At 40.1% G+C, this 70,959-nt stretch overlaps 5 protein-coding genes across 16 annotated transcripts; 4 read left to right on the forward strand and 1 right to left on the reverse strand.

The window, feature by feature from the left end:
- Positions 1-3,186: 3,186 nt before the first annotated feature.
- LOC133480054 (CKLF-like MARVEL transmembrane domain-containing protein 8) lies at positions 3,187-11,321 on the forward strand. The gene is made up of 4 exons (XM_061777704.1): positions 3,187-3,389; positions 7,759-7,932; positions 8,234-8,353; positions 11,075-11,321. Exons 1-4 carry the CDS (start codon positions 3,258-3,260, stop codon positions 11,159-11,161), a joined length of 513 nt encoding a protein of 170 aa, XP_061633688.1. The 5' UTR covers positions 3,187-3,257; the 3' UTR covers positions 11,162-11,321.
- Positions 11,322-23,793: 12,472 nt separating this feature from the next.
- Positions 23,794-27,811, forward strand: LOC133479304 (nuclear receptor coactivator 7). 2 transcript variants are annotated; one of them, XM_061776073.1, is made up of 7 exons: positions 23,794-23,952; positions 24,862-25,030; positions 25,781-25,930; positions 26,058-26,210; positions 26,303-26,398; positions 26,488-26,561; positions 26,746-27,811. In XM_061776073.1, exons 1-7 carry the CDS (start codon positions 23,927-23,929, stop codon positions 26,882-26,884), a joined length of 807 nt encoding a protein of 268 aa, XP_061632057.1. In that variant the 5' UTR covers positions 23,794-23,926; the 3' UTR covers positions 26,885-27,811. The 2 variants fall into 2 exon arrangements, with proteins under 2 accessions (XP_061632057.1, XP_061632058.1); XM_061776074.1 differs by lacking the exon at positions 23,794-23,952 and adding an exon at positions 25,239-25,520 and having other exon boundaries at positions 24,891-25,030.
- A 2,175-nt stretch (positions 27,812-29,986) lies between these two features.
- Positions 29,987-35,832, forward strand: hint3 (histidine triad nucleotide binding protein 3). 2 transcript variants are annotated; one of them, XM_061776078.1, is made up of 6 exons: positions 29,987-30,258; positions 30,585-30,702; positions 31,845-31,914; positions 32,423-32,460; positions 33,464-33,590; positions 34,103-35,832. In XM_061776078.1, exons 1-5 carry the CDS (start codon positions 30,121-30,123, stop codon positions 33,568-33,570), a joined length of 471 nt encoding a protein of 156 aa, XP_061632062.1. In that variant the 5' UTR covers positions 29,987-30,120; the 3' UTR covers positions 33,571-33,590; positions 34,103-35,832. The 2 variants fall into 2 exon arrangements, with proteins under 2 accessions (XP_061632062.1, XP_061632061.1); XM_061776077.1 differs by lacking the exon at positions 32,423-32,460 and having other exon boundaries at positions 30,022-30,258.
- Positions 35,833-35,974: 142 nt separating this feature from the next.
- On the reverse strand, positions 35,975-39,949 carry si:dkey-29b11.3 (actin-binding Rho-activating protein-like). 2 transcript variants are annotated; one of them, XM_061776076.1, is made up of 2 exons: positions 39,143-39,949; positions 35,975-36,986 (listed from the first exon to the last, which is right to left on the reverse strand). In XM_061776076.1, the coding sequence occupies exon 2, from the start codon at positions 36,973-36,975 to the stop codon at positions 36,469-36,471; it is 507 nt and encodes a 168-aa protein (XP_061632060.1). In that variant the 5' UTR covers positions 36,976-36,986; positions 39,143-39,949; the 3' UTR covers positions 35,975-36,468. The 2 variants fall into 2 exon arrangements, with proteins under 2 accessions (XP_061632060.1, XP_061632059.1); XM_061776075.1 differs by lacking the exon at positions 39,143-39,949 and adding an exon at positions 37,153-37,546.
- On the forward strand, positions 37,707-60,345 carry trmt11 (tRNA methyltransferase 11 homolog). Of its 9 annotated transcripts, XR_009788905.1 has the most exons (14): positions 37,708-37,830; positions 38,441-38,506; positions 41,123-41,196; positions 41,360-41,441; positions 41,522-41,614; positions 41,974-42,108; positions 44,141-44,297; positions 44,376-44,456; positions 44,622-44,786; positions 45,009-45,081; positions 45,158-45,292; positions 48,004-48,124; positions 50,439-50,753; positions 50,865-53,233. XR_009788905.1 is itself a non-coding variant. In XM_061776068.1 (13 exons), exons 1-12 carry the CDS (start codon positions 37,753-37,755, stop codon positions 45,904-45,906), a joined length of 1,275 nt encoding a protein of 424 aa, XP_061632052.1. In that variant the 5' UTR covers positions 37,707-37,752; the 3' UTR covers positions 45,907-45,911; positions 45,996-46,012. The 9 variants fall into 9 exon arrangements, 8 of the variants coding, with proteins under 8 accessions (XP_061632052.1, XP_061632051.1, XP_061632048.1 ...); XM_061776068.1 differs by lacking the exons at positions 48,004-48,124; positions 50,439-50,753; positions 50,865-53,233 and adding exons at positions 45,771-45,911; positions 45,996-46,012 and having other exon boundaries at positions 37,707-37,830; XM_061776064.1 differs by lacking the exons at positions 50,439-50,753; positions 50,865-53,233 and adding an exon at positions 59,784-60,345.
- Positions 60,346-70,959: the final 10,614 nt, after the last annotated feature.

The following is a 70,959-nucleotide window of genomic DNA, read 5'->3' on the forward strand; positions in this document are numbered from 1 at the left end:
CCTCCTGCCCGATGATAGCTGGGATAGGCTCCAGCACGCCCGCGACCCTAGTGAGGAGAAGCGGCTCAGAAAAGGGATGGATGGATGGGTCTTTATAAAGGTAGATTTTTATTTATTTTTATTATTATTATTTTTTTGCTACATGTCTTTTGCAGGCCTTGTTACAATGTTATGTCTAATGTTGTGGCCAGTGAGTTGTACATAGTGATGGAAATATGACGAGGTCACAAATTGAACCAGTGCCCTCTCCACACAGCCAAGAGAAGCTTCCAAGAGAAGCACTGCAGTGGCGGTCTCAGAGAGGGAGCTTGTGCTTTTTTCGAACTGTTTAACTGAATGTCGGGCCCGGTGGTTAAACAGGGAGGGGCTGCCTGGATACTGATTGTAGGTTTGCATATACTGTACAGTGTGTGTCTGCATATGTGTGTTGCCAGCGTTTATTCATGTGCTGTGGGATGTGGCAGATGTTTCAGAAGCATGGATTAGTGTGCATGTGTTTGTGTGCGTGCGTATGCATATGCGTATACGCGTGCGTGTGTGTGTGTGTGCGTGTGTGTGTAGGTGTGTATGTGTTTGCTTGTGTGTGTGCGTATCTTTAAGTGAGTGCATTAAAATATCTTCACCAGAGCAGGAAGCCACATTGGCCAATTACAGTGCCGCATCTGGGCTAGCGCACATTTATTAGTGTGTGTGTGAGTGTGTGTGTGTGTGTGTGTGTGTGTGTGTGCGTGTGTGTGTGTGTGTGTGTGTGCGTGCGTGCGTGTGTGTGTGTGTGTGTGCGTGTGTGTGTGTGTGTGTTTTGAGGGGATGGGGGTTCATGCAGAGTTGAGGTTATTTACAGGGTTTGAATAAATGGAGCAGTGTGTGTATGTGTCAGTGACAATGATAGAAGACTGTGTGAATCTAATCACACACCACGAAGCTGAAGAGGAAGCAGAGGACAGAAGCGGGGGGCGAAAATGAGAAGGGAACAGGAGTTTATAAGTGAAGGAGACAATAGTGCAAAAGCAACAGCTAAAGGAGGGGAGGCTGGAAAGAGACTCTCAAGAAATGTTTTGTCACTTCGAGAAAATATGTGCTGCTTCTTTACAGTCAGTTTGCATAGCCACAGCCAAAAGGTGAATACAATGCTTCACATTTTGCTGGATTTATTCTAGTTACAGCAACCAAAACAAAAAAATAAATAATCAAATCAAATAATAAAAAAGTAAATCACTCAGTGTTTCTACTCATTTAAGTTAAAGAAAACCTAGCTGTGCAAGGGTTTGTCAACAATAGCTTCCTTATTGGTGTTATTATAATCACCAAAGTCAGGAAAATTTTCTACAATTACTCCTGCAAGCCTATAGCTAGCATTAGATTAAAGGAAAATTACACTTCTAAGAACTTAATATGGGGTTTACAAAAATGTGTAAATGTCAAATAACTAATAGGCTTGAGAATGCTTGCTGGCTGTCAAGGAAAAGCACAAGGCATCTAAATGAGAAGGTTATTTTGTTTGCATAAGCTTAAGAACAAATCCCTCATTTTGTGATCTTCAGTGTCATTTGATTGTTGTGATTCATAAAATTGGATTTTTGTGATCTGGTTATTTCAATCTCTCGCTGAGCAGCATGTGTCTAGAACTGCTGCCTGGCGAACCATTGCTTGAGCCAAGAAACAATTAATTCCTCTGATTACATGTTAATACAAGTCAAATATAAAGGGATTTTCACAATTTTATCAGCATGAGTTTAATACTATACTTGTAACTGAAAAAAGTACTTAATTTCTGGTTGTACATGAATAACGTGGTAAATTTAGCTAACTGTCCCCTCTTTTCCTTGAAAATAAATAAGTAATATATGTTAACATCAACTTAATCATGTGCAATCGATGTACATGTTCAAATTTAAAAAATAAGTTAATTATAAGGACTCTCCCCCAGTGTATATAAGTGTATATCTATTATGTGGAATTTTAAACGAACTAATAACAACTCTATTTTCAATTGTTTTTAATAGAAAATATAAAGAATAATTTGTCATGATCAATTGGATGGTCATTGTGCTTGAAATCCCGCAGCACACCAAAGTCAAGATGGCTTCAATGTGAATCTTTTGTCCCTCCTCACGCTGCCCTTACTAGATTTGGGGCCTATTGGCACAGCTCGTATGTAACTACTGCCCCCCAGCGGATTGGGCGATTCACTGCCACTAACGTATGTATTGCAAGAGGGTGCAAATTCTTTTTTTTCCAGTCGAAACAAATTGACTGTGTTTTTTATCCATCCATCCACTTTCTATACCGGCCTATCACAGCTGAAATGTACTAACCGCTCATACTCGTACTGCTTTGAGTGCTTTCATGATGTCAATTATTTTGAACGTAATACAGCTATTACTATTTGGTGAGAAAACATCTCCATTTGTGTTCCTTCTCTTATTTAATACACATTTACTATCCGCCAGTGCTTACACTGCACACTACCAATCAATAATTGTGGTTAAGAGGCATACATCATAGTTGTCTTGCCTATCGGCTCCATGCGTCATCAGCAAAATTTTCTCTGTCAATGTGTCCTGGGAATAAACACACAAATGCATTCACACAAACAATGCAGGGAATGCTGGGATACTGATGACAAGAAAAGTTGTCTCGAATACATTTAAATCCATCGCTTAACCAAATTCTAGTCATTGCAGTGTTCAATATAGCAAACAATTTTTTAATTGAATGCCAAGGGAGGACGCATGTTGGAGTAGTTGTCGGGCCGTCTGACTAACAGTCAAAGGTTCTGGATTCGAAACTCGGGACAGAGCTTCCTGTGTGGAGTTTGCATTTTCTGTCTATGCTTGTGTGAGTTTTCTTCAGCTCCTCTGGCTTCCTGCCACAGTCTAAAAACATGCATGTTAGGTTAATTGAAGATACTGAATTGGATGAATGTTTGACTTTGCTGTATGTGCCCTGTGATTGCCTGCTGATCTGTCCAGGGTAAACCCTGCTTCTTTCCCAAATACAGCTAGGACAGGCTACAGCAGACCCGAAACCTTAAACAGGATAAGTGATGGAAAATAGATGTGTGGATGAATGCCAAGTAAACTGGGAACTACTGTACACTCAAACGTTTATGCAGTGTGTCCTGTATATGAGCAAGTACAGTATTTATCAGATTCAAAAGGGGGGTGGCCTTGTTGGTTTCCGGCACTGGAACAAAACTTCCTCTACAACAGCATCTGTCTCGCTGAGAGGACAAAGACAATCTATATGAGTGCATCATGGAGAGAACCTCAATCGTGTTAGACCACAGGCCTCCCACTCCACCACAGTGCAGCATCTCACCATCCACCTTGGCCTTTGACCAACGATTCACCTCGACAGCTAAGGGCATTCTCCTTATGGCAGAAATAGTAAGTTTGTATTTAAATTTGTATTCATTGCGGTTCTGTGACTGTGTATCATCATTAAGAAATATGTTAAAAGGTGACGAAAGATCTAAATTCAGAGAACTGTTAAAAATAATTGAAAAATAATTTGGGATAATTCCTATACAATTAAGGAGTGCTTAGTGTCTTCATTTTTTGGGCATGTCATATGTTTGACCTGCCACTAGTTGCAATGTAGAATTCATGGAGCACTTCGCTAAACTAGAGACTGATGGGTCTATGCCTTTGGAACAGAGTGGGCAGAAAGTGAAAGTCAGAAACGGGCACGAAGGGAATAGAAACAACAATAGCTCTAGTTTTGTAGATGACACATCTGCGGCGGGGGCACATATGCCAACGGATCCTGATTTTCCTGCAAGGGCAAGGCTCACTGCACGTGTTTGCCAATTGGGCAGACTGGTCTGCATCAAGCTGGGTGTTCTCCTTGGAGATGTGCCCGAGATGTGTTGTGACAATTTGGTGGCAGAAAGTTGGTCTAAACTCATACCTGCTAAGACCACATCTAACTTTTGGCGCAGCTGGTCTAAGGCGATTTTGGTTAATTTGATTGTGGCATAAATATGTGAACAGTGGACATCAAACACTCTGAATCATTGTGGAAATTAATTAACTAAAAGCATTATTATGTTATAGCCCAGAGTTACCTGTGATAGGCTCCAGCATGCCCTTGACCTTAGTGAGGATAAGCGGTATGGAAAATGGATGGATGGCATTATAATATAACTTATCAGTTTTATCTTCTTCGTCTTTAATATATTTAGTTGTTTTGTAGAAAAATGTGGAGCTACAGTAAATGCTTTTCAATAGATAACAACAAAAGAAGATACTACACATAATAATAATTTATCTTAATCTACTCTACATAGCCAATTATTGGATGCAAACATAAGTTGTAACTTTCATTCAACCAAAAAGATAAATCCATTGTAAGCCAAAGTCCTAAAGAAAATATTTATTGTTATTATTATTACTATTATTATTAATATAATTATTAGTAGTAGAATCAGTAGTAGAGGTAGTATATATATATATATATTTTCATCATTTAACTTTTTTAGGTCCCAAAACTGAGATGGCTTTTTTTTCCCAAAATAGTCTAAAATAAAACTCCAAAAGAAATCATGAGCAAATAGGATGTTAATCAAAAACATAGCACTCTTCCTCCTCTGCCTGCTTATTGTCTTGCTTCCTTCCCAAATCAGCTAAGTAAAACAAGTCATGACGGATTTTCTCAAAAAACAGTGTTGGAAGTGGAAACTTGACACACTCTTGGGATGCATGATTTGAAGCTGATGTTAAGGTGTTGTTCTTAAACATGAAGGCAGAGCTGGGGGAACTTGAGTCAATTGACTTGATTTGAGTCGACTCGAGTTGCCAGTTTTATGACTTGCGACTTGCTTGCCAAATACTTAAACAAGACTTGGCTTGACTTTCGACTTAGTAGCCAAGAGACTTGACTTGACAAGTCATTTCGTTTAGAGTTGGAAATCTGCATTTTAAATCAGATATTTTCCCTTTTTTTGGGGGAATAAAGGAAGAAACGTTTTGGGGGTCATTAGTGGCAACCTGGCAACAGAGTCTCCATGGTTGCGCACTTGCCAGTGTGTAGTAGCCACCTGCATGACCAACGATGGAAGGGGCTTCAAAAATAATACAATTCGGATTCAAGGATTATGCTGTGGATGAAGTCTCCAAAAATCGGGTGGCAACGTGCATGGTTCGCGACTTGCGCATTAAAGACACAACAACAATGGTGTCGAACTTCATCAAAAAACTCACAAAGACGTATGCTAATATAACAGTTTAGCTAGCTGGTCAAACATTGAGTTTCATAGACTGGTTTGGGAATTAAAAATCAAAACGATGTTATTGTGAACGTTTTAGTACGTAACTAGGGGTGGGACGGTTTACGATAATTGTCGGAACCTTCCATGACGAAAGAGTCTCGCTAGAAGATGCCAGATGTGCTATTGGTTTGCTGTCTGGGATCACTTTGCATGACGATCACGGTGATAAAAGGTGTTTCCACAAGTGTGTTCCACCATTAGTAAATACAGCACAAATGGTGAGTAGCTACGTGTGAATATAATATTCATACTACTAAACATGTTTATTGAAGTGTCGCCATTAAAATGTCATCTGTTGTGTCGGCTCTGTGACATGGCTTTCTGTACTATGTTTTTAAAATTGATACCACAGTATATGAACTATCCATCCATCCGCTTATCCTCACTAGGGTCTCGGGCATGCTGGAGGTTATCCCGGCTATCTTCGGGCGAGAGGTGGGTTACACCCTGAACTGGTCGCCAGCCAATCGCAGGGCACATATAAACAAACAACCATTCGCGCTCACATTCACACCTACGGGCAATTTAGAGTCTTCAATCAACCTACCACAAATGTTTTTGGGATGTAGGAGGAAACCAGAGTACCCGGAGAAAAGCCACACAGGCACGGGGAGAACATGCAAATCCACACAGGTGGGGCTGGGATTTGAACCCCGGTCCTCAGAACTGTGAGGCAGATGTGGTAACCAGTCTTCCACCGTGCCACCTGGGATTTCTTCAATGTTATTTTATCGTCCACTTTCACCACATGGGACACAATAACGAGGAATCCAACTGGCAGTGTCTTTGATCACTGCTGGGGGGGGTGATCATGTTCCATTAATAAGGAGTAAGTGACCATGTTCAATTGTTCAACTGTCAACAATCAATTCCTTCCCCCAGTCGCATTGTGGGAATCATAAGGAACTTGCAGACTTTCTTGGTCATCCTGCGTGTCTCCACAGTGAAGACTTCCTTCTTAGGTTTTGCAAGGGGGGAAAGACCAAGCTTTATCTGGATAAGTGTCAGTATGACTTGACACAGACATCCGGTGACATGGGGCTCTTGTCCAAAGGAATAGGTCAGTCTTTGTGTTCATGTTCATGTCATTTTTGTTTGTACTTCTCAGTTAGAATTGCATATGTATGTGAAACACCATTATGAAACTAAACTAAGATTTTGAACAAACATAACCTTAAACAGTTAAGAATTGTTAAATCAAAATATGTAAAACTGTTTGAGACTTCACTATTGTGTCAAGGTTTGGCATCTTGAAGAAAAAGGGAAATTCAAACTTTAAATTTTTCTCAAGTTCAGCACGTTATTTGGAGACGTACTATCTATTTTTAATAACTTGCTCTTCTTGTGAAATGCTACTTTTATTTCGTAAATGAGAGAACATTACACAGTTGTGCTCATATGTTTGATTACCAGGGCAGAATTTGTAAAATGTGTAGAATTCTTTGTTACTCCGTGCTCTAATATCATTATATCAGTGGTATAAAAAACAAACAAAGAAATAAAACACTAACAATACTATCGTTTATGGTGAATGTTTTTGGGAAACTATTTTGTCCTAAAACATTTGCTATTTTGGCAGACCTTAACACAAAATATATTGAGAGAGAGCAAGAGCAATGGATAACACAAAATTATTGTACAAACAGAATAAAAGATACAGTAACATCTGTAATAAAAATCTGCAATTTAGCAGGACCGCGAAGCAAGATCTGTGATATAGTAGTAGATGATTACTGTATCTGTATTCAGGGACTCATATTTTCCATGACATGTGCATCCCGGGACTCACATATTCTCAAGTGTAAAAGAATCTATGCCGAAGCATCTGAGTCACAACAGAGTGATAGACCGATTTGCCAACCTTAAAAACAGGCATTCATTGATGCTTCCACCCACCAAGTAGCAAGCGATTGCAGGTGTTAATTTGATTTTGATTAGGTTGTTAACTCCTCGAAGTGAAATTATTCTCAGTAATGTTTTGTTAATTGAAAATGGCAGACCTGGCCAACCTTTTTTTTTTTGCATAGTGTTTTGTATACGCTTCAACACTAAGTCAATTTTTTTGTGGTTAATGCTGTAAACATACTTCCTGTGCTCGTGTACTGTATTAAAAAAAGAGACTGAAATAACACTACAAATCTAATGATGACTTTCACCTTTTTATCCAAATAGTGTATTGTTTTAAAAATCGGTCCAAAAACGTGAAAAAGCCATTTCTGTCTTGATTGGCTGTTCATGAAATTTTGTGCTGGCACGACATTCGCCTAACCCCTACATCTTGTGCATTGCCTGGGGGCTAAACCACCCCTATCCATAAAATGTAGTGACACACCTGACAAGGCATTTAAAAAATATATATCTAATTATTGGCTCTTATGGACTAAAACTTGACTGTTACGGGTCCACCTGGGTCCAAATTTTGTTCAATTTTCTTCAAGTTAAGATGACAACCAAACAGTCTCATCCTCTCCTCTCATTTCCTGCAGGTCTGTGGGATGTTGGTGTGGATTCTGCTAGCAGGCACAGAATATTTTCAGCTCTCTGCTCTCTGCTGGGTTATGTTTGTTTCCATCTCATGCTGGGTCATGACCATTTGCCTCTTTATTATCTATCTCACTGGAGTCCAAAACAGGACACCCCAAGTGCCCTGGACGACACTGGTAAAACACAATTAACTAATTAACTAACAGAGCATCTGTGACGTTTATGTTGAAATCCAAGACTGCCAATGATACAAAAAACTGTGCAGCTTCGGAATATGACTTTGGGTTTATGTTATGCTTATCATTCTTCGGGAGAAACAAAATGTACGATTGTTCTAAGACTAAGCTGCATTCAATCAGTCTAATAATATGTTGAATGATATACTTTCACAGTGATTGATGGTCCTGATTTGATATTCAAGACAAGGGCCTAACTAGTTTTGCTTTTCATCTGTGTTTTTATGTGTGTCTTTTCTAGTCTCTGTGTTTAAACAGCAGTGCCACAGCTCTGTATCTGCTGACAGCAGTGCTAGAAGTCCTCTCGCTGCAGAGTAGCGTTGCTGGGCGACACACCCACAGCTGCTGGACTGCATCTGCAGTAAGAGCTACTGTGTCATAAACATTTGAATGACCACGCTATACACCATAGTCTACATACTATACATAGCAATAAAGTCTGAAGAGACAAAGGCAATCTTTCAACAAAGGTTTTCTCAAAGTGGATGGACAGTAGATGGATTGGATCGCTGCATTCATTTGCTGCTATTCAAAGCAGTTATTGCAGTGAGAATAAAGGAATTCTTGTTAATATTAATCAGGGCGAGCAGTGTTTTAATATCGTTTACCCAAGGGCCGTGACTTAAAGGAGTAGTGGAGGGGGTCCTAAGGGATCAGAAAAAAAACACTGTGATCATTGAGCTACTGTACAGCTCAGATAGATGTGTTTGTGGTTAGTTAACTATTTGGTTGGTTTGATAATTTCGCTGGGGAACAATTTGAAAAAAAAAAATTGTTGTTGTTAGCTTTTCATGCTGATTAAAACTAAAATTGGTATGCTGATTCCAAAATTGCAGTCAGTTTTTTTTCGAGCACGTCAAGTCTTTTCTCCACATCTTACCCTCCAGATAAGCAAAATTCCACTGATTAGCTGTGGTAAGACTTGCCAGCTGATTATGATTGGACTCATCAACAGCTACGTAGCAACTTGTTTGTGCAGTCACAATTGAGACAGTGCTGTGAGAGGTGTGTGCAGCTGCCAATAAGTCAGTACTATAAATATCTGGAAACAGAAAGCTAACATAGTAGGAATTAAGATAATTAGTGCTGGCTTTTCTCTTAACCTTGTAACCATGGGCATACCGTTGTAAGTTCTATTTTGTTTTATGCGTTTTTTATTTATTTCTTTTTATTTTAGTTTTCAAAGCATTTCCATCTTAGTGTTTTATTTATATAGAGTATGTATAGACTGTATTTCCTTTGTTCCACTTTGTTCTCACTTTGTTCAAAAACTTGACAAGATAGAGAAAAACTGAGATCAGTTTTGGATATCGCACACAAAAAAATTGTTACAAACAGCTGTCAGACCTAACTGAACAAAAAATTGGTTCCACAGTGTAATCAATGCAGGGCAGTTTTCTGTTTGATTTTGAAGAAGTTCTATTAGAATAAAATGTTGAAAGTAAAAATACATTAAATCAGTGACCTTTGGAGGAAAAAAAAAAAGTCTGGAAAAAAAAAACTTTTTGTTTAACTTTTTTTTTTTCTATGTTGCCTTGGGGTCTCCACAGTGGTTTTTGTAAGTGGAGTCGATATGTTGTGTGAATGAGAATTGTATACTGTAAATATTCACAAAGACTGTTGTGAAAAAGCCTAAGCCACCGTTGGATTTGTTGTTTTAGCAAAGCTACAGCAACATTGATTGTCTATACCTGAGAATAACGTTTCCATTGGCTTAAGTGACAAGAAAAAGTATTAATATAGGGATAATGACAAAATGATGGATTGCCTATGACGTCATCACTTGTCACACTGCCAGCACATGTGTCCAATGACATCATCACTTGGCACGCTGCCAGCGCACATGCGCAATGACGTCACATCCGATGAACACAAAATGACGTCACATCAGCTGCAAAGAATGAGGTCATCACATGACTTGTGCACGTGACATGGGGTGTCCGAGATGTTTGAGGGTAGTGTCCAGAGGTCACAACCCCACACCTGTAGAGAATGAAGTACTCACGTGGCTTTAGCAGGTGACATCGGGTCTCTGAGATGTTAGATCTGAAAAAAATGAGTATTTAGCCAAGCCATGTGTTTTCTCTGAAACGTTGAGCGGGCCATCAGTCTCAAAAAACATCACTGAACAAGGCCAGACATGTTCTCATTTTCAAGGCTCTTACCAAAAAACATGTCCAAGTGTAAAGCATTAGGTGATGAACATTAATATATCTAAAGCATAAACATGTCAGTTCTACATTTCATGAGGGAGTTTCCGAGGTTCTTATCAAAAAGCATGCCTAGACATGTGTTTGTTTTTCAAGGACATCTTCTCATTCTCAAGGCTCTTATCAAAAACAAACAATTTTAATTTAGTCAAGTTTCATTGGTTTAGCAATTCACAGAATTATGCAGGTTTTAAGGCATCTGGATACATCATTGAACTGAAATTAAATGCGTAGATGTAGATACTTAAAAATAGACGATACCAACATGATGTCATGTTCGATGAACACTCAGGCTCTCTAAGTTACTGTATTTTAATGTGGTACAATATAGTGGTAATGCAGAACTAGGTTATGTTTTTTTATGGTGGTCAATGGTGTAAAAAGGTTGAGAACCATTGGCATAATAATATAACGATGTAGAGAAATGATGGTGATATGTCCAAATATGTATCACACACAATGCATAGATGCTATATACAGAAAATCAAGAGCAACTGGTAATAAAAGATTTTGCATCAACAACTTGGTCTAGAAAACTATTGGGAAATTTACTGTGCAGGTTATGATTTTGTTTGTTTGTTTAGATGAGCGAGAATAAAATGGTTCAGACAATAGGGTTTTGTGTTTTAACCATTGAGAAATACTGTATCTGGACAAAAGTTGTGGGCTACCAAAAGTGTAACTACAGAACAACAAAATATAGGAAGGATATTTTGCAGACCTGGCTTAATGCACTGAGGCTGAGTCATGTGGAAGGAAAGGGCATTTTCCAAACTGCTCCCCACAAAGTTGTCTGCATAGAACTAGTATTATTAACAGGAACATTGTATTGTTTTCTCAATATATTTTCTTCATTTTTACCACTTTTTCAGTGTTTTGCCATCCTGACTACCGTGTGCTATGGAGGTAGCAGTCATCTCAGCTACCAGGCCTGGAAAACCACCAAAGAAGAGCTCTAATGTCATGTCTTCTTTTCTGTCTTTGTCAGGCGTATCATAGTGTTAACCTTAACAGCTATCATAACTCATATTTACTGATTGTTTTATAACATTATGATGTAAACATTATTTGTACCAGCATATTTGGTAAACTATAAATAAAAGTGAATTTATGCAGTGATTACGTAATTAAACATGAGGTCAAGTTTTAAAAGCATGATTATATTTAATGCCTGATAGACAAGTATACATTTTATTCATCATTACTTAAGTCAAGCTGGCATACTTGCTTAGGTTAGTGGCATTTATCTGCAGGTTTGTCACTCCCCGATGAGATCCCATTGCAGTAATCCCATTTCCGTTGAAGCGGCCACTGAGGAGTCGGAGCTCGGCATCTGGAAAGATTGGATAAAAGTTAAAGGAAGTCTGCAAAAATACATCAAAAGTTAATATGGAGTTGTTTAGATTAATTTAATACTGTGTTTTGATAATCATCACCTGTCCTGGCTGGCAACAAATCAAAAGGCTGCCTTTGCTGGTCACGAAGATGTTTTGCTCATCACATTGGTCCACACGTATTCATAGCGCAGCTGAATTCTGGAACAAAATACAAATACATAAATAGAAACACATTTAAACACAATTGGGGATGTTATCGTACAGATAAAACTGAAGCGCAAATTTTTAGTCAATTGAAGGAGAAGAGACCTACCCAACGATGAAAGCGTTGAACGTGTCCCAAACCCGAAATGCTGTTATTCTGCCTATTCCTTCTGTTACGAATGTGTTCCCACCACCACTTCCAAGTAGGGGAAAATGAGTAGTGGTCCTGGACAGCTGCAGGGTGAGTTACACAATCGAGGCGTTAAACTATTGTTGTGTCTTGACACAAATTCATTAACATCCATCAATTCATTTTCAACACCGCTTATCCTGGTTAGGGTCGCAGGGTGCTGGAGTCTATCCCAGCTGACAACAGGCAAAAGGCGGACTACACCCTGAACTGGTCGCCAGTCAGTCGCAGGGCACATATAGACATGGAAAACCATTCGCACTCATAGTCACACCGTCACTGAGTGGGAACTGAACCCACGCTGCCCACACCAAAGTAAGGCGAGTGTACCGCTACACCATCAGTGACCGTTCACTAACATTAATAAATATTTTTAAAATAAATTACAAATATTTTTTAAAAATATTTTAACATTCACTTTGAGAAAAGTGAGGACGTGCCAGGCAAGTTCCACAGAGCATGATAAGGAATATGTATAAAATCATTGTGGTGGTTGCAGTGGCTCAGCACTGAAAGAGTCAGTAAACATCACCTTTAGTAGAATAAGTAAAATAATCCTTTAATAAGATTCCAAAGTCATTCAAACAAACAAAAGCAAGCATAGTTTGAAGGAACAGTGAGATGCATTACAAACAATAAACTATATATTAATATTTAAATATATACATGTATTACAAAGTTTTAATTTTACCTTTGACTCACGTGAATAAAAAATACAAAACACTTGAAAAAAGTGAACCAGGTGGCAGAACAATGGGCTCCAATCAACTGCCTCAGTACAGTTAATGCGCACTCTTACACCTCAGACCCTTTCAGTGTAAGAGCATACATAAATCCAAACATAAATACTTTACCACATCCTGGGAAAATATTCTGTAACAGGAAACTATATACTGTATGACAGACGAAGGAATTTAACTCAGGCTTTTGTTGTACCTGGTTCTACTGGAATAAGCATCTTGGCCTGTGTGCATGATTCCACACACCCAAGTGGAATTCTTTAACTCCAGCAAACTTCCTGCTTGCATTCTACTTTACAGTCATCCTTGTCATATGTCACGTAGCCTTTGTCATCGCACGTTATCGTTACCTCCTCAGTGGTTTTCATTTATAAAAAACAAACAACAACAAAAAACATTTCAATGCTTTTCACAAGACGACTCTAGAGGTCAGTGTTTGATCATTGTCACTAGAGATTGCATGCAAATGCATATCTGGGTACTGTTACTGTCACAATACTGACACACTGCAAAGAGAAAAATAAGTTTAAGTCTAAAACCCTGGTTAATACCTAACAGCACATCATGGCAATTCGCTTGCAATAATGTTCCAAGTGTACTGGTGGGCCATGACAGAAGTCTGATTGAATGCTTGTTAAATCCCTGGCAATGCTGTGACATCATTGCTGCATCAGTTTTCTAATCTTCTTGCACAAGTCTAAAAGTTTGGCACCGTTAAGAGTTTGGGATGAGAGGAATAACAACTCAAGTTACGCCTGACAAGTGACACATTTTGTTGTTTTAGGATGGGGAGGAAGACACTCACACAAAAAGACATTGTCCTGAAGTCCTATTAGCTGTTGTGTAATGGAGCTACAGTAATCACCCATATAACATACTAATCTGTAGTTCTTCCTTTTGATCACGTGGTGTCAGTATAAGGAGCAATTCCTCCAGAACAAAGCAGCCAATAAATAATTCACTAACCAACACGTATTTTTCCATCTTTGAATAGGGCAAAGAACAGAATGCTTTTCACCTATAAAAGGAGTAGGTTTACTTCATTGTTTCATCGCTGGAATGTTTTATTTTAAAAACGGAACAGAGCTCTCACTTTTTAAAATGGGAATATTATGTAATCTTATTCTTCCAAATACATTCTTATTGCATCGTTTTGATTATTTCTTACAGGTCATTCTGGTTTATCATGGTACGGCAAACTGACATCAAAAACCCATTTTCACACGGACACAGACCTCTCATTCTTCCAAGACTAGGAGAAATCTGACACCCCATTTCCACGAGTTACATAAACGAAAAAAAAAGTGATGTTGCGTCATTGCATGAAAGTGCTTGTAACTGGCGTCTAAAGCAGACCGCAACATATTCAAGATCATTTATCCCATCATCTGTCCTGTAGGCAAACCTTAACAGGATTTAAAATGGGGCAATAAATGAATCAAATGTTTATTAAATGTTCAGTCAGTGAGTTTTGTTACCATGATTATATTAATGCATTGACCATTTTAATCAGGTTGACATATTAAAGTAGTTTTGTTGGTAAAAAAAAAAAAAAAAAACATTCTCAAAGTTCTGGGACTTCAGATGATTTGATTTGACTATGATGTCTTTGTGAGAGAATTAAGAAAACGCAACAATTTGCTTGTTACAGATCAGTATGATGACAAGAGATCCCCCCTTGCACTTTTATTAACACTGTGAGACATTTATTGTTCCAAGTTTTCCTTTAATAACTCTGTGAAATGATGTATGTATTTATTCTGTGTCTATCATAAATCAAATCACATACAGTATGTACAGGGAGTGGGTTTATCATAAAGTTGTACAATCTAGTGCCATATTAGGACTGGCCTTGGTGGGGACAGCATTGTACAGTAGTGGGTAGCACCTCTGGCTCACAGTTGAGAGGTCCTGGTTTATAATCTCAGGCTCTCTTTTGAAAGGTGTGCATGTGTCCGCATTTGAGTGGGTTTTCTCTGGTTTCCTCCCACATTTCCAAAACACCTATATTTACATTCAGCTAATCAAATGCGACCAGCATCTGTCACATTATTAAAGCGGAAAGAGGTGCGCCATCGTCTTTTCCGTCTCCGTCTTTTCCGTCTTTCCATTGGAACTTTTTCTAAAAAAGTAAACAAAGGGCTAAACAGTCTGAATGGCACACAAGATGGAAATGGAAACAGCTAAAGATAAGCAGAAAGATCTGCGCGTTGTGCAACCGTCATTGCGTCACTTAACGCAACTATGTTAGGCACTGTATCTATGTAGGAGGTTTTATTAGACTGGCAAAAATGACAGTGTGATGTCCCATGTTCAGATTTTTTTTCTGAACAGAAAAAGAAGTTTCCCTGGATGAGTTTGTTGTGCCATAATTAACCAATAAATTAGAAAAGAAACAACTGAATCAGAATGTCCCTGTGTTATAATGAAAGAAGGCTTTTCTCCAATGAGTACCTATAATCCTCCTTCTCTTTCAATTAGTCAATGAGCAATAAACTGTTGTATTTATTTAGTGTTTTATTTCTTTATAATAGTGTGTTTTCACTCATTTCTATATTGCACTATATTTTTACCCACACACTGATAAAAAAAGTAAGTATAATTTAATTTTGGGGCTGGAACGGATTCATTGCATTTCCATTCATTCCAATGGATAACATTACCTCGGGTTCAGAACGTTTCGGGTTACAAACGGGGTCACGGAACCAATTAGGTTTGTAAGCCGAGGTTCTGCTGTAAATTTTATTTCATATTCTTAGTGGTTGTTCATTTAACCTTAAAACGTGTGGATATACTTCTTTTGTGATGTGATCACTGAAAAAATTTTATCACTCCAATATATTTTGTGACTAAGCAAGACTATTTACGACTCGCCTAACCAAAAAAAAAAAAAAGACCTGACTGGACTTGTTTGAAATTTTGTGGGAACTTGACTTGCTTTTTTTCCCCCATAGTAAGTTGAAACTTGAAGGTTAAGACTTGAGACGACTTGCAACAACACAAAGTGACAACTCCCACCTCTGCAGAGAACTGTTTCTAAAATGTCTGATGACTGTCTGGTGGAGCTCAACAAGCCAAACTTTTAGAAACGGCGATCAGTGTGATGCAGTGCTGCTCTTCACCGGTGCATACAACACTTACATTAATAAAGATTGTTCAATTACAACCTCTTCAATATCAATTTAAATGTTCTTTTACCTTTGTAAAGGTAGACATTATTATTATTTTTTTCTCCCATTGAACTCTTTTCGGCGGCACGGTGGATGACTGGTTAGAGTGTCTACCTCACAGTTCTGGGGACCGGGGTTCAATCCCCGGCCCGGTCTGTGTGGAGTTTGCATGTTCTCCGTTCTTCGCCTGCATGGGTTTTCTCCGGGCACTCCGGTTTCCTCCCACATCCCAAAAACATGCATGGTAGGTTAATTGGCAACTCTAAATTGCCCGTAGGCGTGAATGTGAGTGAGAATGGTTGTTTGTTTGTATGTGCCCTGCGATTGGCTGGCAACCAGTTCAGGGTGTACCCCACCTCCAGCCCGATGATAGCTGGGATAGGCTCCAGCACTCCCGCGACCCTTGTGAGGAGAAGCGGCTCAGAAAATGGATTGATGGATGGTGAACTCTTTTCACAACTCCTTAAATTGTGTAAGTGGTCATAATCTTGTGACCGGTTAATGTATGTTAAAGCAGAAGCAGAGTTCACCAGGTCAAATACGTATATGACTGTATCAAACAGGACGCAAATGTAACAGGACTCCCTTTTCCTGAAAGTTACATTTCATCAAGTTTGTGAACCCTGAACTGTTTGCCAGCCAATCGCAGGGCACATATAAACAAACAACCATTCGCACTCACATTCACACCTACGGACAAATTAGAGTCTTCAATCAACCTACCATGCATGTTTTTGGGATGTGGGAGGAAACCAGAGTGCCCGGAGAAAACCCACGCAGGCACGGGGACAACATGCAAACTCCACACAGGCGGGGCCGGGGATTGAACCCCGGTCCTCAGAACTGGCTTCACATGATTAACAAAGAAAAAAAACAGCTTATAAAAAAATAAAACAAAGAGAGAGTTTATAGACCAGTAGAAGAACTTTAAAATCTCTTTTAAAGCTGACTGGGAGCCAGAGTAAAGACTTCAGAATTGGAGTTGTTCTTTGTTCTGGTCAGAACCCGAGCTGCAGTATTCTGAATGAGCTGCAGCTGTTTAATGCTCTTTTGGGGGAGTCCAGTCAGAAGACCATTACAACAGTCAAGTCTACTTGAAAAAGCATGGATGAGCTTCTCCTGGTCTGCTTGGCACATGTAAGCCTTCACTCTGGATATGTTCTTCAGATGGTAGAAGGCAGTTTTAGTAATTGATTTGATATGACTGTTGAAAGTCAGGTCGGAATTTATCAGTACACCAAGGTTTCGGACTTGGTCTTTGGTTTTTAAAGAGAGTCACTGCAGGTATTTACGAACAACAATCCTCTTTTCTTTCTTGACAAAAAAGATTATCTGAGTTTTGTTGTGGTTTCATTGAAGAAAAGTTCATCCATTTATCCGTTCATCTCTTTTCGACAATGGCACGACACTTCAATTGGACTATAGTCATCTGGAGAGTTCTGAAGCATTTGACCCAAGGGTAGCATATAGAGGCTGAACAGAAGGGGTCCAAGAACTGACTCTTGAGAGACCCCATAGGTCATTGCCATTCGATAAGATTGAACACTTCCAAGGGTTACAAAATAACTCCTTTCCTCCAGGTAGGACCTGAACCATTTAAGGACTGTTCCATTTAGTCCTACTCACATTTCCAACCTGTTCAGCAGTATATTATGACTAACTCGAGGCTGTAGACTGGCACATCAGGAAAACACGCTTCTGTAAATGTTTAATAGTTTTACACATACTTAACATTTATGAGTGTGGAAAGACAGAATAAGATCTGAAAGTATAATAGCCTACGTGAGTTTGGAGTCCACCGCATCCTGCAAATGGGTCACAGTCTCTCGATGACTGAAAACCAGCACACAAACACACACAGACTGGAAACTCTCTGCTGACTGCTCTAATTAATTTGGCTAAATACTTGGTTTTGTAATCCCCTTTAAGAATATAGAAAGGGCAGTGTACTAATTACATAATAGATTATTTGTTCTAAAAAAGGCAAACAAAAATGTATTATGTTTATTAGGCCTCCTCACTTGACTGCAGAATTTATGGAAATAATAATCAATTAATCACTTATATGTGCACTTTGTTTGCACTTCTACTGCAATGCTAGTTGACACTGGGGAAATGTTTTACTCCATGAAAATGCCATTTTAGTTTTATGGTTTTTATGGTTACCAAGTTTCCGTTATTATAACTCAAAGGGAAAAGCTCGACATGCTTTTTGCACTTTATTAGCTTACATTTTCTAAATGCTATCAATACAATAAAAAAAGGTCACTTTCAACAGGAATGAAAATAAAAAAGCAGATCTGAATAAACAAAAAATCTAAAGTAATATACCTGCAATTCTTAGTTTGGACTAATATTTATTTCTGTTGTATTGTGCTTTGATGATCTTGAATATTACAAATTATATATTTAAATAAATACAAATTGGGTAGGTTCAGGGCTTGTTTTGACTGTGCAGAATGGAAAACCATGAGGTAATTTTTACTTTTTTCCGAGTCGCTGTATGTGCTAAGAAATTTATTTGGTAAAACCACCCTTTTATCTGTAGCCACAAACATTTTCTCTGAAGCAGAGTCTATGATAGTGAGAATACTACATACTTTCTTTGTGTCACTGAATAAAATTGTTCTGTATAAGAGTCAAGTGGTTGCTGCTGCAAAGGTTTTGTAACATTGTCATGACATAACATTCATTAAAGTTCAGTATCATCGCAAAGTGCCAAGTAAGCAGCTTATTTCAGAGGGTGTTAGGGGTAACCTTGGGACGCAACAGATAGTACGGTCCGTATAGTTTTCCGTTACTGAGAAGAGTCATCGCAGTCCCATCCTGTTTTTTACCCCCCAAATTCCTGTTGCATAAACCTAAAGCCTGCCAAGTAGGACAGTCTTTCTGGCTGACTTCAGCTTTACCACAGATGGTAGTAATTATCTCTCTGCACTTCTTTCTCCTGCTCCAACAGAGTGCAATTTTCGACCGGACTGCACTGACAGTATGTGCACGAATACACTTTGTGAGTTTTCGGTGAAAATCAATACTCCCCACAAGCTTCAACTGTGGTAATTTATCTTTAACCTTTAAACTGACACGTGCAATCTAAAAAATAGCGTGTACAGGACATTTGTGTTATTGCACGATCAAATGTGAAAGCATGAGCTGCATCCATATTCATATCTTTACAGTCTACAATGCTTATTGACTCACTGTGTTAGAGGTATCACATTTTTGTTGCTCCAAAATATAACTACTAATCAAATTGCTTACAGCAAGTGTTTAAGCACCAGAATGTGCACAAGCATCTGTGCAATCCTAAATTGACTTCTGCTTTTGTTTTTAAAACCTCCATGTGCGTTTATCAAATTATATTTATTAGAACGATATCCTCCACCCAAAAGATGTGTGCTAATCTCTTCCTTGTCGTTCACAGAATGAGACAAGTAAGAACCGGTTACAAAGGATTACAACACCCTGAACGAGAGCCTATGTAAAGTCTGATTCAGACTGATAAAACCTCCCAAATTATCTTTGAATACCCATAAATTATCATACTTAAAAGCACATAGAACAAATTTACCACAAAACAAAGCTTCCATTTTTGTAGCTATTTAGATTTTGCTTTTTTGTCATGCACCTCTCAAATAAATAATCTTTGGATTGATCTAGACTGGCACCCAGTAGTTATTGCGCATAGCAATGTGTACAGAATGGTGAACTTAATGTACAAATCAATGGAAAACAGTGTGTTTTCACTGCAGGGTCCAAAAATCAAATTCCTGGGAAAAAAAAGACAAATAAAATCTAAAACATGGAGGGATGCCAATGTGGATGTGTGTGTGCCAGCATGTCTGCCCTAGTGACTAGTGTGTCTTGTACCCAGAGTGGTGCATGTGTCATATTCCAGTTATAATTTTTTGTTTATGTTTGATTGACTGTGTGCATGCAAGTTAGGGAGGATTTGCAAGAATTGGAGAAGAGTACAGAGAACACAATGATCCAGTAAGATCTGCTCCCAAAACCTACCGCCAAGGACATTATGACTGAGGGTGTGTTTTTCCCAGAGATCCATATTAAAACTATATTTGCTGAAACCATTTTGTTGGATGCATTCAACTGTATGAAACACATTTACTAACTTCAACTTAAGTGACTCAACTTGACTTTTGTACATTTTGGAAATACAAACACAAACAAATAATAATAATAATAAATCTGTTATGCCTGACAACCCTCAAACAGTATGCTTCTTTGAGTTTAATATAGGGTTTCAACAGCAAAGTTACAGGTGCATTTCAATAAATGTTGAATATCATGTAAAGCGTAATTTAGTTAGTTAAACTGAAAACGTGCAACTCATGACACAGTATATAGATGTATATGTATATGTATATAGATGCAAGAAAAAATATGTGAACCCTTTGTAATGCTGCAAAAATTGATCAAGAAATTTAATCACAACAAGAGACAGACAGTATTCCGTTTCCATGTTTTTACGCGACCCTTGTGAGGATAAGCGGCTCAGAGAATGGATGGATGGAAGCCTTAAAGAAACCAGTGGACCGTTCACCAATTCTTATTATTTTTTTATTTTTTTTTTATCATCAGTGAGGTAGAGAGTGAGGCAGAGTTGAGCAATATTTTTGAGGTGATGAAGGAAAATCTCGCAGAGGCATTTGATACGACCCTTGACTGTCTGTTGCAGGTCATATCTAAATTCAAGGCAGAGTTGGCACTGGGACATGGAACCAACTTGTCAATGTGGCTAAACCATATAAAAATCTCCTGGCCACACTTGTGTGTAGTTAGCCACAACATCATGTACAGTATGTTTATGTGGCTAAACCTTTAGCCATACTTAGCCAGTCCTCGTCACTGGGAAGCCGAACAGCTTTTGGGGTAAGTTCATTTTTCAGGATGATTCACTAAACACAAGAAATAAATTATTCTACAGTGTGACCAACAAGACATTGGATATACAGCCAACAAATAAACAACTCTTTCCTGTTGGCCAGCACGAAACGGTATGAAAAAAAATCTTTATTTTACCAGGGGCTTTGTCTTACTGAAATAAGCAGGGGCGTCCATGAAAAAGACGTTGCTCTGATGGCAGCATATTTTTCTCCAAAACCTGTATGTACCACTCAGCATTAATGGTGCCTTCACAGATGTGTAAGTTACCCATGCCATTGGCACTAACACAGCCCCATACCATCACAGATGCTGGCTATTGAACTTTGCATCCATAACAGTCCGGATGGTTCTTTTCCTCTTTGGCCCGGAGGACACGACGTCCAATTTCCCAAAACAATTTGAAATGTGGACTCGTCGGACCACAGAACAGTTTTCCATTTTGCATCAGTCCATCTTAGATGAGCTCGGGCCCAGAGAAGCCGGCGGCGTTTCTGGGTGTTGTTGATAAATGCATAGTAGAGTTTCAAGTTGCATTTACGGATGTAGTGCCGAACTGTATTCACTGACATTGGTTTTCTAAAGTGTCCCCGAGCCCATGTGTTGATATCCTTTACACATTGATGTCTGTTTTTGATGCAGTGCCGCCTGACGGGTTGAAGGTCACGGGCATTCAATGTTGGTTTTCGGCCTTGCCGCTTACATGCAGTGATTTCTCCAGATTCTCTGAACCTTTTGATGATATTTTGTACCGTAGATGATGAAATCCCTAAATTCCTTGCAATTGTACATTGAGGAACATTGTCCTTGAACTGTTCGACTATTTTCTCACGCACTTGTTCAGAAAGAGGTTAACCTCACCCCATCTTTGCTTGTGAATGACTGAGCAATTCAGGGAAGCTCCTTTTATACCCACTCATGGCACCCACCTGTTCCCAATTAGCCTGTTCCCCTGTGAGATGTTCCAAACAGGTGTTTGATGAGCATTCCTCAACTTTCTCAGTCTTTTTTGCCACCTGTCCCAGCTTTTTTTTAACGTGTTGCAGCCATAAAATTCTAAGTGAATGATTATTTGCTAAAAACAATAAATTTATCAGTTTGAACATTAAATATCTTGTCTTTGTATTGTATTCAATTAAATATAGGTTGAACATGATTTACAAATCAGCAAACAATAACACAATGTCCCAACTTCATTGGAATTGGGGTTGTACTTTATTTCTCATCTGTTGTTGAATTTCTTTGTAATTATGTTGCAATTTTTTTTAGATCTTTTGGCTGCCTTCATTTTGTCAAACAGGTTCTATTTCAGTGATTTCTTGATTTAACAGGTTGGATGAGTTCAGTGGAAATGAGCCAAAATAAATGTGAATAGCTGCAGTTAATTCATGGTTCAACAAGAGAGGGAATTACTTTTTCCACACAGGGCCAGGTACCTTTGAATATTTTTCCCCTCAATACTTTACTTAGATTATATTTGTTTGATGATCTAAACATTTAAGTGGTAAACTATGCAAAAATATACGAATTTGAGAAGGAGACCCATACTTTTTCACAGCACTGTACAGTGATATGGGTTACTTGAAATCACAGTAGATTCACTAAATCAAAATGGGCTATTAAGACGTGCAGTGTAAATACAGCAGCATTAATGACTGAGGAGTAAAAACGTTGTGCATTAGTAAAGGAAAAGAGGAAATCATACAGTGTGAATGACCAAAATGTAAATGGATCAAATTGAATACAAGCAATTTAGCAACAGTCAACACAACAGTTTTCTGCTATCTCGCATGGAAAGGGGATTGTTTGAACTTTTGTACACTAGTATTTACTTTAACAGTAGATAGAACGTGAACAAGTACACGTATCTCTCGTAGTCCCATCCCCTTTTTGCTCCCCATCCCCTAAATAAAAAATTCATGAACCTTACATAAGGTTAAAATTAAAGTCTCTAAGGCTAGCACTCTGAGCTCTGTCTTAGGCTGCAGACCTCAGCCACCACCCTCTCTTCTTCTCCAACAATATATCATTTTCAACAGGCTGATCTTTTTCCCCATGCTTCCTTTGGGTCCTTTTTCAGCCTGAAAGTAGGACAGAAAGAACTTAGAGACTGCAAGAGAAAAAAAAAACACAACGAGAAACAGATGTGTTCACTCGTTACAAATTACATAGTATGGTGTTTTTCCTATAATTGGAAACCAGAGCATGTATTTTTTGAAGATTGTTTTTTAATGTATCATACACCTCCTGTCCTTCCTGGTTGACATACTGTATCTGTGTGTTTACGTGTACTTTGATTTTGCTGCGACTATTGTCACTTAAAATGAGTCTGCTTACTGTGAAACCGCCCAAATTATTGAATGCACTGAAAGTATTTTCTAACATACATGAGTCTGAGAGAAGAAACCAAAGAAGAGAAAGAAAAATTGGCAGTTGTTCTGTCTATCAGAGCGGAATTACCTCATTATGTAAGGACTTGGCTGTAACACTTATCTAAGTCTTGATCTGGAGAGTGGAAAGAGGCTAGTTTAAAATGCCACTAGGAACAAAAAATGTGTAAGATCCAGAGGACTACAAAATCGACAAAAAATTCAGAAATTGTGATTGCTTGCTGGAGTGGTGCCAGTTCGCTTTTGCTGTGGTTCCCATGAGCAAGCCGTTCCCAAATTTGACTACTTGAGGGGTTGGTTTACAGCCTCCTTACTCTAAAATGTGTTGCCCTCTTAGTACATGGATGTGTCGATTCTGGTAAGTAAATGCATGAAGTAAAACAGATGTTTAAATGTATATATGATGTTAAAAGTATTAAGGGATTGTTCGTCTTTACCCACTACACTCTCGCTTTGCAATGGCACTCAGTCCCTGAGCCACAACCTTGACACATTAACTGACTGAACTCCATTTTAAGGACAGCGCATGTCGAGTTAATCACTAACATATGTTTCGAGCCCCCATTGTGAAATACTTGTACAAAAACTCAAATGGGCCAAGTACAGCTTTCAGAGGGAAAGGGAGGGTTTATGGTAAAAGGGGCTTAACTCAGCAATGGTCCAATGCTATAAAATGGGAGCTCCCACACAAGCGCAGTGTGGACATGCTGCTCCAGCATTGAGCCTCCAATCACCATCTTTTGCCTTCTCCTCTTTCCACATCACCGTCATCTCTACTTTTCCAGTCAACCATGGGAGTTGCATACAGCGTTGGAGAGTAAGTGAAGAGCATATTTGAGGACAGTGGAGACATATTTGATGGACTCTGAATACTTGTTGGGAGCATCTGTGGATCAGAAGCACATGCAAGTGGGAGTTATTTTTGCCAGTGCATGGTCGTTGCAGAGCACATTGCTTCTACGGAATGACGATTGCATGCATATGCGCACAACCAAAGAGCTCTCTTTTTTCATTGCGCAAAGTATAATTGCCAATTGTTTCCTCAAATGGGTATGATTCATTCTTAAGGCATTTAAGGCGTCCCAGATTTTTCTGCAATATGCATGTCTCAACAGATGTTACAGTCAGTTTTCATTTTTTTTCTACCAGTTTTCATTCAATAGGTTGAGAGCACACTGTCATCATTGCTTTCACATTTGAACGGTAGTCACTGTAGTTTAATTGTTTTAATTCACACATGTAATAGGTTATGTCACTTATAATTAATGCAGTATTAACGTGGTTGTTTTGAAGAAAAAAAAAATGTCTCCGCCATTTAAGATGAAATGTATATTGCTTTGTGAACAAACTTCACACGCTAGTGGCCACAACATTAGGTACACCTGCAAACGCTAATGAGAGCCAATGCAATAGCTGCCTCCAAACTTCTGTCTTTATCAAGAGAATAATGTGATATGTTTAGATATGTATTGATTCATAAATTAATAAATGATGGATTATTTTCATGTTTGTAGTTTGCAGAGGTGTGAGATATTTTGATTACCTTACTTAGCTACATGACAGGAGTAATATACTGTATTCGAAACACCTATTATCACTGTACTTCATGTTATGGCTGGAAAGTGTATACCATAACGGCTACTACTTATTTATTTATTTATTATTATTAGGAATATTCTGTGTTTCCAATGTGGTAATCAGGCCCATTGTCCTTTTACCTCTATAGGGTTGACCACCTCTTCACCTTCTTTGTACAATGGTCACCAGATATGTGCACAAACAGCAACAACAAGAAGAAAAGCAAACCCCACTTTCAGAATTGGTGCCATGTAGGAAAGAAGAACAAGGGGGCTTCTAGTAAACAGCTAAGCAATCCCGTAGCAACAAATTGGGGGGTAAGTGTTTGTGCAAACACGTTTATATGTTACTTAATGTTTGTTTTGTTACAATGAGGTCAGGAGAATAAGCACTCACACTGTAATTGCTTAGTGTGTCCAGTTATAGTGCCTTTAGGCATTGTTGGCTTGGCATTAATCTGAGCAGTTGCAACTCCCACTCTCTCTTAATATGGACATCCTTTCTCTTGACTACTTCCCATCATAGACAAAAGGAACCCCCCCTTCGTGGTTTACAGGAAAAAGCAACTATGTAGTGTGGCTGCGCTAACCAATGATATGAGCCCTCATCCTTTCATTTCACCAATGATGTACCACTCTGAAAGAGAAATCTATTGAGAGAGCAGCACATGGTGGGTGCAGTCATTTGGACAAAATGTGGCATAGCAAAGAACAGCATTTGACAAAGAAATCAGGAGCTATGAACTCATTGCCAGACAATGTCAAGGTGTTTTACTCTGCCAGTGACGATATGGAGCCCTATGTACAGGTACTGGATTTTATCATGTTTTGGGTTAAACCCTGTTCTTCAATAAAAGAGGAAGGGGAATAGTTTACAAATGTCTTACTATTGGTTTTATCATGTATACGTCATTTTGGAATGATATGTTACATCTTAGATATTAGGTTTTTAGCTATAATGTGAGTGGCATACAAGGGGGACTGAAGACAATACAAAACACATACAAGCTACGACAATATATTTTAACAACTACTTTAAATGACTTTCTGCCTTTTACTCTGTTCCAGATTATCACGGGAAAAGAACCAAAACGCCGTTTGAGTCTATGCAGCTCCGACTCTGAAACAGAGGAACCTGAGTACCGGGGGAAAGTTAAGGCTATTCTTCCTGTCCTAAGTGACTATAGCAACCTCCTGGATGACAGACACCTGATAAGTGTAAGTGTTACCTTTCACAGACCACAAACTGAAGCATGAGGTAGTTATTGGGACCATTAAGAGTATTTTTCTGATGTGTTTTAATTATAAGCGTTGCCGATTTGACCGATACCCTATTTTCTCACAGCTTGCATCTCACATGCCAGAAAGGACACAAGGCTATCGGTGGCAACTGGTCTACAGCACTGCTGTCCATGGAAGCAGCCTCAAGACACTCTACAGAAATATGGCAGGTTTGGACAGTCCTGTGCTGCTGGTCGTCAAAGACATGCAGAAAAAGGTTTGTACCAGGGCTGTGCTCTTCAGATAATTTAAATACACAGCATCTATTGTAAAAACTCCACAACCTGCTGTCTGTCTGATGATCTTCAGGTTTTTGGAGCCTTTTCATCCGATCCGTTTAGAGTAAGCAAATACTGCTATGGCACAGGAGAAACCTTTTTGTTTACCTTCAACCCTGATTTCCAGGTACAAACTCCATTTTTAATTTTACCAGACTAAGCGGTGAATGGCACGAGTGCAAATGTCCCATGTCTTTCAATTTACCATTCATTCAGGCTTATAAGTGGACTGGAGAGAATTCCTACTTTGTGAGCGGCAACCTGGAGTCTCTGCATCTTGGAGGTGGAGGGTAGGTTGGCATTTCCTATAACTTACAGTAGGTGAAAAGTTCTTCAAAGTAATAGGTGCATATGATAGCATCACAATTGAAGAAACATGAGTGAATAACAATTATCTTTGATGGCTATCTGGGAGGTGTCAAAATATGACTTAAATGTCAAGTCTAACCAGATAATTTCTATTTGCTTTTATAGGGGAGAATTTGGCCTATGGATAGATGCTGATCTATACCGAGGTTCCAGTTTTTCATGTCCCACATTCCACAATGCTCCACTCTCCACACAGAAGGACTTCATCATACAAGACCTCGAGGTCTGGACAGTACGGAACTGAACAAGAACATCTGGGGGGGAAAAAGGGAAACAAATTAGAAAAATGTGTGGGTGCTTCCACCACCACAGCTCTATGTAGCCAGCAGTAGCTAAATGTCTGTGGGTGGCACCGAATGAGCAGGGCTGTTATACTGCCTCTCAGGCTGGTGTTTCTGGTGTGAGGTTATTGCTACTAAAAGAAAAGGGGTTGCATAAAATCTTGTGATTCTGGCCGCTGTTGCCTTAAACTACTGCCTGCCATCAGAAGCCTACACTAAGGTTTAAGCCTTCCTTGTCCTCCTGTTTTTTGGGAGAGCGTTGCAAGTCAAAGTTCCGAAACCTGTTGGGTAAGAAACTTCTTGAAAACAAAGCACCTTTAGGATGAAAAGAAATGATGAATACTGCACTGTATGTTTAACAGGCATATTGTAACATATTGTAACTTGTTCAAACTGTGTTTACAATATGTGGACATGAGCTTACTGTTTTAAAAATGGATTAACCCTTTCAAGGGAAAATGATACATGGTACAACCACTGTAATGATGTGCCTCAAAGTGGTTTGTTTTACACACTGAGTGTCATTCGAGTATCAGTACCAATCTGCATTTAAGAACTACACTTGCTGGTGACGGCCTATAAGGTCAGATTAAATAATAAAAGTTCTCAATTTCACAAAGACAGTATATTATATGTGCTGTGTGCCATTTGAATTGGAAATGTATCGCACTGTCGATAATTTCTGCATTTGTTGTTTTTACTGTGACCTTTCTGTGGGTAAAATGTTGACAAAACATTTCATTTCTTACTTACTGTCTTTTTGCATTTGAGCAATTAAGGAATATTCCCTGGTGGTGCTGGTACTGCCAGTGTTTTTGTTTGGAATTACTATCAAAGCTCTGTCTTTACTGCTGACACTGAATAAAATAGCATATTTATTTGGACCACAACTTTTGTATATATCTAACTGAACTGGCCCTGCCACATAACACCTGCACCATTAATAATACAAGCCCCATAATACACTGGTTTCAATCAGTTTAAGAGTTTTTTTCCCCTTATGACACAAATCACATTACCATGCAGGTGGTGGACGATCGGAGATAAATAACACACAAGGAATTTGTTTCAGGTAGTTGGAGCCGCTCTAGTACAACAACAGACAGCCATTTGACAGAAAATACTTTTGCAACATAAAAACATAAAAACACAGTACAGAGAGTCACTGAGCAATGAAAGGTTACCTGTAATTTGGTAATGTCGATACATTTATTTATTTATTTATTTTTGGATAATTGTGCAAATGAAACAGAGTCCTCTAGCAATTTAGATCAGTTTGAAAGGACTAATACAGCAATAGTCTGGTACAGTGACCATTGTCCAAATGGCACAAAGACCTCAAGAAATTGAAGCAGTTTAAAGTGACTAGTAGTGCATAATCTGGAACCGTGTCAATTGTGCAAATGGTGCAGATACTTCTCAAGCACATGAGTGGCCAGTATTGGTCAACAACAGATATGCAAATAGTGCTGAGTGACAAGACTACAACAGTGAGTGCACAAATAAAGTATAACTGGCCCTACAGAGATTTGACAACAGTCTCAAGACAAAATTAGCACCATGTTACAATGGAATTGTAATTTAACTGTTTAAGAAGTTATGGCAAGAGGGAAGAAGCTGTTGCAATGTCTGCTAGTTTTAGTTTACATTGTTCGATAGCGCCTACCTGAGAGAAGGAGCTAGTGACCTGGATGTGTCGGGTCCAAGAGAATTTTGCATGCTCTTGTCTTAGTTCTGGCAGCGTGCAAGTCCTCAAGAACAGGTAGGGAGGTACCGACACTTTTTTCAGAAGGTTTGATTGTCCGTTGCAGTCGTAGTTTGTCGTTTTTTGTGGCAGCAGCAAACCAGACTGTATGAAATAATTGACCGACAAGGGGAGGTGTTGCCCCCCTGCCAAATGCTCAGGGTCCCTTAACATTGTCAACTTTTTACTCCCTGTTCAACGCGCCTGTTACCATGTAGGCCTACTCTACTGTATACAGTGGCACCTGGAGCTACGAGTAACTTGACTTACAAGTTTTTCGAGATACAAGATGTCATTTGGCCGAATTATTGCTTTTACTTGCAAGTGCAAACTTGAGATACAAGTTCTTTATGGTGGCAGTAAACTCAATTCAACTAACTTCACAATAAGCACCACTTGAACAAATGATGAACATTTCATCAAAAAAGAGAGGTTTCAAGCTGTTTAACGGCACTCCACAGGTTGATTTTGAAAGTGACATTGCAATGTGTTTTTCATTGAGGTATTAAACCATGCCCCTTGCGAAGCTCCAGGAGTATGGGGTCCAGAACCTGCTACTACAAACCATTGAACCCTTTTCAAACCGGAGTATAGGAGCTCGGATCACATTGCCATGTTGGACATGTTCTCAGTGGATGTTGGACTCTGCCAAGACTGTTCATTAACTTCCATACATTTTCTTTACCGCTTATCCTTACTAGGGTTGTGGGCTGCTGGAGGCTATGGGTGGGAGGCGGGGTACACCCTGAACCGGTTGCCAGCCAATCGCAGGGCACATAGAAACAAACAACCATTCGCACTCACATTCACACATACGGGCAATTTCGAGTCTTCAGTTAACCTACCAAGCATGTTTTTGGGATGTGGGAGGAGTAAACTCACACAGGCACGGGGAGAACATGCAAACTCCACACAGGCGGGGCTGGGATTTGAACCGCGGTCCCCGAAACTGTGGCGCAGATGTGCTAACCAGTCGTCCACCGTGCCGGCTGTTCATTAACTTTATGGACAGAATTTATTGGCAAAGCCAGAGTGTAGAGTTTCCAGTATGGTGTCATGAAGATGTTGTCTCTGGAATGCAAAATCTTGCTTCGCGTCAAGGAATTTAAGTATAGTGTTGTCCCGTTCACAAGTGAGAGCAGGAAAGAGCGAGATAACAGTAGACACATTGGTGCACTGTCTGCAGTGATGAGGCACTGGTAGCCTCATCAGACATCTGGTAAAGAACGATAATATTCCCTGTTTCCTGAAAATCGATGACATTAGTTTCTTTCTGCTTCGTCTATGGCTGTAACTGGTACACGGTTCCATTGTAAAGGCTCGTACTTATTGCCCTCTGGCGGTGACATTGTATGATTAAATCCATACCATTCGACTATCTGTGTAGTGTGCTTCCCTTTCTTAGTTCGATGACTTCTGGGATCGACTGTGTTGGTTTTCTTATCTGACACAACAATGGAGGGAGCCAATGTCACCGTGACACAATCTGTCCAGGATATTTCTAAAACTAACGTTTTAGCTGAAGGATATGACAAAAAATGTATTTTTTGCAGGATCGTTAATCATGAAGTGGACACGGAACTTCTCCACTGTGTGAGAACATTTGAATGGTATACTCGACTCGGTAGCTAGCATGTCGATAATAGTCTCGTTATCGCACTCGACACTAAATTGCGTCAATTGTAAACTGTAATCCACATTACCTTTTCATTTTACGATTTATTACAAACAATGTCTGGCTCATAGTCTATCCTTACATTCACTTGGGGGTTTAATACGTGAGTAGGGACATGCTAGCCCTCTCTTGTTAAGATACAGTTAGCTTATTGTCCCCACTGTAACAAGTATCTTTTTGGTTCGAATGCAAGTTGTAATGAAGTTATTATGGCTCTGTCTGCATGCTGCTGCATTTACCACAGGATGAGGAGATCTCATGTTTCAGAGACATCAAGCCTGGAGCACCGCACCATTACCTAGTTGTCCCGACTAAACATGTTGGAAACTGTAAATCACTCCGCAAAGAACACCTGCCTTTAGGTAAAGTGACATTTTTGTGGTGTAAAAATGACTAAACTCAAATGATAGAAAAACAAAATAAAAACGTGCCATAAGCTGGTTTCATAAATATGCACACCCTCACACTAAAACTTTGTTGCAGCACCTTTCGCTTTTATTTCTGCACTCAGTCCTTTTTGGATAGGAGTCAGTGGACCTTATGCATGGTAACGCATTAAGCATTTCCGGTGGAAACGTCTGGTGGCAGAGCAGTTTCCGCTGTCAATGTGTTACAAGCTACTGGAATTCCATCTGACTGAAAAAGGACCTTTTTTGTCAAATGTGTGACAGCCTGGGGTTGTGGAATAGGTATATTGTATAGTTTGGTGCAAGTACTTATTAAGGTTTTTATTAGCAAAGACAAGCAAACACTGCAGTAGGCCGCTGTCAGTCTCAACTCGGTTTTGAGTTTTAACACATTTCTCATGTTGTCACTATGCGTTTACATACTGCCCGGAGGTTAACATGCCACCTTACACCGAACACGAAAATGCTGCGTCTTTGCGTGCATTGAGTCCCTCAGTGTGGCACAAATTCTCCCACTCTTTGTTGCAAAAATGCTCCAAATCTATCAGATTGCGAGGGCATCTCCTGTGCACAGCAAACTTGGGATTACTCCACATATGTTCAATTGGATTCCGGTCTGGCAATGGCAGGAGAGAACAACCTGCTGGAATGTCTGCTAGTTTTAATTAACATTCTTTGATAGCACCTACCTGATGGAAGGAGCTGGAAGAGGTGGTGACCAGGATGTGGAGGGTCCAAGAGAATTTTGCATGCTCTTGTCTTAGTTCTGGCAGTGTGCAAGTCCTCAAGATAGGTAGGGAGGTACCGACACTTCTTTCAGCAGTTTTGATTGTCCGTTGCAGTTGTAGTTTGTCCTTTTTTGTGGCAGCACCAAACCAGACTGTGATGGATGAACACAGAATCACAAAAATATCACAAAACCTGGTGTCTGAACAGTGTAGATTTATATCCACTGTACCCACCATTATCAGCCTACTGTGTTTGTACTGAATTGCACAGCTTGGTAGTTTAAGGTATGTGTTTGTTCAAAAATAAGTTTTAATGGTCAGTCATCTGATTGAGGACAATTGTGCTTGTTGTCAACTTGTCAAACGCAGTAAAACGCATGGTGGAGATGGGAAAGGAAATCCTGCAGAAAAATGATGTGACGGATCTCAATGATGTCAGGTGAGCTCCATTTAAGCACTCAATTTTTACTCTACACTGTAAAATGTAGTCCATGGTCTTCAATCTTTTTTTAAGTGTGCTTTTAACGTAAAACTAATGTTTATGGAAACACATTCATTCATTCATTGATCTTCCGTTCCGCTTATCCTCACTAGGGTCGCGGGCGTGCTGAAGCCTATCCCAGCTATCTTCGGGCAAGAGGCAGGGTACACCCTGTACTGGTCGCCAGCCAATCGCACGGCACATATAAACAAACAACCATTTGCACTCACTTTCACACCTGCGGGCAATTTAGAGTCTTAAATTAACCTACTCTGCAATTTGAAACCCAGTCCTCAGAACTGAGAGGCAGATGTGCTAAACAGATTACAAAAAATAAATTACGAGGCAGCACGGTTGGCAACTGGTTAGCACATCTGCCACACGGTTCTGAGGACTCGGGTTCAAATCCGGCCTCGCCTGTGTGGAGTTTTCATGTTCTCCCTGTGTCTGTGTGGGTTTTCTCCAGGTACTCCAGTTTCCTCTCACATTCCAAAACAATGCATGGTAGGTTAATTGAAGGCAAAATAATCCGTAGGTTTAAATGTGTTTGCGAATGGTTATTTGTATTTTTGTGCGCTGCGATTGGCTGGCGACCAGTTCAGGGTATGCCTGGCCTCTTGCCCGAAGTCATCTGAGATAAGCACCAGCATACCCGCGACCCTAGTGAGGATAAGCGGTACGGAAAATGGATGGATGGAAATTAATACAACTCACCATTACACAACTTGAAGCAGTTTTGAATGTATTGTGGTCTCACTGGTTACCTAGCTAGTTGCTGCATAACTTGTGTTATTTCTTTCTTTTTGTTGGTTAGTGTTACGGCAAGTGATTTTAGTGTTTATTCGCTATCCTTGATATGGATCTTAAGGTTAATGTACGAGTACGCTCTCTAGTAGTACGATCTGTCCAACTTTGGCATACAAGTACCTGGTAGTTCAACTACATGTTACTATTGAGGCAAAACCGTGCACAAGTTAACATCTGCTTGCTACTAGTGCTACCAGTGAAGCTCTAGATGTTCACTACTACTAGACGTTCACCAGTACTGCTATTACTATGCTGGTGGCACCAAGTGTGCAGTTTTGTCTAACTAGTCAAATGTAGATGTCCTACTAGTTTACCTACTAAGGACAAAGAGTGTACGTGGAACTTAAGCTACTAGTTTGTTGCACAGTAGTTTACCAGTAAGGTGTAATTGAATAGTAGTAGGCCTCAAGTGGGATGAGAAGTCGGTAAAAAACATGACTTATTTCCTAGTTTATCCTAGTCATTCTACTACTATGCAGAATTGTCTTACCAGTGAGGAAAAAGAGCATACTAGTATATGGACAGTAAGTTTGATCAAGGATAATGAATAAATGCTCATACAGCTTTCCATAATATTGGGCTTTTAAAAATGGTCTGCGATGTTATTGTTGTTATTATTTTTACAATTTAATTATGTGTGGCTTAAACACTGCATAACACCAAAGATGGAACTTGTTTTTTAAAATCCAATTCTCTACAGGTTTGGGTTCCATTGGCCCCCATTCTGTTCGGTCACACATCTACACCTTCATGTTCTGGCACCTGCCAGCCAGATGGGCTTCATGTCTCGCCTGTTCTACAGGCTGAATTCTTACTGGTTCATTACGGTAAACTATCCCCTACGCAACTATGCTATGTTCTTTATCAGATTTGGACATGTGAGATTATTACATTAGTATTCCGGCAGCACATAGGGGTGGGGTGAGTTAGGTTCTTCTCTGGCTACTCCAGCTTTCTCCGACATTCCTATAACATGCATGTTAGATTAATTGAATGCTCTAAATTGCCCATGCAATAGTCCCTCCATGAATGGTTGTTTGTCATCATGTGCTTTGCGATTGGTTACCAGTTCAGCTAATCCACAGTCAGTTGCGACTGTTGCCCAAAGCACCCTGACCCTGACCCTGATAAGAGGTAGTTAATGCATGGTTGGTTGGATGGATTATTAAATATTGATCTACAATGTGATGATTCTCTAGTACCATTGTCATATTAATAGCAATTTTCTCTCTGACTGGACACCTAATGTATGTTAATATACTCTCATATGCTACTGAAGTTTTACTGTTAAGCAGAAAGAAGTGGCAACTATGCATTATTTTATTTGCATCTTTTCCAGGTGGAGCAACTGATAGAACTTCTCAACTCTAAAGACGAAACCAGCTGATTATGTACTTGGGATCTATCACAGAGTTTGTTTCCGTGTGCCTACTAATAATCAGTGTTTAAATTGAGGAAAATGTTTAGACATTATATCTGCATCCCCCCCAAACATAAACTAGTTGGAACGGAAATGAAACCAACTCTGGATTTTACACCAGGGGTCATATCTGCATCATTAGTAGCATCAATAGTGGCAATATTGTGTTATAGAAATGACTAATGACATTGTTTGAAAGTACTGTTATATTAATAGTAAAAAGCTTTAATTAATGTGATATTTAACTGTGGATCATCAGACTTAAGCATGACATAAAGTAAGTGTAGAACAAATACAATGACTACCTCAGCTATGTGGCATAACTGCTGGGTATTTTGTAACATTGGAAACAAGAGTTGGAGCATCGAGTAGCATCTGCATGAACTATTTATGAGCAAGTAACTTCAGGTTAAGGACAGTATTTCTAATAACCCTTACAACCAGTAAATAATCAAAAGCTTTTATATGTGTAAAGTTTGATTTATTTTTTTCTCTGTAAATTAGTGATATGGTGAGTAGTTGTATTATACAGTGCTCAACAACATACAGTGCTGTGAAAAGCTATTTGCCCCCTTCTCAAATTCTTACTTTTTTTTGCATAGTTTCCCCACTTTGTGTAAGATCATCAAACATATGTAAGTATCAGACTAAGGTAACCCAGGTAAACATAAAATGCTGTTTTTAGATGGTTATTTTATTTATTAAAGAAAAGGGGAATAAATCTATTCACCTACTTTTTCTCATCTGTTTGTGAATTTCTTTGGATTGTGGCATTTTGTTAGTTTTTTTTAGATCTTTTGGCCAACTTCATTTTGTTAGACAGGTTCTTTTTAAGTGATTTCTTGATTGAGAAGGTCTGGAGGGAATCAGGATTGGATGTGGTCATTGAAAATGAGCTCAACTTTCCAAAAAATTTGTTTAGCCACAGTTATTTCATGATTTAACAAAGGGGCCATTTACTTTTTCCCCAGAGGGCCAGGTAGCTTTGAATAAATTTCTTCCATTAATAAAATCACCATTTAAAAACTGAATTTTATGTTTACATGGGTTATCTTTGTCTGATACTTACATTTGTTTGATGATCTTAAACATTAAAGTGGGGGAACAATGCAGAAAAACAAGAATTTGAGAAGGGGGCAAATACTTTTTCACGACACTGTAAATGAGTACACGGCCTTTAAAAGTAAACTGATCAATTTTGAGTGATTCTGGTGAGTAGTTGTATTAGTGCTCAACAACATAAATTAGAACACGCCCTTTGAAAAGTAAACTGATCAGTTTGCAGGGAACATGAACAATTTAAAAAAATTGGTGATTAGACTCATCTGTGGTGGAATCTTTAAAAAAAAAAAGTGATTCGTGTGTACTCATTTTTCAACATTTGTAAGAAATATTCTACATTTAGTGTTCACGTTGGCAAATCACATTTTTTTTTACAGCATAGCAATGGACCAACATTTGTGGAGGTTTAGTATTGTATGCCATAGAAAATATTTATTTTTCCAACACCTTTGCTGTGGTGTAGCCTACTTATTTACAGTATGAGCGCTGCATGTTAACAGAATGTAAAGGCAGGGGATCATACTCTTTTGTATCAATGTATGCACTTTAAGAAGCATTAATATATTGGGATTAAATATTTAAATGCACTCTTCTTACTGGTTATTTAACATTGGCGCTCACAGTCACAAAACAAACTGCATTTTAGATCACTATTCAAGCATACATGATTAAATGATTGAACTTCCACTAAACCTCTAACAACCGAGAAATCCACTCGAATCCACTAACTAGCAAGAAAAATACTTGCTGCTTTATTCAGCAGTTATTGGGTTGTAAAACTTTGCATGCCTAATGTACAAACTTACAGTAAAATATAAAAATGTAAATTGTAGCACCAAGTATTTGTTACTTTGACTTCATTTAAAAAGGTAGCTCTTCTACAGAACAGATAGGAACCATAGTCTAGTACTGTGTGTTTCATGCATGAAGCATTGCGAACACTGCTGGCAAATGAGAATTGGCTTTGACTGCTATCATATATAAACCATCTTATGAGGTACTGTACAGTATTAGTATTTGGCTTAACACCTATGTTGGTATGCTTGCATTTGTTTTAATGATATAGCAATCGTGATAACTACAGATCTAACCATTTTGCACACTTATCTTCCACTATGATTTTCAGTCTCATGAAGAAAATAAAAGCATTTCCATTTTAAACAAAGTAGTTTTGTGCAACTACAACAAACAATGGCAACATGCAACATGACCTTTTCTGCTCATCACAATAACGTAATCACAACATGATCATCCTTCCCTTGCCACAGCATCTCCCCCTCAAAGTCAACCAGCTTCTGCTTCCGGGCTCTTAGAAGAATACCCACCAGTTTGTTTGAGATAGTGACGTAATGCTCAAACAGCTTGCCAAATTCTACCGAGATATTGCTCCCACCCCCATCTTTGTTTGCCTGTACCCCAATGTCTTTTATCACCTCATACAACTCCTGAACCTCTCTGCTGATGTGTGTGTGAGCATCTTCCCCACGTTGTGCTGTCATTGAGCCCTGCAGGGGCCTCCCATAGTCATTGTGACCCCTATGAGGGACCACTGCCACGGGCCTGGTGTCATGACTGAAGGGGTTATGCTTCTGGAGTTCCTGGTGATTATCAGACCACTTCTGCCAGTTGTTCTTCATGCGTTTGACGGATACGATGCACACTGCTTTGTCATCTGTGAACTGAGCAGGAGAATTATCTTCATCCATGATGTTGGGTCTCATCTGTGACATTCCAGGAATTGCTTTGTTAAGGAGGAAAACATGTTTTAGTTAAAACTTAAATCAAAGTCAAACTTACAAGACAGTAGTAGTCTTATATCATTTGAACAGTTTTCAATGGACAAACTACCTTATTATAACTAACCCTTTGAAGGATTCAAAATGGTAAACAAATGTGATGAAACTTACATCTCAAGCTGTAAGCGTCCCGTACAATACAAGTTGAGTTGAGCCAAAGTGCATAGTGCCCACTGGTATTAAAACCAGTGCCTGTAAACAGTGCAGTAGCATTGCTGACAATAGCAAGTGTACAGATACTTTCCTGTGCCAAAGCAAAACCGCTGTGATTGACCTTTCTTAACCAATGAGCTCTTCCAGCTGACCCGTCTAGCCAATCGCAGCGGAGAGAGGGCGGGGCAGACAAGGCGCCTGCCCTGTTACGGTAAAGCAGATTACAACCCACAATGAACTAGTTGATCTTGACACAGAACTGGAGGGCAGTGTTAGTTACTTTGGTTATTAATAACGTATTAACGATCAAATGACATGTCTTGGGGGAGCAATTCAAAACCACACGTTAACCCGTTATTAAAGTTAAACCCCATTATACACCAGTTTGAATACACAGCTAATTGGTTTCCACTTGTTATCATGTTCGTACAGTACGCATTTACAAAATCACATGTGGCATTGTAAAACGCACAGAGAATTCTTCAATTCTTCCCCGCAATGGGTCGTTATTTCCTCGACTTTGTTTCTAGCCGGACGTATTTTGAATCAACAATAAACATGGCAGCCCCCGCTAGACGATCATGGCTTCAATATTTATTGCATCTTGCTCAAGATAACTTGGAGTTCAGGTTACCGGTAAATGTGCATAAACTGGCATCAATTCCATCCCGATCTTTTCATGAGAGACAGTACATGGATTTATAGAAAGGAGCAAAGCCATAGACGACATCCTTCTGTCGTGTGTTAGCTGTCCGCTAATGCAATCGGAAGCTTTTAGGGAACGTTGGAATCAAGCTTGAAGGCTTTGGTTATGAGCGTTAGTGTATGATTACATAACCCGAATGATCTTAACACATAGAAGTAGGAACGGAGCAAATCCGTTGAGAAATAAGGAAGTTATAGCTAAATTTGTAAAAATTTTGAATTTCAGGTTAAACTTTTTTTTTGTTCGCTAAATCGGTCAACTCTTGAGTATGAGAGTAGTGCCTTATCTAAGTTTATCGGAAATGACATTTGCACATATTTTAACAACAGTGATTTTGTTCTCATGCAGCAGGATCTAAGGACAGAATAGTGCAGTATGCTTTATAGGAAATAAAGATGATTCTGATTCTGATATTTGAGAAAACAATGTCTTGTGTTTTTTCATGATACTGATTTGCTTATTGATTTTCTACTGCTGCAGCATTATCACTTCTAAAATATGTGTAATTCTAAGTAATTATTTATGTGTTCATTTCTCCAGGAAATCAAGGCACTGCTGGCTCTCAGAGGAAAACCTTTCAGTCCTGGGTTGAACTTTAAAGAAAAGGTATCCATAACAGTAGCAATGTGACAAAATTACCCAAAAATAGCAGTCTGTAAAAAAAAAAAAAAAAAGTCTGGTTGGAATGGCCAGTTCAACCTGAGTACAATGCTCCAAGAATTTTGATAATCAGATGATGATTTTTTTTTGTGTCGGAACAGGGAACGTTTTTGAGTGCTATTTGCCTATAGAGAATTTACTCAAAAACGTACTTACAATTAGAATAAAAGAGTGTGACTTAATTACAGTGCCTTGATAAAGTATTCATACCCTTTGAACCTTTTCACATTTTGTGACCTTACAATCACAAACTTGAGTGTATTTTGTGGAAATTTGATGTGATAGACCAACACTAAGTAGCACATAATTTTGAAGTGGAACAAAAAAAAATGATACACAGTTGTTAAAATTTCAAGCAAATATAAATCTGAAGTGTGGCGTGCATTTATATTCAGCCAACTGGACTCTAATTCCCCTGAATAGAATCCAGTGCAATCAATTGCTTTAAGTCACCAAGTTAAGAACTATAGTCCACCTGTGTGTAACTTACTCTCAGTGTAAATACACCTGCTCCGTGAAGGCCTTAGTGGTTTGTAGGAGAACAATAGTGAACAACAGCGTCATGAAGACCAAGGAACTCACCAGACAGGTCAGGGATGAAGTTCTAGAGAAGTTTAAAACAGGTTTAGGTTATATATTTAAAAAAATAATAATTAGCCCGAGCATTAGTGATGGTTAGATGAAGCTTCATGAGGCATCTTAACACTTCAGTGAATTGGCTGGAGTAATGGTTAATTTCTTGATGCTTTATGTGCACGCGAAACCACCTGCTGGCCATGCGCATAACCACAGGAAGCTGTTCTTAACCACATTATGTGTGACGCATTGCATTTTTGCCTCTGTTTTGGCTCTTGTCAAAGACATTGTATTACAAAACAATTTTTGACCAAAGAATTGCTCAGCACAAAGTGTATAATAGATTATTATTAAGCATATTCTCTGTGTGCATAAAATGTTTCCAAAATGGTAGTATCATATGCTATGTCAGGTTGTATAATGTTTTTCTGTCACTTTAAGCAGACAGGACTGTGAAAGTGCTTGCGGAACCAGGACGAAGGCACTGCAATTGCTTGTGTAACTTGGACAATGGCGTATAAAACGGGTGAATTTGTATTCAGAAATAACAGCTTCTCAACAGTTTTTTTGTTTCAAGTAATTCACCAAAGAGCAGGATTATATAAATTGCTGTACGGTAATTTTTCCTCTCCCGTAGTGTTTCTTGTACCCATTTACTTGGAACAAAATAGACACATCACCTTTGAATGAAATAAGAAATTGTAGGAAAATACAGTTCTTGATAAACAAACCTAATTTATGTTTGAAGTAATGACAGTTATCTATCCTGCACGGTGCTGCCTGAGGTTCGAAATTGCACGACCACTGAGTGACGTCTGGTACTGTGCGAGCTGTAATCCGTTACAGTCGCTCGCTCTCTCGACTGTCCAAGCTTTCGCCAAACACAAAAAATAAACACATTTTAAATGGAGAGCCCGCATGAAAGGTTTATATTGCTGTAAAACGTCCCGGCAAAATCTGAAGCACATCCCGAATCGGTAACGTGGTATAGCTGGGAAGCGAGGCTTCAGACGTCATAATTTCCGTCTCCTTGCCTAAATGAAGCAAGCCTCGATACGCACTTTGTGGAAACGCCCCATCCATTACCGGACACATGCTTCGAAGCGTAACATCACTACCAAGCTTTGAACATCTCAAAGAGCACCGTTCAAATCCATCATACAAAAATGGAAACAATATGGCACAACTGTTAATCTACCAAGACATGGCCACTCCCCTGTCGACATCAAATATATGGTGGGAAAACTATGTCCACCCCCGGTTGACAAGTATCTGGAAGGAAAATTCCCCAACCCCCCCGACGACTTGATGACTTTTGGAGGGGGTCCTCCATGAAGGTGTTATTGATGCAGGGGGCTGAATACAAATGCACAACACATTTTTCAGATTTTATATTTGATAATCCAGGATAGATACTGTATGCTCATCCCTAGTTTATGAGATTAGTCGGTGACTGAACACAAGTACCTGCGCTTAACATGGGCTTGCTTTTGGCGAGCTTTGACCTTTTTCGGGTGGCAGCTGGCTCCTGCGTTTGGCCCTTTTGGTGGTTGCTCTCCAAGGGTGGTAAAATTGGTGGCATCGGTGGCATCCCTCTGCACCACTCATCAGCAGCACTGCCTTGCTCATTTCCCACATCCTGTCCTCCCCTGTCATTTTCTGTTCTCTCTCATCATGTCCTATTGGGTGTTGCATTGTCGAGAAGAGATGACAGTGCATCCATCCATCCACTTTGTATATTACTTGTCCTCATTAGGGTTGCGGGTAAGTTGGAGCCGATCTCAGCTGACTGGTTATCTATGTGTGTCCTGCGATTGACTAATGACTAGTCCAGGCTGTAGCCTTTCCCCAGTAGTCAGCTGGGATAGGTTACAGCTCCCCGTGACCCTGAACAAGATGATATACAGTAATTTTAATGATACAAAACAGCAAAATATTTAATTTTAAGTCAAGTAGAGAGTTAACAGTACTTTAACTCTCTCCAAGTGTCCTTTCTGGTGTCTGGATGATTTGACAGAGGACGATATCTGCTGCGTCATGGCCCGATCTGTTTGTGCAAAGTAAGAATTTTTATGCTTGCAATCAAGAAATCAATATTTGTCATGATGTACATATTGTACCGACTACAGTGTTTTCATGTATTGCCGTTCATGAGGTATTTTTGAATCATTCTGGGGTTTTATGCACAGTAATATTTTTAGTTATTATTAAACATACATCAAGGTCTGCGTTTGAGCTATGGGGCCATGGACCAAACCACAGTGAGCTCAGAACATCCTTACTGAGCTACCCAGAACAGAACATGGTCAGTGGTCAGTTTTGCTGTATAATGTTAAACAATCTTTATGGTTCTAAAACCTACATTCTGTGCTTTCTCTTTGGCAGTTGCCATTCTTGCACAAAGACTCAACATACAGAATAAATGTTTATACCTTCAATAAAACCTTGGACTTCACAGAAAGAATTAAACGAATTGATGTAAGTGACGGAATTGTTACATGAGAGTGTAAATTTCAATGAAATAGCTTGCATTTCGATCAACTCAACCATTCACCCAACACTTTGCTTTGTTCTTGCGTACACCAGTACAATCTAATGTGATCCAATACAAGATTTAAAAGAAAGAAAAAAAAGGCATGTACAATGATTATAATACTCAGATGGAAAGTCTGTTATAGTTAGGTGCTGTTATGTTCAAGTAAAGTACAAAACTACATTTATTCTTAAGATCATTTTTGACACACCTATTGTCCAGTATTGGATCTCATTAGAGGTGTGGCTGTACCTAAAGTTAAAGTGACTGCATGTTCACAATATCATGTTTATTCCCTGTACAGGCAATGGATTACCTGCCATTTCAGGGTGTTGTAAATCTAAAGAACCCTCAGCACATCTTCTGCTTACTGGAAGATTATGGCACTGACCCAAACAACATCCCTGAGCATCCAGATTACATTTATTTTGGCCGATGGGTGAGAAACTGGAGAGATTTGACGGCAAATGACATCTACAGTGCTGTGAAAAAGTATTGGCTCCCTTCTCTAATTCTTTTATTTTTGCATAGTTTCCCCACTTTATTGTTTAAGATCATCAAACAAATGTAAATATCAGACAAATATAAAATGCTATTTTTAAATGGTGATTTCATTTATTAAGGGGGGAAAAAACTATTCAGTTACCTGGCCCTGTGTGAAAAAGTAATTAGCCCCCTTGTTCAATCATGAATTAATTGTGGGTAATCACAATTTTTGGTTAATTTTCACTGATCACACCCAAACCTGATTACCCCCGAGACCTGTTCAATCAAGAAGTCACTTAAACAGAATCTGTCCCGACAAAATCAAGTTGGACAGAAGATCTAAAAAAGCTGTAACAAAATGACATGATCAGAAGCAGATTCCAATCCATCCATCCATCCATCCATTTTCTACCGCTTATCTGAGGTTGGGTTGCGGGGGCAGTAGCTTTAGCAGGGACGTCCAGACTTCCCTCTCCCCAACCACTTCAACCAGCTCTTCCGGGGGGATCCCGAGGCGTTCCCAGGCCAACCGAAAGACGTAGCCTCTCCAGCATGTCCTCGGTCGTCCCCGGGGTCTCCTCCCGGTGGGACGCTCAGAATTTAGGACAACTTCTAAAGAACTGCAGGCCTCTATTGCCTCCGTTAAGGTCAGTGCTCATGACACAACAAAACCACTGCTAACCAAAAAGAAAATAAAGGCTCCTCTCACTTCTCCAAAAAAAAAAACATCTGAATGATTCCAAAGACTTTTAAAAGGGAGAATAATATATGGACTGATGAGATGAAAGTTGAGCTTTGTGGCGGGTGTGTGTCTTGTTACATCTGGCGTAAGTGTAGCACAGCATTTCAGAAAAACATTATCAAACTAACAGTCAAACATGGTGGTGGTAGTGTGATGGTCTTGGTGTACTTTGCTCCTTCAGGGCCTGGAAAACTTGCTGTGATTGATGCAACCATGATTTCTACTCTTTAGCAGAAATGTTCAGCCATCAGTTTGTAACGTCAAGGTGAAGCGCACTTAGGTTCTGCAGCAGGATAACGATCTAAAACACATCAGCAAGTCAACTTCTGACTTCTGAATGGCTTAAAAAAACAAAATGGTTTTCGTATTTTTTTACTTAAAAGTCCAGACTTGAATATGATTGAAATGCAGTGGCATGACCTTAAAAAGAGCATTCATGTTCGAAAACCTACATTTTTTGCTGAATTCAAACAATTCTGGACGGAAGAGTCGGCCAAAATATCTCCACAGAGATGTGAAATTGTCAGTTTGTAGAAAATGGTTGATTACAGTTGTTGTTGCTGGGGATGGCTCAACCAGTTATTAGGTTTAGGAGGTCAGTACTTTTTTTTACACAGGGCCAGGTCATTTTGAATAGTTATTTTTCCCTTGATAAATGAAATCACCCTTTAAAAACAGCATTTTATTTTCACTTGGGTTATAGTCTGATATTTACATTTGTTTGATGATCTTAAATATTAATGTGGGAAAACTGCAAAAATATAAGCATTTGAGAAGGGGGCCAATACTTTTTTCACGGCACTGTATATTTTAACAAACTGATTGAACAGTGATAATAGTGATTTTAAATCAGAGAGGATCTAAAACAGTAAAGGACATCTCGGACATCTGAAAGTGTAACAAGGAAAACAGTATCTCTGTCATTGCTATGACATGTGAACCACGTTTATATAATTTCCCAGTAAATGGTTATTTCAATAATATACAATGTTATATTGAAAACAAGGTGTTAGCTTGCTTTCTTTTTCTTTTATAAAATTGTCTAATTTATCAAAACATTTTTACCACAGTAGTTTACAAATACATTATACTACACACCAGAAGGTGAAGTCTGGGAGCCAAAATTATTGACACCAATATATCAAATCGCAAGGTTCCATAAATGAGTTGAAAAGTAGATATAAAATGTGCAAATCTGATTTTCATCTTTATGCCACACCACTTGTTATGAATCTCCACACAGATAGCGGATGGTCAGCGTGAATTGATTCGTTCTCACAGTGTGAAGAACAGACACTTTATTGGAAACACCAGTATGGATGCCGGCCTCTCCTTCATCATGGCCAACCATGCCAAGGTCAAAAAGCATGATCTTGTCTTTGACCCATTTGTTGGCACTGGTGAGTTAGTGGGCTACTATATTACTGATATATTATTTAATGTATTTAATGAAATACTGCTCTTTTGATATGTTAAAGGAAGCCTGTTGGTTGCTTGTTCTCATTTTGGAGCGTACGTGTGTGGATCGGATATTGATTACAACACTATTCATGGCAAAGGTATCCCCCTCCCCCCACCCACCCATAATTATAGTCTTAGTCATTCTGTATTTTAATTAAGATGTGGAGATGTTCTAACAGGTCAAAACTGGCACTAGCACACAAGGTCTGAATTTGAAATATCATTCCATTGTACCACTAAATGTTATTTTCTTTTTCTTTCAGGAAGGTCAAGCCGCAAAGATCAGACGTGGCGAGGACCTGATGAGAACATCCGTGCCAACCTGCGACAGTATGGAACAGAGAAGATGTACGTGGATGTGATGGTGTCTGATGCATCCAAGCCTGTTTGGAGGGACGTCGCTCTCTTTGATGCCGTCATTACCGATCGTATGTTAATTTGTCATCGTATCAACTGTGTCATATTTCATAATGTGTCATTTGGCGCTACACATTGAATATTCTGCAATTACAAAAATAACAATTTCCATTTTAATTGAAACTCTCAAAAAGGTATTAGTTTAACTAATCTATTTAATATTGTGAATGTGCTTTGCAGTCTTATATACCTCTAGTGTTTCTAAAAATGTCACTTGTTTGTCGTGTGTACAGCTCCATATGGTATACGTGAGTCCACAAGAAGAACAGGCTCCCAAAAAGAAACTACAAAACCTGCAGATGGCATGTAAGTTTGTTACTCTACGACCAAAAAGGTAAAGGGACACATTACAGGTAAATGCTAAATATTTTGCTCATTCTAGCTATGCCGAGTCGCATGTGGCCGTATCCCAGTCCTACCACCTGAGTGAAATATTAGCTGACATGCTAAACTTCTCTGCACATCGCCTGGTCATGGGAGGGAGGCTGGTCTACTGGCTGCCCGTTTATAGGCCAGAGTGAGTAACCATAAAAATGCTATCATTCGATAATAAGTTGGAGCACTTCCATTATAGGCTATATCAACCATTTTGTATAATATTGGATCATTTAAAATACCAGCGTAATGGACCAGTAATATCTCAGAGACTGAAAGGAACCTTCACCTCCACGGGCAGTGATAAATGATAAACTAATGTCATTCCTGGTTCCTCAATGGAACTACTGCATTTCAGACAGTCAACTTTGCCTGTAATATACTCAGGTTTACTGTGATTCACTACTTGTGAGGTAATGCAATTGGCTACCAACAGGGGGCATCTTTGCACCAAAAAACAGCATAGAACACATATTACAGTTCAACACTGCTGTTGTATAGTAAAGGCTACAGACTTGTGAAATTCTGTTATGTTTCAACAGTTTTAACATCTGTCTCAGTTTGTGCTGTTGACCAGAACCACAAAGGATTGTTCACCATAATTTCCCATTGCCTTGCAGAATACCCTCAAGCACTATTCCATTCCAATTCTCGAAAACATTCTCCTGTATTTGCGTACTTACCTGTGTAAATGACAGTATTCGTAGTGAGTGGTACACAGGTGTGGTCCTTCAGGTCCCAGTAAATCACAACTGACAACAGTAAGCTTCCTTTTACACTTGACAACGATAGGATGTACTGTAAGACATGAAGCAAAAGTGTTTATTATTGAAACGTCCTTGCAGACGGAGTGCTGACTGCATATGCAAGTGTTAACCGGTAAAGGTAAGAACCACAGCAACAACCACGACGGCCATTGTAGAAGAACACCCTGCAAGGGAGATGGGGATGAGATAATCTTGTATTCTCGTGGTTTTACTGCAAGTTTGTCAGCAAAAGTTACTAACCTTTGTAGTGTACTTTTGTTCCTGCTTTTGTGTAAGTGGTTGCGTTCACACAGTTTGCATGGATGTGTGTGGCCTCCTCTACAAGGACATGCGTACACGTGTGTCATCATGTTCACACATTTGTCTTTCCTGCTCATCTACCAGTGCTTGCCTCCCATGTCTGTCAGAGCCCTGCCAAAATAAACGTCTGAGTCCAGGCACGTCAGATGTATGTCAACTGTCTGTCTGTGTTGTGTGCAGGCTGACCCCTGTGTACTTTCGAATGTGTCTGTGTGGCAGCTCAAATGTAGTCTGTCTCTTGGGTCTAATCTGAAGCTATCAGGTTTCTGTTACTCCCCAATTTGTGTACATATCTGCAGCCGTGACTGGATGATTGGAACAATGGCAATCATATGCGTCTGTCTGCCTTCTGTGTGCTCCGGCAGATGCACATGCGTGTGCTCAGGTTTGTGTGAGTGAGTTTATAAGCTTGACAGGTGACACAAAATCATGTCAACAAATCATAACAAGCTGAATAGAATGATCAAGAGAGATTGTTGTATTTTATTTAATAGATTAAAATCTTGACTCTGGCTTTCTTTGTGCAGTTTGCATGTTCTCTCTGCGCTTGCGTGGCTTCCTCCCACATTCCAAAAACGTGCATGGTAGGTTTATTGAGGACTCTAAATTGTCCATTGGTGTGAACAGTAGTGTGAGTGGGGGGTTGTCTATATGTGCAACCAGTTCAGTGAGTACTCCGCCTCTTGTCCAAAGTCAGCTGGGGTAGGCTCCACCTGTAACCCCAATGAGTACAAGTGGTATAGACAATTGATGGATGAACACCCAAATAACATCTGCTGTATTTTGTGTGAAATGGCCCTTACCAAAGACGCATAGTTCTAACATGTGACTTCTGATAGACGTGAGAATTGTAGGCTCCCTGCATCACATCTAGTTACCGTGACAACTAAATATTGACTGTTTTGCACTAAATGTCGTCAGGGCGACAGGGCCAACAAATAGTCATTAGCAAACCGAACCTCCATCTGACTTTGCTACCATGTTGATTGGACTTTTGTCACTAATATGCAACACACACTTGAACCTTGGGTCAGAGTTGGTCTAAAGCTATTACTGTACTTGAATTTGAATGTGAATGGTTATTTGATGAATAGAAAATTAAAACTCAGTGCCACCCATTTTCAGAAAAAAACACCCCGAGTGCCAGCCGTTTTTGAAGATTTTGACTGACTTTTCAAGGCTTACAGAACATTGTTCTGTGATTATAATCATACCAAATCTACCAAATTAATGAAATTAATCAATTTAGGGATGAACTCTCTTCTGTCAGCACTGGAAAAAAGCTAGAGCCTACCATTTTCCGTTCTTTAGTTATGTGCAGTGAAACATAGGTAAATTTTACGGTTTTTGGTTACGTCTCAGAATATGGAGATAATTAGCTTTTTGTGAAAAGGAGCATTTATGCAGCAGTAACTTCGATGCTTGTACTGTATATATTTTTTTGCCACACGACTTCCAGCCTGTCCACGGTGCCATTTTTGGCCGGCAAACAGTGTTAAGGCTCTGAGGGCTGTTTGTCAAATCTAAAATGGTGCATCGCTGCCCTCTGCTGGCAGTTAAGCCTCAGTAAAATTCTTCTGAAGCTCTCGATTCCCTGTGGAGCTGTGTCAGAGCCTCCCCTAACACTTCCCGTAAAAAAACGCAAAACACGTATTAATACGTGTTTGGCACTGAATGAGTTAAATTATTGTTTCTGTGCTGTATAATGATATATCATTTCTGCAGCCTTTAGGGTTCCCCTTGGCTGACTAATTGGAGACTAATTAATGCTTTTGTTGGTTTGCAGATACTGTGAGGAAATGGTTCCCCTCCACCCATGTCTGCGGCTCATTAGCAACTGTGAACAGATGCTATCAAGCCACACGTCCCGTCGCCTGATCACCATGGAGAAGGTCAAAGAACCAGAGGTGTGTGTATGTTTTTTGGAGGTTGAAAATTAATCAATCAATGCTCAATTATATATATATATATATATATATATATATATATATAAGTTTTAGATCATGTCTTTGTTGAAGCTCACAAGAGTCTGTGCATGTGTGCAAATGTATTTCCACACATTTCATGTGTACTTCTTGTATACATAACATTTCTTCATGGATTCACTGTTGTGAAAATGTGCTGATGTGATGTGAATTATTTGTCTGTAAGAAAATCTGAACGGTTTCAAGAATATTGTTTCCTGGTGTGACTGGAGTTCACCTTATAATAGAATTTAATTCAGATCGCAGTTAAAGTCAGGACTTTTTCGAGTGTGCTGCTCTAAGTTATGTTTTGTGGTTTCCTAATTATAAGTGAGAGGAACACATCTGCACAGTAACAACTTGTGTGTTTACTACAGTATGTGTGAGCATACACAGCAACAAATACATGACGTAATTCATGTAAAATGAGAGCATGTGTCTTAACTGACTATCCTCCCCCCTTTTATGGCTTTACATCAACTTTAATATGTAACCACATGAATATGTGTCATATTATACATGTATGTGCATGTGTAATGGAAGCCAGGGTGTCATGCAATGGAAGCCACAGTGTCATTCTAAGCTTCACCATCTGGTAGTGCTCAACTTATTTTTCTCACACTGGAAACCCAAATGGCTTAATCACACTTCATACGGAAAACAATCCATCTCTCTATCTGATATCCCTTTCACCCAAAACACTCAAACGTTGTAGAGTAGAGCTGCCACGATACAAATGAATCTATTCTTGCTGAAGAGTTTTCTCTTTTTAAGGAGGCCTCGTTCCACCCCCATCTTTAGTCATTCACCAGCATGCCTTGCTTGGCCTATGTCATCACACATACAGACATGGCCAAATTGTTGGCACCTCTCTGTTATTGAAAGAAAAGCCTACAGCCTACAGAAATAACCTGAATCTGACAAAAGTAATAATAAATAAAATTTGTATTAATATTTATGAATGTGGTTCAACACGGCGGCACGGTGGCCGACTGGTTAGAGCGTCAGCCTCACAGTTCTGAGGACCCGGGTTCAATCCCCGGCCCTGCCTGTGTGGAGTTTGCACGTTCTCCCCGTGCCTGCGTGCGTTTTCTCCGGGCACTCCGGTTTCCTCCCACATCCCAAAAACATGCATACATTGGAGACTCTAAATTGCCCGTAGGCATGACTGTGAGCGCGAATGGTTGTTTGTTTCTATGTGCCCTGCGATTGGCTGGCACCAGTTCAGGGTGTACCCCGCCTCCTGCCCGATGACAGCTGGGATAGGCTCCAGCACGCCCGCGACCCTAGTGAGGAGAAGCGGCTCAGAAAATGGATGGATGGGTTCAACAGAATTATTTTTAAAAACAAACTCATGAGACAGGCCTGGACAGAAATGATGGTACCCATAGAAAAGATAATTAAAATGCCGATAGAAGGAAATAATTTGACTACAGGAACATGTTCAAACAAGGTGTGTCTTTCAATTCAGGGATTCTCTAGTCACTAGTTTACTTTGTAAACAAATACATTGCAGCTTAGCCTCTGGCGAGCAGTAGCAATATGCTTTTAGCAGAATGTCAAACGGATTTGAAATGTAATTTAAAAATCCAACATACTGTACATATGTTTTCAGAGTCTATTTTTTAATTAAAAATGCTTTATTGTTAACTTCTACAAAAGTCAGTAGAATAAGCAACAATAAGAAAATGCAGGTCCTGCAGGGTGGCAGCAGTTGAGAACCACTGCTCTAATTAGCGCCATAAGTCTTCAAACTTGTAATCAGTTAGTTGGCCTATTTAATGGGTGACAAGTAATCACTGTGCTATTTGGTGACATGGTGTATCACACTAAACATGGACCAGAGGAAGTGTTGTTGTCTCAGGAGATTAGAAAGAAAAATTATTGACAAGCACGTTAAAGGGACACTGTGAAGCATTTTCGGTTGTGTACTGGCCAAAATCGATTTCTGCGTTTATATGTGTTGTCATTGGTGTATTATGACCTCTGTTAATAATCTGATAAATTCTCGGTAGCAAAGAATTTTATATTTATTCATACATAAGAGTGCTGACCCAGTAGGGGAGTGCCATGACAGTCTGCCAGCTTTTAAAAGGGATGCTGAAGTTGCCAGCTTTCTCCTCGACAAGTAAGGGCTTGGAAACGTGTAGCCATACTGCGTTGCATCGCCATTTCGGGCACTACAGGTCTCTTGTATACAACTGAAGATGTGCTTGGACACAGTGTTGCCTCACTGTTAACTTCATATTTTCCTAAGAGCACAGTGTCCTCCACAATCCTTAAATGGAAGACGTTTGGGACGACCAGAACCCTTCCTAGAGCTGGCTGTCTGTCCAAACTGAGCAATCGGGGGTGAAGAGCCTTGGTAAGAGAGATAAAGAAGAACCCAAACATCACTGTGGCTGAGCTCCAGAGATGCAGTTGGGAGATGGGAGAAAGTTCTAGAAAGTCAACCATCACTGCAGCCCCCCACCAGTCTGCTTTATGGCCCGACGGAAGCCTCTCCTCAGTGCAAGACACACGAAAGCCCGCATGGAATTTGCTAAAAAAACACCTGAAGGACTCCAAGATGGTGAGAAATAAGATTATCTGGCTGATGAGACCAAGATAGAACTTTTTGGCCTTAATTCTACGCGGCATGTGTGGAGAAAACCAGGCTCTGCTCATCACCTGTCCAATACAGTCCCAACAGTGAAGCATGGTGGTGGCAGCATCATGCTGTGGGGGTGTTTTTCAGTTGCAGGGACAGCACGACTGGTTGAAATCAAAGGAAAGATGAATGCGGCCAAGTACAGGGATATCCTGCACGAAAACCTTCTCCAGAGTGCCCAGGACCTCATACTGGGGCCAAGGTTCACCTTCCAACAAGACAATGACCTTAACACACAGCTAACATAACGAAGGTGTGGCTTCAGAACAACTCCGTGACTGTTCTTGAATAGCCCAGCCAGAGCCCTGACTTAAACCCAATTGAGCATCTCTGGTGAGACCTGAAAATGGCTGTCCACCAACGTTCATCATCGAACCTGACAGAACTGGAGAGGATCTGCAAGGAGGAATGGCAAAGGATCCCCAAATCCAGGTGTGAAAAACTTGCATCATTCCCAAAAAGACTCATGGCTGTATTAGCTCAAAAGGGTGCTTCTACTAAATACTGATCAAAGGGTCTGAATACTTATGGCTGTGTGATATTTCAGTTTTTCTTTTTTAATAAATCTGCAAAAATTTCAACAATTCCGTTTTTTTCTGTCAATATGGGGTGCTGTGTGTAAATTAATGAGGAAAATATTTAACTTAAATGATTTTAACAAATGGCTGCAATATAACAAAGAGTGAAAGATTTAAGGGGGTCTGAATACTGTATACTTTCCGTCCACACTGTGTGTATATATATATATATATATATGTATGTATATATATGTGTGTGTATATATATATATATATATGTGTGTATATATATATATATTTATATATATATATGCATATGTGTTATTTTTTCCTACCCTCCAATGTTGCTCGGGAGCCAAATAAATGCTAAAAATAAATGTAGATGTGACAAACGTAAATGTGTTGGGATATGTAGTTTTTTTATGTAAGATCACAACCCATTGACAGCGCCACAAAGGAGCATTGTGACTACTTTACCCAGAGTTCAACACTGGCTCAGGCACATCTACGAGTGGGTTTGTAAATATCCTCGGAGTGCGCTCTACTACACTCACACACTTTTAATGTACATATTCTGAGTAGTGTTGGGATGTCAAATAGCATTTACGAACGCACCTTATGGGCACCTCCGCAACCATAGGCGCCGCCATATTTGCTTCTATTAGCGGTGTTCGCGCTGCCTTAAGATTCGCTCACTGCTTTGCCATATTAGTAAAATGAGAAAAAGAAAAACAATAGAAGTGCGCGTGCCTACATCATGTTGCATGATGAAGCTTCTCCCGATTAGTTTGGATGGATTCTTCTGTAAATTGCCAAGCAAAATAGTTTTGTAGACTTCAGAATTCATTCTGCGGCTACCATCATGAGTTACATCATAAATAAAGATGAGTGAGCCTGTTCCAGAAGCAGCCATACTAGCCCAAGCCATGACATTACCTCCTTTCTTTCTCCATACTTTGGGCTTTACATCACTTTTGTAGAGGTTAATCTTGGTCTCAACAGTCCATAAAACTTTGTTCTAAAACGTTTGTGGCTCATCTCTCTACTACTTTGCAAAATCCAATCTGGCCTTCCGATTGTTTTTGCTGATGAGTGGTTTGCATTTTGTGGTATGGCCTCTATATTTCTTTTCTCAAAGTCTTCTTCAAACAGTTGATTGTGATACCTTCACCCCTGCCCTGTGGAGGTTTGCAAACCATTTTGTCTGGCAACTACAAGAAAAATGCATCCAAACTAATCGGGAGAAGCTTCATCATGCAACATGACAATGACCCAAAACACACTGCCAACACAAGAAAAGGACTTGATCGGGGGGGAAAGTGTAAGGTCTTAGACTGGCCAAGTCAGTCACCGGACTTTAACCCAAGAGAGCACACATTTTACCTCCTGAAGGGGAGACTGAAGAAAGAACCCCGCAGAAACAAACAAGAACTGAAAGAGGCTGCAGTAAAGGCCTGGAAAAGCATTTCAAATGAAGACTGCAACATTGTGGTGACGTCAATGTGTCGCAGGCTTGATTCAGTTATTGCAAGTAAGGGCTATGCCACCAAATATTCAGTGTTATTCAGTTTTAAGTAAATTTAATAATGTCTGTTCTAATACTTTTGCTCACTTGAAAAGTGGGTGGCTTTAAACAAAAGGTGCTCTGTCCTGAGTTGTTTCACACATCTAGATGTAAATACCATGAAATAAAAGCTGGAATTCTGAACTTTTGTCTCATATTCATCTTCTGATCTGAAACACAAATGTCTTCAGTATACAACAAAAACAAAGGAATTGACCTTGCCATACCAATACTTTTAGAATGGACTGTGTGTGTGTGTGTGTGTGTTTTTGTGTGTATATGCAGTGTTCCCTCGCCACTTTGCGCTTCACCTTTTGCAGCTTCAGTGCTTCGCGGGTTTTTCCAAAATATTCATAAAAAAAAAAAAAATAATAATAATAATAAATACAGCCTTATCGGCAGCCACATTGCGGAAAGACGCTTTGTTTCATGTTGATGCGCGCGAGAGAAGGTTTCCCTGCATGCCAAACAAAGAGATGAGTTGACTAAGAGGCTTTGTACATGCCTGTACCATATGGGCACTCATACAAGGCGTGTGATTGGTTCCTGGCGCGACATCGACCAATGAGAGCACGAGTGGATTTATCCCATGAGCTGATTGGCTGCGCATCATCGCAGCCTCACCCAGCATCTTTCCTTGTTGTGTCTCCCCAGTCTCGTCCATGCTGTTGTGTTCGCAATAACTTTTTTTGTTTAAGCGATAATTTTTTTGATTAGTTAAGCAAGCCCTTACAATGCCACCGAAGCGCTGTGCCCCTGCGAAAGCTTCCTCCGGGGAGGAAGCTTCCAAGAGGAAGAAGAAGATGATGACCATCAGGAAAAAAGTGAAACTTTTAGATTTTATCAAAGAGGGCAGAAGTTATGCATCTGTGGCACGCCATTATGGCGTGAATGAATCTACAGTGCGGTACATAAAGAAAGAGGAAGCAAACAGTCAGAGCAAAACCGCTTCAATAACCTTCAATAAGGAAGCGAAACGTGTAGTAACTCCGCGTAATAAGAGAATTGTGAAAATGAAAGCTGCATTGCCATTGTGGATTGCTGATTGCAGGGAAAAGATACAAAATTACTGTATAATAAATGTTAATTACTGTATAAGGTTTTATAATTAAAGATTTAAATAAATACGTGTACTGTTGTAATCTTTTTCTCAAATATGTAAAGTATAAATCCTGTTTACATATTTTAAACATTGTGGTACCCACATACACATCCACGAAAATTCCTGGAGGGGGCGGGGCTGGGGGGGTTTCGCGGTTTTTAACCTTTCGCGGGGGGTTCTGGTCCCCATTAACTGCGAAAAATGAGGGAACACTGTATACAGACCCTTTCCAAATAATGAGAATATCATGGAAAAATGTATTTATTTCAATAATTCTATTCAAAAAGTTAAACTTTCATAGATTATAGATTCAGTATTTATGTGTTTATTTTTACATAATTTGGGCTTCCAGCTCATAAAACCCACAAAATCAAGAATTAAAAAAATTGGAATACTGTTTAAGAAATCAGCCATAAATTTGCAGGCCATAAATGTTTTAAACTCAGTGTCACACACTAATCATCGACTAAACTCAAAGTACCTGCACAGGTTTCCCCAGGTGTCGTTAAATTGCTTCAGTTTAGTTCAATTATCTCTGTTGGGTTCAATATGGGGAAGACTGCAGACTTGAGAACTGGCCAGAAGACCATCATTGATATCCTCCATAGGATGGGAAAGCCACAAAAGTTCATAGCTAAGGAGTCCCCAGCAACAGCCCCAAAACATCACTGCTCTAGAGGAGATCTGCATGGAGGAATGGGCCAAAATACCAGCAACGGTGTGTGAAAACCTTGTGAAGACTTACAGAAAACGTTTGACCTCTGTCATTGCCAAAAAACGATACATAACAACAAAGTATTGAGATTAACTTTTTGTTATTGACCAAATACTTCCACCATAATTTGCTCATAAATTCTTTCAAAATCATATAATGTGATTTTCTGGATATTTTTTCTTTCTCATTTTGTCATAGGGGAGGTATACGTATGATGAAAATTACAGGCCTCTCTCATCTTTTTAATCAGTTTATTTGAAATGGGACAATGCAATGAACACATGAAATACACATGGTTAAAAAAGCCAGAATTAGCCAGAAGGCTAGTTTTCATCTGTAGTCCCCTGGCCATGATGTAAAAAAGCCGTAAAATACATCTGCAAGACAATATAATACAGGATACATAATCAAGGACTTACTATACTATTAAGAGAGAATAAAACCACAAATCATTTGATCATAACAAATAAAAAATAAATAAACATCATAACATACTTGTCTTTTAGTGTTGGCAGCTATAGGTGTTAACTAACCACATTTTCAGTTTTTTTGTGAAGGCCTTGTATGTTCTAAGCAGTTTAACCTCCCCAGGTACTGAGTTCCACTCACCAGCGCTCCTCACTGACCAGGCTGACTTACTGAAAGTGGTCCTGCGCAGAGGAATGAGACAGTCACCTCTGACAGAGCCTCGAGTGACACGCTCAGAGCTGTTTCTTTGGCTGATGAACTCAGCCAGAGGAGCTGGAGCCAAATCATGCAGTACTTTATAAATCAAATTTAAATCTGCAAATATCTGAAGACTGTCCCAGTTTAAAAGACTGTATTTTTTTAAAATTGCACAGTGATGATAGTGCCTTGGTTTTTTATCCATCACTTTAATTACTTGTTTGTACAAAACTTCCAATGGTTTTTTTGCATTCTGACCAGCCTGGGACCAACTGGTTATGCAATAGTTAAAGTGACTAAGAATCATTGAATGCAAGTACATTTTTGCGGCTTCAGTTGACATTTCATTTCGAATTGCACGAAAATTTGCGAGGTTTAATTTTATATTTTTACACAATTTGTCAATATGGGCTTTAAAGGAAAGCTGTGAATCTATTATTAACCCAAGATATTTGTATTGGCTGACAATTTGCATTTTTTCTCCATTAACGAGTATGTCGGGATCAGGTGATACTCTATTTGTTTTAGTGAAATACATGCCTACAGTTTTAGAAACGTTTAGCTGTAGACAGCACTCCTGCAACCAAGTTGTGACACAGGACATTGTATTAGTGAGTTTAGCAGCAACAGTATCTTTGGAGCGACCATGAACAAAGAAAACCGTGTCGACTGCATACACTACGCACTCTGCTTCAGAACAAACAGTAGGCAAATCGTTGATATAAAGACTAAATAAAAGGGGGCCTAATATTGATGCCTGAGGGACTCCAGAGGTTAGCCTAAGAGACTCTGATCTGCAGTTGTTAACTGATACAGATTGTGTTCGGTCATGCAGATATGATTCAATCCAGCTCACAGCTTTGCGAGAGAAGTTAAATTTTGAGAGCTTGGTAAGAAGAACAGAGTGATTTACTGTATCGAAAGCTTTCCTGAGGTCCAAGAACACCGCCCCTACAACTCCACCCTTGTCGAGAGAAGATGTTATTTTCTCAATGAAGAGGCATGTAGCCATTTCAGTGGAATGCTTAGATCTGAAACCAAACTGCATGGCGTGGAGAGAGGGGGAGCTGCTGATTAAATAATGGACAATCTGCTCTGACACCCATTTTTCTGCAACTTTGGAAATGGCCGGAAGAATGCTTATAGGTCGGTAGTTATTCAGAGAAGTTGAGTCACCGGATTTAAAGACAGGGGTAACAATAGCAGATTTCCAGGCCTTTGGGAAGTGACCAGATGAAACTGAAAGTGTCATGGTCTGTGTTTTGGTTTGGGTTGTTTAGTTTTGTTCCATGTTTTCCTGTGTTCCATGTTTGTCGTGTGCTCATTAGGTTGTTGTGTCCACCTGTTCTCGTCTACTTTGTGTTGACCAATCAGCTCTCTCTAGCCACTCGTCTTGTCCAGGTGTTCCTCGTTGTCTCGTCAATTTGTTTGTATTTAGTTCCCTGGTTTCTTTCAGTTCTCGTCGGTTCATTGTCGTTGTCACATGTCTTGCCATGTCATAGTCGCCAGTTGTTTTTGTCATAGTCGCCTGTTGTTTTTGTCATAGTCGCCAGTTGTTTTTGTCATAGTCGCCTGTTGTTTTATCATTGTGATTAAATATTATTATTTTGAGATTCCCGCACTCCTGCCTTGCCTCCCTGCTTCCCTGCAATTGGGTCCACCATGTTCTTGCCTTGCGTTCCTCGCCGTCGCCCTAACCATGTTCATGACAGAAAGATTAATGATTGAGGCAATAGGAGTAGCAAGAGTTGAACCTAGATCTTTGAGCATGCTCGTGTCCATTCCAAAAACATCCTTTGCCTTAGATGGTTTGAGTGAATGAATTAAATCGATAACTTTGGTCTCAGTAATATTTGTAATAGTAAAGAACTGCGTTGCAGACAATGCAGGGTATTCCTTCCTTTGTTTTACTGCAAACTTAGAAGAGATTTCTGACACAGATTCAATCACTTGCGGTTCCGTCAGGATGTTTCCATTTAATTTAATTTGCATTAGTTTTGTTTTGTTATTTTGTGCATCACCCAATAGTTTTTTTTATATAATTCCAGGTTATTTTTGAATTTCCCTTCGCACTATTCAAAGCAGTAATGAAAAAGTCAGCTTTAGATTTTCTTATTTCTTTCACTACCCTATTTCTCAGTTAAATAAAGTGGTGTCTATTGTATCCTGATTTGACCGACAACTTCAAGGAATGATCGTGTTCTTTCATCAGTTTCAGAATAGATGTGTTTAACCAAGGAAGGCCATTCTTTCTAGCTTTTAGTTTAATTATCTGTGTAAATTATATAATAATTTCTTGTATTTTGTTGGCAAATTTAGAACAATCTAAATTTTTACCAGCGAGTAATACATCCCAGTTTACTTCTTGGATAGAATCTTGGAAATTTTGTTGTTCATGTTTTGGTATACTATTGGATTCAGTGGTGGCCAAGGGTTTGAAGCGCTTGTTATTTAATTTTCTTGTGACCATTATAAGATTGTGATCAGACAATCCTGTGAGCATATTGTATGGCTTCAAGATCCTTTCTGTCCTATTAGTAAAAGCTAGATCAATCTGAGTTCGGGTGGAGTTTGTAATTCTCGTAGGGCCATTAATTACCTGAGTCATATCCATATCATCCATAACCCTTTTCAATTTTTTCCCAACTTTGTTAACTTCCCAATTAACATTTAGGTCACCCATTATTATCACCTCTTTTGCAAGATTGAGTTGTTTCAGTAAAATTTCCAGCTTTTCATAAAAAGCGGCATTTGATGAGGGAGGCCTATAAATAACTACAAGAATAAAAGACATTTGCTGTGACAAAGAAACAGTTAGTCCAATAAATTCTAATCCATTCTCATCTGTAACATGTATTTCATTATAATTAAAAGTGTCCTTGGCATAAATTATAACACCTCCTCCCTTAGAGCCCTGTCTGTCATTTCTAAACATTTTATAACCAGGTACAGATAGTATTGCTGAGGGCGAAGATTCATGGAGCCATGTCTCAGATATGCAGAGGAAATCAATATTTGAGTCAGTGAGAAGGTGATTGACCTGATCACTTTTCGTTAAAATGCTTCGTATATTTAAGTGTGCACAAAGAATGCCTTTTGGTTTACGTGTTGAGTCCCATAATTTAGAGTTATTAACGGTTTGGAACACCCTGCATTTCCGGTGCTTTAGTATTGTGGGGTTTGGCAGCCCCCAGTTTCTTTTATTGGCAATGTTTGCATATAGCTTTATGCTGCCAGCTTCCGCATCAGCCAGCAGAGGTGGAGGCCCAGCCAGCAGAGGTGGAGGCCCAGCCGGCAGAGGTGGAAGCCCAGCCGGCAGAGGTAGAAGCCCAGCCGGCAGAGGTGGAGGCCCAATCAGCAGAGGTGGAGGCCCAGCCGGCAGAGGTGGAGGCCCATTGGCACACATGATAACACAGAAAAGACAAGAAGAAACCGCGTCAAAAATGTTGTTTGGAATCATGCGCCCAATATTGAGCCATTTTGACAAGAAAGCAGTTGAAGAAGTTGCGACTTTTGCGATGACCAGGAAAAGCCCACTTTTCGACAAGTTCCCAAATACAGAGTGCCGTCCAAACACCAGAAAGTTTGCATTGCCTGTGCGCGGCTGGGCTTCGTCTTCGACGGAGCCGGCAAATTCGGCCACTTCGTCCTTTGTGCGCCGCCGACGAGGAACTCCCTCCGCCGCGGTGCAACTAACTCGCTGGCGGCACGTTAGCTCGGCGGCTAGCGAGGTTAGCCGAGGAGAAAGAGGAGGACGCATTTCACTTCGACGGACTTCGCTGCCTCGCCAAAAGGTCCGCCGCGCCGGCCGGTTCCCTCACACCTGGGCGATGGGTTGTGCTCTTTAATTATCAAAACAGGAGTTGCACAGTATCTGACATTTTATGTGATGTTCTCTCCACCTAGAATTCACTGTTCCTTGCACAATTGGTGGCTGACTAAATACTTTTTTGCCCCACTGTGTCTGTGTGTGTATATCTATATATCTATATATCTATATATATATATATATATATATATATATATAAACGCGTATGTGATTTTTTTTCTTTTTTACTCATTTGTTTGTAATTAATTGTGATTGTGTTAAAAGTCCACCCTAGAAGACAATAAAACACTACCTTGGGAAGATTGGGGCATATAATCATTTCGGACTCAAAGTTCATTTCAAAATCTGAAGTCGGACGATCTCAAATGTAATTTTCAAGTGAATTTTTGATGGAAATTGCTTTGTTTGTGTACACTGTCTGCTTAAATTCAGCTGGCACAGGCTCCAGTGCACCTGCGACCCTAATAAGGATAAGCAGTATAGCAAATGGATGGATGGACGCTTTGTTTAGGGAGTCCTGCAGCATATCTCCTATAACCTCTGTCTATCATTCCATAGGAACTAGATGGTCTGGCTCATCTGTCGGACCCTCGCTTCAGTGCCTACCAGGGACACAACACCTTCAGAGAGAAGTACTTCAGTGGACTCAACAAGAGGCATAGCAAAGAGAACAAATCTGATTCCAATGGGGACCCAATCATTTGAACAGAGCAAGGCTCAAATAATGACTGTTGGCAGGCTCCAAAAGAAAGCAAAGACAAACACCCGCCAATTCATTAAATTCACCTGTAAAATAACCAAAAGAAGAGGTGTAAAAAAACTAATGTAATTATTCTTCGTTTCGATTGCCATAGAGGTATGTAAGGTGAATATCATACTGTGAGGTGTTTGAGCAGTTTGACCACAAAATTAGACACTTAATGAATTCCTATGACAGTCATGACACAAACAGAATTACTGTATTAACTTCATAAAGGCAGTATTTTTGAACAGTTTTTAAAGATCAATTGATTGTGCGGCTGTATGTATTGTTGTCCCATGTGAGTGTAACAAATCTGTAATACATTTTTAGTCTGTTTTTATTATTTGTACTATTTTCTAATAAATCCGTAAGCACACAGCATATTTCCAAATAATTTACCGCCGTCCATAGCGGTGTAAAACCTTCCCATACTCTGTTTCAGATTCTACAAACAAAACCTTTTAAGGTGTTTTGTTGACTTCTCTGTGCACATTTATATTGGATAATGTCACCTAATCTGGGAGATGTTGTCGTAATGGAATATTTTATGTCTAAATCACTGAAGCACACTTGAAAGACTAAAGGAAATGTTCATTTATTTTAAATATTTCCTTACGCTTCTGATAGCTGAATGATTTTCTAGCCCATGATCAACGTAAGAACTCATATTACCTGGTTTTGACAGGGAATACTTAGGAGTCTGAGAGCAGACAAGCAGCAAAATGGCGTGGTGTCCACCCTTCACCTTCACCCCACACACTGCAGTCCAGTTAGTCGGCAGCTTCTGTTGTTTGGCAACCACAGTCTATCTCATTATTCATCTCCTGAGTGCAACACAGCAGACCCTCATGTTTATCAGCCTGACCACCACAATCCCTTGTTCTTTTTTTCAAAGGAAGCGAGTCCTTGGCACCTTCACATCAGGCCGGGCTCGCATTATTTGTGGTGCACTTTGTTTATTGTTCCCACCGTGATCTTTTCTTGCACATCTTCATCAAGGGAAAACAATTGGAGACCTCACACTTATCACTTGTCTTGTTAAATATAAACAAGTCCCATGTTTTCCGCTTTGAAAACCCATCGTGTTGAGTTTAAAACCTCCTTGGGTTTTTCTTTGAAGCTAGCTGTGTTCATGTTTCTTGGCAGTGCCATAAAATAGTGACAAACCCCCACAATCTCCATAATTAGAGACTAGAGACTACAATTAAGAGTGAGTTTGGTGGAGGGGATTCCTCTCTTCAGCACATAATTCCATCCAGACATTGCGGAAATGTTCACTCTGTGTGCATTTAAGTAGTAATCTCGTATGATTCAATACCTAACATGATCTTGTGCCTAGCCTTCCAAGTGTCAAATCCCAGTCATCAGTTGTTCCTGTCTCACATTGACCAATAAAATGCCCAACCAACCTTCCTCCTCAGCTCCACTAGTACATACAGCCTCCTCTTCACCTCCTCCCCCACTTCACCTCTGCCCTCAAGCCCCCCCCCCCCCCCATTTGGAACGCTCACCTCGCTTGCCCTCTCCAAGAAAAACACACTGTTGACTTTTGGCCGCTGTTTCGGAACAATGACTCCTGATTAAACTCCCATCTGTATGAATGTCTGCTTGACAGTGCTGAGTCAGATGGTGCCACCAGACGACACACGTTTTGCTTAATAAAAAGAAAGTTTGCAGTGTTAAAACTGCAAGCGAGATTTGAACGTAGCCTTACTTCACTAAGCCGTCCCTTCCTCGAGTCTCTGACCGATGTGCACAAGGCAATTCTCAAACATGGCCATTCGTAATGACATGCGATTGTGAAAGTGCATAGTCGTGAGAGAACACATATCCAGCTGCAACAATATAGCAGTGTTAGCAATACTATTAGCATGGTAAACAAGCCGATGTTAGCTACAGCTGCTACATTGGGTGCATGACTTAATTGTAATGGAATGTTACTATAACACTAAATGTAATTGGTTTTGAACTATTATTTTTTGGAATGTATCAAATCAACAAAAAATCAAAAAGGTGATAATTGTACCTGTCGCGTAGGAAGGCTCCTAATTCAACGTCGGTTCGGAATCCTTTCTGCTGCCTGAAGTCCCTTCGCTGTGCTTCTGTTTGCTAGTGTAATGCCAAGTTGTTGGCAAATGAGGGATGGCCATATTTTTATTTTGTGGAGGTGGCAATTTCACCGTAGTTTTAGGAAAGCTCCTGAAGCCCAAATTAACAGTTCAGTGCAAGGCTGCAGGGTTGTGCCTGCTATGAGTGTGCCTGCAATTACACGGCAAATAATGACGTTTTGTAAGTCACACCTTCTTTCTCTGACTGGTTCTTTTTACTTTGGGTCCAGAGAGGCTTGATATTTATTTATTTATTTATTTTTCTTCTTCCCCATTTGACTCGTCAGGTCAGACTGACAGCTAATGTAAACATTTACGGTACAGTCACACACCAAGCGTAATGACTAGTCACACATTTGCAGACTACAGGGGGTCGACGGTTTATGACTGTCCTGACATACATACAGTATTTACAGATTTTCATTTGATTGTTTTATATTTATCAACTACAAGGGTCTTTAATTCAAGTATTTACTATAATTTTGCTATTTCAAGGTTACAAAAGGCGTTTAATGAAATAGTGTCGCAGCGGAGATATACGTCGTCACACAGCATGGAAAGGCATGCTCAGTTACCCCATACTAGTTTTAATTTGTTTTATATTTATGGCCTACAATTGATTCATACAAATATTTACTGTAATGTTGACATTTTGAGGTTACCAAAGGCACATAATGAACTAGTTAGTGCAGCAGCGTAACAATATGTTATTATGCGGCATGAGAAGACACTAAATTACTGCTGTATTTATTTTTTTTTTAAAGTATTGTTTTAGATTTATGGCCTGTGTTTTTGATTTTTGATAGAAGTAGCTGCTGTAATTATGACTTTAGAGCATTCTGACTTGCATACCAATTCGGGCTACCGCCGTGGAGTCGAAACAGATGTCGTTAACCAAGGAGACCCCTGTATTGCTTTAACCTTCACAAGGCTACAGATGAAGTCATGAAAGTGATCCATATTGATGAGCATCTGAGGCTCGGTGTTAGATAGATACATGTCATATGTTAGTCACTCACTACTCACAAAAAGTTAGTTTCGGATTACATTTCACAGTGAACCTAAAATGCATTCCTACCTTTACAGGTGAACTTAATTAGACCTTTTCTAACTGTTGAATAAAAATGTCGGACTGTTGAATGTTTTAATACTTTACGCATAACTTGCTGTTATTTAACAAGGAGCTGAACAGCAATCAACAGGTGTTTTATCCATGAATCGACCGATAGATATCCATGGCCGTCCACTTCTTTGCCTTTCTGTGACTCTTCCAGTCTCTTTGTACCTCTGTTGCAACTTGCTTGATGACCCTCAGTGACATTGTATGTTCAGTGGCCACTTCCCTCTGAGAAAATCCTGTTTGAAACCTTGCAATGGTATGGTACTGTTCATCAGTTGTTAGGTGTCGTCTCGGTCTCATGATGTCAAAATTTGAACAGCATGATGAAGAGGACTCTTTAAATACCAATTCTAATTTATCCATCCATCCATTTTCAACACCGCTTATCCTGGTTAGGGTTGCGGGGCGCTGGAGCCTATCCCAGCTGACTTCGGGCGAAAGGCGGACTACTCCCTGAACTGGTCGCCAGTCAGTCGCAGGGCACAACCAATTCTAATTGGTTGGTTCATGGAACAAACACCTCCATCCATCCATTTTCTGAGCCGCTTCTCCTCACTAAGGTCGCGGGCGTGCTGGAGCCTATCCCAGCTATCATCGGGCAGGTGCCGGGGTACACCCTGAACTGGTTGCCAGCCAATCGCAGGGCAAACAAACAAACAACCATTTGCACTCACATTCACACCTACGGGCAATTTAGAGTCTCCAATTCATGCATGTTTTGGGGATGTGGGAGGAAACTGGAGTGCCCGGAGAAAACCCACGCAGGCACGGGGAGAACATGCAAACTCCACACAGGCGGGGCCGGGGATTGAACCCGGGTCCTCAGAACTGTGAGGCTGATGCTCTAACCAGTCGTCCCCCATGCCGCCGGAACAAGCACCTGTTTTAAAAATTTCATCCTTCAGCTGTTTGTTAGAGAACTGCTAGGTGTGTAAAAAGTACTCAAATATTGAGCAGTTGGTCAAAGGTTTATAGATAGATAGATAGATAGATAGATAGATTGATTGATTGATTGATTGGAGTGGCACAGTGGACGACTGGTTCGAGCGTCTGCCTCACAGTTCTGAAGACCGGGTTTCAAATCCAGGCCCGCCTGTGTGGAGTTTGCATGTTCTCACCTTGCCTGCGTGGGTTTTCTTCGGGCTCTCCGGTTTCCTCCCACATCCCAAAAAGCATGCATGGTAGGTTAATTGAAGACTCTAAAATCGCCCGTAGGTGTGAATGTGAGTGCGGATGGTTGCTTGTTTGTATGTGCCCTGCGATTGGCTGGCAGGGTGTATCCCGCCTCCTGCCCGAAGATAGCTGGGATAGGCTCCAGCACTCCCGTGACACTTGTGAGGATAAGCGACTCAGAAAATGGATGGAATAATTAATTAATTATAGTGTGTTTTTCTACTGAAAGCCCAATAACTAACCCTAACTAGCCCTAACACTTTGTGAATAGTGTAGTGCATGTGGCGCAGTGCACCTGTCCGTAGCCAGGGGACTTTGGACACCTGCAGGTTTCCTTCCTTTCCCACCTTGCTCCCCTTAAACTTAGATCACCAGAATACCCTCGGGAAGTTGTCCGCAGCCCCTCACTTGCTGATCATGGTAAGGTGAGAACTGTTACCACCATGTCTGGGAGGAAAATGACCCTCAAAGTTGAACCATTATGGGCAACAAATCACAAAAACAGTCTCACCTCGCGCAGCTGTATGAAACTCAAGCCATGTTCACAGTAAAAAAGAAAAAGAAACATAAGACATCTGGGGAAGAGCCCAGACAATGAGTTCCTGCTGTTTTGCATTCATTTTCATTGTATTCATTTATTTATTTATTTATTTTACAAAAAACTACCTGGACCTTATTGCAGTACTGAATGCAAGTGCCACTAGATGACAGACTTGAGCAAAAGAAGCCTTCTCTGTGATTGTAGGGGTCCCACTCTGAGTTGTATGTACTGTAGTCCAGGCTACAGACCATTTATAATCAGTGCTGTGCGGCTTTAAACAAACAGTTGAGAGGCCATGCTTTGAAGTGATAGAGCTGCACTTGAGGGAGTGCAGAGCAGCCCTGAACACGCAACATCCGCTTTCAGAAACTCGCCTGGAAGTGGCAAATAAGGTTGTTAGCCTCGGAAGAGAAAGGGGTGACTGAACGTCCTGTCACCCAACTTCCTTTTCCTTCTTTCATCTCGACAATGTTTGCACTCAGTGGCCATTTTTAACTCTTATAATAATAATAGCTTTATTTATATAGCACCTTCCTGCAGTGTTTATCGTCGGAAGCTACATCCACTGATGTATTATGTTAAATAAACCAATACATTTCGCACTTAGTTTCTTGTTTGCTATTGTCGTACACTGTTATTGCCATCAAAAGAAGGAAGTGTGCTCAATTTGCATGCATACTGCATAGCGCTCATGTTGGTGGATGGTCAGCGCTGTTCTCCATTCAATAAGTGCATTCCATTTACCATTCTTTGACAAAACCTTTCCCTGAAGCCCAACTATGATGACTTGTACTGTAATTCCCAAGCGGGCAGACACACGCACACAGGCAACATGGCAAACATTGGAGTTTGTGACACTTTTCCTCTTCTCCCTATAGAATCATGCACAAAAGATGTCTGTAGTTTGGGTCAGATTTGAAATACAAATGAGGAAATGGACACAATGACAGCATTTTATATTCATAACAGGCCAGACAGATCATCATTCTGAAGAGGGTGAATTCGTAGACTCTCATCCTGGCATTCAATCACACTTATTGCATTACTGGAAGATCCTGATGTTTACCAAGCAAATATCTCAAATAAAGGGAGTGGGGGGGTTGCATCCACAGGCTGCAAGTTCAACAACATCAGTTCTGCTCCAATTTTGAGTGACATTTTCAACGGTATTAATTTGTGTAGGAACGGCATCCTTCTGAGAGGTGTTTCTTTTGTGTAATTAAATAAGGTCATTATTATTATTATTATTATCATCATGATTATTATTGTTACTATTATTATCCCTGCCCCAGAATGCAGATGGTACAACACCATACACCACACTATCCAGCATACGATATCAATCATGACTTCACATAACTTCCCATATAGACTCTACATTTAAGCACCTCACATCACATCACATTCCTTTCTATTTTTTATGGAACCTGAGCTTTTGATGTGAAGTGCTTGGTTATTTCATAAGTCTCGCAGCAATATGAATAAAATATGCATTTTCATTGTTCTTTGCCAGAATTCATTTTGGTTGCTGTGCAGACCATAATCTTTCCACCTTGGTGCAGGTCTATGCTCTACTGATTGCTGTTCTAATATGATTACATCTCTCATTGCGCAGGTGTAGTTAATGTTGTGGCCAGTGAGAGTATATACCATTTGTGCGAACAGCTTGTCGACTGCTATCATGGCTCTTTAGCTGAGTGGAATGTCTTATCCATGAGGGTATGCGTATGTTGGTTCCTTGGGGCTAGGGTATATGCATGACATATTGTATGTTCAAATGTTTTCTCCTCCCGTACCCTGTGGCTTCTATCACCCGTATCAATGCAGGGTGAAGTGGATCCTGGCTACCAACACTCTCACACCTGTCTTTTCTGTACAGGTGAGCCTGCTCAGAACTACCTAGGCCCAGCTCACCAGCATGCCCGTGTTTGAATTCCATACAGTGTAACAGAGACAGGCAACCCAAGTTTGGTTGGATCTCTTCACACTTCTATTGTTCTGGGGGTGGTATAAGGCAGTTTTGATGTTTAATCCGTCCCCCTTTCACGAACGTCGTAAGGTCATCCAAGATCAACTGGGGCCCATTATCAGTACTGATAGTGATAACATCAGGCACACCCCAGAACCAAATACGGAGGAAAGGAAGTCTGTGACATTCTTGGTCATAACGAACCCGGCAGGCAGCACTTTGGGCCACTTGGAATGGAGTTCATGCCCCACCAGGAGGAAGCGCTGGTATTGAGGCCTGACACGGAGTTCTCCACAGATGTTCACCTAGATGTTGGTCCACGGGGAACTTGGCCACAGCAGAGGCTGCAGAGGATGAGGCGGGGATTGGCCGGGCTTGCCACTGGAGAGGCAAGCTGTACAGTCTTTTACAATGGTTTCCACATCTCAGTCAATTCCCGGCCACCAGACCCTGGCCTCTGCAGCGTTGTTTCAACCTCACAATGCCCAAGGGCCCATCGTGAACCATGGCTAAAACACAGGCAGCAAGGCAACAGCTTGAAAGGGTTGCGTGCAGCTTGAGAACTAGCCCCTGTTCCACGATGTCCTGGATAATGTCTGGTGCCGAGTTGGGGGTAACTCAGGAGAGTAAGTCCACCACCACATTATCTCTGCCAGATGTAATATGGATGTAAAATTCTATACCTGCAGTTTCTCAGTCCACATGCAGCTCCTTGTGCCCTGACCACATTGTTACCAACAAGGTTGTGAGAGCTTTGTGGTCTGTCCGTAGTATTAAGTGTTGTCCACACAGGTACATGTGCCACTGTTCATGTGCCTAAATATTGGCCAGAACCTCACTCTCCCCAACAGAGTACTGTTGTTCAGCAGAAGTAAGTGACCTAGATGCAAACACCACTGGGCACGCAGTCCCATGTTGGAGTTGGGACAGGACAGCCCCGACTTCAGTGTTGGAAGCTTCACAGGTCACCAATGTGGGGCTCTGCTGATCAAAGTTAACTGGTGGATGGCAGTGAAGCATGCAGGTGTCCAGTATCAAGAGGTTTCTTATTTCAAGAGGGCACTCAGCAGTGCGGTAGTGCTGACGGTGGCCAAGCACCGTAGGTCAGCAAGTGTAGAGCTTGCCCGTCTGCTGCCGTCGCTGGCGAAAGATATCCACCGGACTATAACTGTGGAGTAGCGAAATACCTCCAGCCAATAATTAGATTTTTTTTTTTTTTTTTTTAGTTTTTATGGTTTAAAAAAAAAACATTATACTTATTGGTGTACTCAAAGAGAAACTCGAGGCGACACAGTGATACTATGAAGTCACCCCAAAGCAAAACAACATTAACGGCTCGAGGTTGCTATAGATCATATTTATCTCCATTTATACTTTCTAATCCGATGAATAACATGCAAATAATTGAAAATGAAGTACTTGCCTGAATAATTTTTCCAAAAGCCACACCAGCAGCACGGATTAGAAATAATGCATGTTTTTTATTTAGCTTTTGACGCCAAAGCCAATTCTTATTTCCATCTAGAAAGATAAACAGCAATAAATGCAGTTTGTTTTCTTTTCTTGTTGCTACTAACTATTGTTACTGTAATGCTCATTTCCGTCATGATATACAAATATGAAAATGCAAAAAACAAACTCTGTTTAATTGTTGGGCAGCCAGGTTGCAGGAAGGCTCTACAATGTGTGATCAGAATTGCATATTGTTCCAATTTTATTTGCAAAGCTCGACTCCCATTTTAATCAGTGCATGCGTCAGAACATACTGTAAATACTTGTAAGCATGTGTGCATTAGGTATTTGCACACATGCATTTGTGATTCTCAAAAAATTTTTGCAAAAAGACTCCCTTTTGTTTATAACTTTTTCTTAGCTGATTCCCCTATGCCAACTATCGCATAAAAAAAGTTATAGTTGTAATTTTTCCTCTCCCTCAGACTCTTGTTTAAAATACTGTATAGAAATTAGGGGTGCGACATTAACGCATCAATCGTGATTAATTACAAACAAGAATTAGTTTAAAAATTAATTCATTTTAATCGGATTTTGTGTTCCAAACAACGTGGAGCCTTCGCCAGTACACGATTTCCTGGTACACCAATTACACTAACACAGCGCTCGGCTACCAAAATGAAGGAATTGGATGAAACCGCGTTGCAAAGACTCATGGGAGGCAAATTTAATTAAAAAAAAATAAAAATACTGGACGGAAGCCTAAATAAGCGTGGTTTTGTCCAAGTTGTGCAAAACAATACCACTGAAGCACTTCAAACCTCCGACATGTGATCCAACTTTAATTGCCACACAGAAACCATTTACTGTTCTTAAAAAAATAAATAAAAATAAGTCCTAAAATGCCACTTTAACTTTAGGTCTGTTTAATTTTGGCCAGTGATATTTAGTTTTTCTACTGTTTTGTAGTGAAATGCAATTTAATGTAATTTTCAAGTGTCTGCGTCAATTATTTTATTCAGTCGTCCACTAAAATCCATCCATCCATCCATTTTCTGAGCCGCTTCTCCTCACTAGGGTCGCGGGCGTGCTAGAGCCTATCCCAGCTGTCATCGGGCAGGAGGCGGGGTACACCCTGAACCGGTTGCCAGCCAATCGCAGGGCACATAGAAACAAACAAGCATTCGCACTCACAGTCATGCCTACGGGCAATTTAGAGTCTCCGATTCATGCATGTTTTTGGGATGTGGGAGGAAACCGGAGTGCCCGGAGAAAACCCACACAGGCACGGGGAGAACATGCAAACTCCACACAGGCGGGGACGGGGATTGAACCCCACACCTCAGAACTGTGAGGCTGACGCTCTAACCAGTCGGCCACCGTGCCGCCCCACTAAAATCCATGTAATTATATATATATATATATATATATATATATATATTAATGCAAATATTGTTTTACAATAAATGTGAATAATCGACTCCCACCCCAAATAGAAATATCAAAGTTTTTAGCGAATTAAGTTTTTTTTTTTTGCTTTATTTTGATCAGCGCTAGACAGTGATGTCTTCCATGATGCAGAAAAGCTGTAAAACCAGTTTGCTGCTAACATCTCTGCATCATTTTGGCGAGGATTACAATCGTTAACCAACTACAAGCGATCATCTCCCCAGCAGAGAACAAAAAAGGACTGGCTGACGACTTGAATACCTTCTACTGTGATTTGAAAAGGACATTTTCACACCCACCCAGACGCACCACCGACGACCACCATCACACCTCTGACTCCCCCTACTGCATTGACCATTCATGAACAGGACATGAAACATGTCTTTAAACAACAAAAGATCAACAAAGCAGCATGCCCGGAATGGGTGTCCCCCTCTTACTTGAAAGTCTGCGTAGAGCAACTCGCTCCAGTCTTCACACAGATCTTCAATAGATCTTTGGAACTGTGTGAAGTCCCATCCTGCCTCAAATGCTCCACCATCATCCTAGTCCCAAAGAAACCTGCAATTTCAGGACTGAATGACCACAGGCCTCTCGCCCTGACATCTGTGGTCAATGCAGTCCTTTGAATGCCTCGTGCTGGACCACCTCAAGAGCATCACACCCTTGCTGGACCCCCTGCAGTTTGCCTATCGAGCAAACAGGCCTATAGATGACGCAGTCAACATGGGACTGCACTTCATCCTGGAACACCTCGACGGCGCAGGGACTCCGCAGGGATCCTGTTCGTGGACATCAACTCTGCGTTCAACACCATCATCCCCAAACTCCTCTCTCCCAAGCTTCTCCAGCTCAGTGTCTCGCCTCAACGGGCCTGGTTGTCAAATTACGACACCACGATCATCGGCCTCATCAAAAACTGTGACGAGTCTGCGTATCGACAGGAAGTGGAGCGGCTGGAGCTTTGGTGCGTATAAAGAGGCCTTTACTCGCGCTATCCTGGACTCTACAAACAATCATATTCCTATATGTAGATTAGAGCGACATACTACACATTCTGATCCACTACCCACTAATGCATTGCAGCCTGTTATGCTTTGTACTGAGGTACTACTGTGTGATGGGTTTAAGCACTCTTTCCCAATTCGTTCTATCAATGATACGTTGAGAAATAATGATG

The sequence above is a fragment of the Phyllopteryx taeniolatus genome, chromosome 6 (assembly GCF_024500385.1).
Source record: "Phyllopteryx taeniolatus isolate TA_2022b chromosome 6, UOR_Ptae_1.2, whole genome shotgun sequence".
NCBI lineage: Eukaryota > Metazoa > Chordata > Actinopteri > Syngnathiformes > Syngnathidae > Phyllopteryx > Phyllopteryx taeniolatus.

Excerpts from the sequence above, each read along its gene's own strand:
- LOC133480054 (XM_061777704.1), top strand. The coding sequence starts at position 3,258 with ATGGAGAGAACCTCAATCGTGTTAGACCACAGGCCTCCCACTCCACCA. Across the intron at positions 3,390-7,758 it reads TTCTCCTTATGGCAGAAATA|GTCTGTGGGATGTTGGTGTG; the intron begins GTAAGTTTGTAT and ends CATTTCCTGCAG. Across the intron at positions 8,354-11,074 it reads GCTGCTGGACTGCATCTGCA|TGTTTTGCCATCCTGACTAC; the intron begins GTAAGAGCTACT and ends CCACTTTTTCAG.
- LOC133479304 (XM_061776073.1), top strand. The coding sequence starts at position 23,927 with ATGGGAGTTGCATACAGCGTTGGAGA. Across the intron at positions 23,953-24,861 it reads GTTGCATACAGCGTTGGAGA|GGTTGACCACCTCTTCACCT; the intron begins GTAAGTGAAGAG and ends TTACCTCTATAG. Across the intron at positions 26,211-26,302 it reads TCAAAGACATGCAGAAAAAG|GTTTTTGGAGCCTTTTCATC; the intron begins GTTTGTACCAGG and ends GATGATCTTCAG.
- hint3 (XM_061776077.1), top strand. The coding sequence starts at position 30,121 with ATGGAGGGAGCCAATGTCACCGTGACACAATCTGTCCAGGATATTTCT. Across the intron at positions 30,703-31,844 it reads CAAAGAACACCTGCCTTTAG|TAAAACGCATGGTGGAGATG; the intron begins GTAAAGTGACAT and ends TGTCAAACGCAG. Across the intron at positions 33,591-34,102 it reads ATTCTTACTGGTTCATTACG|GTGGAGCAACTGATAGAACT; the intron begins GTAAACTATCCC and ends CATCTTTTCCAG.
- trmt11 (XM_061776064.1), top strand. The coding sequence starts at position 37,753 with ATGGCAGCCCCCGCTAGACGATCATGGCTTCAATATTTATTGCATCTT. Across the intron at positions 42,109-44,140 it reads ACATTTATTTTGGCCGATGG|ATAGCGGATGGTCAGCGTGA; the intron begins GTGAGAAACTGG and ends ATCTCCACACAG. Across the intron at positions 44,298-44,375 it reads TGACCCATTTGTTGGCACTG|GAAGCCTGTTGGTTGCTTGT; the intron begins GTGAGTTAGTGG and ends GATATGTTAAAG.
- si:dkey-29b11.3 (XM_061776076.1), bottom strand. The coding sequence starts at position 36,975 with ATGTCACAGATGAGACCCAACATCATGGATGAAGATAATTCTCCTGCT.